Source organism: Melozone crissalis, unplaced genomic scaffold (assembly GCF_028551555.1).
Source record: "Melozone crissalis strain CALT ecotype California unplaced genomic scaffold, PUWL_Pcris_2 ptg000086l_1, whole genome shotgun sequence".
NCBI classification, from domain to species: domain Eukaryota; kingdom Metazoa; phylum Chordata; class Aves; order Passeriformes; family Passerellidae; genus Melozone; species Melozone crissalis.
In genome coordinates this window covers 3,616,184-3,686,575 of record NW_026535863.1, presented here as the reverse complement: position 1 = coordinate 3,686,575, position 70,392 = coordinate 3,616,184, and the positions used below count along the sequence as shown (strand labels likewise).

General features: G+C 48.0%; 3 protein-coding genes across 5 annotated transcripts in view; all 3 read right to left on the bottom strand.

Annotated features, from left to right (window-relative positions):
- SLC41A1 (solute carrier family 41 member 1) overlaps positions 1–13,433 on the bottom strand; it is a 20,413-nt gene extending 6,980 nt beyond the window's left edge. The window contains exons 1-8 of one of the 3 annotated variants that reach the window (XM_054290700.1): positions 13,346–13,433; positions 11,986–13,060; positions 7,940–8,047; positions 2,676–2,747; positions 1,519–1,663; positions 1,280–1,426; positions 401–548; positions 249–328 (exon numbers count right to left, since the gene is read on the bottom strand). In XM_054290700.1, the coding sequence (XP_054146675.1) occupies positions 249–328; positions 401–548; positions 1,280–1,426; positions 1,519–1,663; positions 2,676–2,747; positions 7,940–8,047; positions 11,986–12,321 (1,036 nt within the window). In that variant the 5' untranslated portion in view covers positions 12,322–13,060; positions 13,346–13,433. Of the gene's footprint in view, positions 1–248; positions 329–400; positions 549–1,279; positions 1,427–1,518; positions 1,664–2,675; positions 2,748–7,939; positions 8,048–11,849; positions 11,872–11,985; positions 13,061–13,345 lie in introns of those variants that run through there. The other 2 variants (XM_054290701.1, XM_054290702.1) reach the window with 2 other exon arrangements.
- Positions 13,434–25,495: 12,062 nt separating this feature from the next.
- Positions 25,496–43,861, bottom strand: PM20D1 (peptidase M20 domain containing 1). The gene is made up of 13 exons (XM_054290728.1): positions 43,666–43,861; positions 41,697–41,783; positions 40,751–40,983; positions 38,455–38,541; positions 35,148–35,281; positions 34,199–34,318; positions 33,373–33,448; positions 33,114–33,175; positions 32,795–32,873; positions 31,707–31,778; positions 30,131–30,299; positions 27,795–27,894; positions 25,496–26,485 (listed from the first exon to the last, which is right to left on the bottom strand). The coding sequence occupies exons 1-13, from the start codon at positions 43,859–43,861 to the stop codon at positions 26,356–26,358; spliced, it is 1,545 nt and encodes a 514-aa protein (XP_054146703.1). The 3' UTR covers positions 25,496–26,355.
- Positions 43,862–47,130: 3,269 nt separating this feature from the next.
- SLC26A9 (solute carrier family 26 member 9) lies at positions 47,131–65,941 on the bottom strand. The gene is made up of 20 exons (XM_054290777.1): positions 65,817–65,941; positions 65,069–65,208; positions 64,815–64,925; positions 64,476–64,651; positions 62,640–62,804; positions 60,898–61,050; positions 60,495–60,577; positions 59,709–59,856; positions 58,947–59,060; positions 58,466–58,543; positions 56,667–56,762; positions 53,766–53,872; positions 52,271–52,340; positions 52,099–52,191; positions 51,563–51,679; positions 50,405–50,770; positions 49,414–49,468; positions 48,884–49,029; positions 48,022–48,099; positions 47,131–47,178 (listed from the first exon to the last, which is right to left on the bottom strand). The coding sequence occupies exons 1-20, from the start codon at positions 65,939–65,941 to the stop codon at positions 47,131–47,133; spliced, it is 2,469 nt and encodes an 822-aa protein (XP_054146752.1).
- Between the last annotated feature and the right edge of the window lie 4,451 nt (positions 65,942–70,392).

Here is a 70,392-nt window from a genome sequence, read left to right as displayed (position 1 = left end):
GGGAAAAGGGAAAAGGGAAAAAGGGAAAAGGAAAAAAGGGAAAAGGAAAAGAAGAGGAAAAAGAAAAGGGGAAAAAGGAGGTGCCCCAGAGGAGAATGAGTGTCCTGAAGCCCCAGACCATCCCAGTTAGCCAAGAGCAGAGGGTGACAGGGTGGCACAGGGTGTGCCCCAGAGGAGAATGAGTGTCCTGAAATCCCACCCAACCCCAGTTTGCCAAGAGCTGCAGCCCAGGGCAGGGCAGGACTCACCATTGATGACTGGGGTGAACACTGCCATGCCAGCAAAGTTGGGGTCCGACACCGTCCTGTCCAGAATGAGCCCCCCGACGCTGCAGGGGAGAGGGGCAGTCAGTGCTGGGGTCACTGGGGGGCTCTGGGCACAGGGACAGGAGCAGGCTCACCTGCTGATGGCCATGGCGATGATGACAGGCTCCCAGCCCGAGTACAGCACCTCCCTGGTGGCAGAATTCCTCCTGGCAATGATGATCCAGATGGGCAGCAGCGACAGGAAGAAGGCGCACACCAAGGGGTTCACGTAGGCTCTGCTCTCTGGGCAGGGGGAGAAGCAGAAAAAGAAGCAGAAAAATCAAAGCCACGTTCCTCAGGAGCTCCAGGAGGAGCAGGGACAATCCAGGGCAGCCTGGAGCCTGCAGGATGTGGTGGCTCCTTGTCACAGCTGTCCCCTGTGAAACACCTGGATGGGTTCACCAGCAGATCTCAGGGAGGTCTCTGCAATCCCAGCTCTCATCCCCACTTCCCACTCCTGGGCAGCATCTCCCAGGGCTGCTCCCTTCAGCCCTGGAGGAACCTGGCTGAGCACCAGGGAAGAAAGGAGAAAAGAAAGGGAAAGGGAAACGAAAAGGGAAGGAAAAGGAAAAGGGGAGGAAAAGGGGAGGAAAAGGGGAGGAAAAGGGGAGGAAAAGGGAGCTTATTAGGAGTCACAGAGAGGTTAGAAACTCATCTAGAGAGCAGATCATCACTTTGTTGACTAAATTTCCCTTGAGATTCTGTCATGGACCCTGCACTGCAGTACACCCTAGGCTGAGTTCTCTCCTGCATGGTGCCAACCTCTCCCTGAGACCTCACCTGGAGAGGAGGAGGAGGAGTTCAAGGCAGTGAGAAGCTCCATCCCCTCCCCTAAGCTGAACCAGGCCCAACTGAGGGAGCTCCAGGGCAGGAACCCCACACACCCCGAGGAAGATTCCAGAGGAAGAGGGTGAACAATGAGAGGGGGACACAGCAAGGAGCAGGCAGAGCCTGGGCCTCTTGCTGGTGCTCACCCAGCTCCTTGTAGAGCCCCCAGCTGATCCCTGAGAGCAGGGCCAGGGTGATGAGGTCCCCCAGGCTGGCAGCGATCGGCGTGGCCACGTTGTCAGGATTGATCCCCATCTTCTTGGAGCCAATGATCACCCCGATCATAATCATGCCTGCAGCCAGAAAGAGGCCAAAAAAACCAAAATAAGGCCGAGGGGAGGTTGATATTTCAGGAGGAAGGGCACAGCACAGGGGGGACTCTCACCCAGGACCAGGGAAGCGATGAAGGCAGTGGCCACGCTGCTGGCACACAGCAGGACAGCGTGGTCCATGCTGAAGTGCCCATCTGGGATCCACCCAAACACCACGGCTGCAATCGAGGCCAGGAAGCCAACCACGGTGGCCTGGACCTGGAAATGGAAAGCACAGGGTCACTAAAACACCAGGACAGTCCCACCATGGCCTGGACCTGGAAATGGAAAGCACAGGGTCACCAGGACAGTGCCACCATGGACAGGATGTGGAAATGGAAAGCACAGGGTCACCAGGACAGTCCCACCATGGTGGCCTGGACTTGGAAATAAAAAGCACAGGGTCACCAGGACAGTGCCACCATGGATTGGACCTGGAAATGGAAAGCACAGGGTCACCAGGACAGTGCCACCATGGATTGGACTTGGAAATGGAAAGCACAGGGTCACCAGGACAGTGCCACCATGGATTGGACCTGGAAATGGAAAGCACAGGGTCACCAGGACACCAGGACAGTGCCACCATGGATTGGACCTGGAAATGGAAAGCACAGGGTCACCAGGACACCAGGACAGTCCCACCATGGCCTGGACCTGGAAATAGAAAACACAGGGTCACCAGGACAGTGCCACCATGGACAGGATGTGGAAATGGAAGCACAGGGTCACCAGGACAGTCCCAGGGGGTGGGGAGAGCTTGAGCACATCCACGAGGCTGGAGATGGAACACAAACCCTGTGAGGAAGCCCTGAGGGAGCTGGGGGTGCTCAGCCTGGAGAAAAGGAGACTCAGGGGTGCCCCCATCACTGTGCAGCTCCTGACAGGTGCCCGTGCTCAGCTGGGGCTGGGCTCTGTCAGCAGGCACTGACACAAACAGAGCACACAGCCTCAAGGGACATTTAGGTTGGATAGCAGGAAAAAGCTTTTTACAGAAAGGGTGATAAAGTTCTGGAATGTTCTGCCAGTGGTGGAGTCCCCATCCCTGGGGGTATTTAACAAAGCCTGGATGTGGCACTGGGGGCCAGGGTTTAGGTGAGGGGTTGGGGCTGGGTTGGACTCGATGATCTGCAAGGTCCCTTCCAACCCAGTGATTCTGTGAGAGCTTGCCCAGAGAAGCTGTGGCTGCCTCATCCCTGGAAATGCCGTGAATATTCCCCTGCCCTCTGCTCACCTGTATCAGAGCCATGTTCCCTGTAATCATCTTCCAGAGCTCTTTGTGCGAATCCATTTGGCCAATATTAGCCTGTAAGAGAAAACCAGACACCATTGCACCTGCCAACAGCCAAATCCCTGCCTGCCAGGAGCAGGAGGGGACTCAGACCCTCAGGAGAACAATTCAGCAGGAAAGGGAGCGCGAAGGGAAATCGACACCAACCAAAAATCCAAAAATTTTGGTGTCACCAACCAAAAATCTGATGGGAATGCTGCAAAATCAAAAAGATCTCTCTGTGCCCCTGCGTGGTGGTGTTCACAGGATGAGGGAAGAGATGAGAATCTTGACTCCATGTTTCAGAAGGCTGATTTATATTATATTATATTATATTATATTATATTATATTATATTATATATTGTATATATATTTTATATTATATATTGTGTATATTACATTATTTTGCATTTATTTACATTTAATATTGTATTTATATTGTAATTACATTACATTGTAATTACATTACATTGTAATTACATTACATTGTAATTACATTACATCATATCATATCACATTATATAATATCATATTATATCATATAATATCATATTATATTATATCATATATTATATCATATCATATGATATAATACGATATAATATAATATTATATTATATTAATTATATTATATTAATTATATTATATATTATTTATTGTATATATATTTTATATTATATATTGTGTATATTACATTATTTTGTATTTATATTACATTTAATATTGTATTTATACTGTAATTACATTACATTGTAATTACATTACAGTATATCATATCATATTACATTATATTATATTACATTATTTTACATTATATTACATTACATTATATCATATCATATGAAAATGAGATACTAAAACTGTACTAAAAGAATAGAAGAAAGGATTTCATCAGAAGGCTTAAAAGGAAAGGAAAAGAATGATAATAAAATCTTGTGAGACAGCTGGACTGTGATTGGCCATTAATTAAAAACATTTTTAATTAGAAACAACCCCATGAGACCAATCCCAGATGCACCTGTTGCATCCCACAGCAGCAGATAATCAATGTTTGCATTTCATTCCTGAGGCCTCCCAGCTTCTCAGGAGAAAAAATCCTAATGAAAGGATATTTCATAAAATATATCCATGGCACCCCTGCAGCCACAAACTGCATTTCGTGTGCTGGCCCTGGCTGGGTCAGGCTGCCCCAGGTCAGCAGCACCGCCAGGGAAAGCTCCAGCTCCGGGAAAAGCTGAGCAAACAAGGCTGGGGACACGTGGGGACACAGGGGAGCCGCCAGCCCTGGCACAGGGGGCACCTGGCACCGGGAGAGCCTGAGCAGGGCGGGCAGGATTGAAAAATAACCCAGCGAATATCAGTGCGGGGGACACCAACCAGGGCAGGAGGTGGAAATGGCTTTAATTCCTGGTGAAGGGTCCAAAATAAGGCAGAGGAATCGCTGCAGGGCATGAGCTCTGCTCCTCCCGCCACCTCCGGGGTCTTTATGGGAAGAATGGGTCAATTTCTACCAAACTGGGTAAATTTATACCCAATTTGCATCATTAGAAGCTGATGAACTCAGCAAACAAGGGAGAGGCTCAAACACTGGAGTGGGAAATGCATTTTGAAGGAATACATTTTAAATTTTGAAGGAGTTAGAGAAGGGATCTTTGACTTTTTTAGATGATGGGATTTATTTTCCTTATTTTTTACAGGAAGGGTGAGTTCAGCTCACATCTTCACTGCATGGCTCAGAAGCCCTCAAAACCTCTAGTTACAAGACTTTTTAAGGATTTATTGACCATTAGAACACTGCCAACAAGGATATTTGTGCTTTTTGACCCATTCTTTAAATATTTCATCTTATGGACTCATGCTGCAGTGTGAGCTTTCTTAGCTAATCATGCTATGACACAAAAACCTACAGAACCGCATCCTAAACTTCTTCAAACCTGTGCAAAACAGCAGCAATTTCCTGCTCTCAGGTGGAAAATAATAAATCCAGATGGATTAATTTGATTAATTAATTGATAATTAATCCCCCTGTTCTCCTTGCTGGATGTGCTTTACCGAGATGCTCCCACCTCTGGGGCAAATTCTGGGCACAGAGGGGGAAGGAATGGGGGAAAAGCAACAAAAAGCGGAGCAGCAGATCCAGCAGAGCAATCTGAGCTCCATAAGAAGCCTGACCTTAAAATTCCAGCGCCATGGCAATTAGGCTGGGATTAGCATAACCTCCCTTAATCCTTTAACTAATGGGGGAGTTTGGCCTCTTAATTGTGAAAGGGATTTCTGAGGTGCCCCAAGGCAGCACTAATTAGGAACCCAAAGCCTGAGAAAGGGCTCCAGGCTGTGGAGAGAGCTTGGGGTTGTATTTGTGCCCAGACAAAGGAAGGAATGATAAATCTGACTCTTTTCAGACGGCTAATTTATTATTTTAATATATTGTATTGAAGAATACTAAACTAAACTATCCTAAAGAACACAGAAAGGATATTTACAGAAGGTTAAAAAGATAATAATAAAAACTTGTGACTGTGGAAAAAGTCTGACAAGGCTTGGCCCTGATTGGCCAATAAATCAAAACAATTCACATTAAACTAATTAAACAATCACCTGTTAGATAAACAGTCTTCAAACACATCCCAAAGCAGCAAAACACAGAAAAAACAATGAAATAACTGTGTTCCTTTTTCTCTGAAGCTTCTTAGAAGAAGAATCTTGAACAAAGAGTTTTTTTGGAAAATATGAATGTAACACTTGTATTGTATTTGTGGGGTGCCTAGATGAAGGAAGGAATGATAGATCTGACTGTATGTTCTCACAAGGCTAATTTATTATTTTTTTATATTCTATTAAAGAATAATATACTAAACTATCCTAAAGAATACAAAAAAGATATTTACAGAAGGTTAAAAAGATAATAACAAAAACTTGTGACTGTGGAAAGAGTCTGACACAGATTGGCCCTGATTGGCCAATAAATCAAAACAATTCACATTAAACTAATTAAACAATCACCTGTTAGATAAACAGTCTTCAAACACATCCCAAAGCAGCAAAACACAGAAAAAACCAACGAAATAACTGTGTTCCTTTTTCTCTGAAGCTTCTTAGAAGAAAAATCTTCAACAAAGAGATTTTTTGGAAAACATGAATGTAGCACTTGTATTTGTGGGGCGCCCAGATGAGGGAAGGAATGATAGATCTGACTCTGTGTTTTCAGAAGGCTAATTTATTATTTTTTAACATTATATTAAAGAATAATATGCTAAACTATATTAAAGAATACAGAAAGGATACTTACAAAAGGTTAAAAAGATAATAATGAAAACTTGTGACTGTTTCCAGAGTCCAACACAGCTTGGCCCTGATTGACCAATAAGCCAATATAATTCACATTAAACCAATGAAACAATCACCTGTGGTTGGTTTCATGTGAATTGTTGGTTTCGTGCGAATTTCAATCTCCAAACACATTCCGAAGCAGCAAAACACAGGAGAAGCAAATCAGGTAATTATTGTCTTCCTTTTTCTCTGAAGCTTCTCAGCTTCTTAGAAGAAAAACCATAAACAAGGAGATTTTGTGGAAAATTTTTTGGGACCGACCCTGGTGAGCTGTGGGCAGGGAGGAGCCCCCCACACCCACCTGGGAGCAGAGACCCTCCTGTGCCACCAGGCTGGGGGCGTCTGCAGCTTTAATTCCAGGATTTGGGGAGCACAGGGGGGAAGGCAGAGGGCAAAGCCTCTGGGGACAGGACAGGAGCCCTGTGCTGGCATCCCCAGGGCGGATGGGGCAAAATTCTGCATTTCCTGCGACAAAACTGCCCCAAAAGTGCCCCAGGAGGGGACACACAAGGGACAGCAGTGCCCAAGCACTGCCCCTGAGCAGCCCAGCAGGGAGAGGGGCCCTGGGGCCAGGAGAGCAAGGATGCCAACAATGGAGAGGGACACAAACAAAGGGAATTGTTTGTTTGATTGATTGTTTGTTTCAGAGAGAAGGGGTGAACAAAGTTCAGCCTCTGTCCCAGCAGAAGGAGGAGGAAAAAGGAGGAGGAAAAAGGAGGGGGAAAAAGGAGGGGGAAAAAGGAGGGGGAAAAAGGAGGAGGAAAAGGAGGAGGAAAAAGGAGGAGGGAAAGGATCCAGAGATCCCCCTGTGCAGCTCTGCTGTGGCTTCTCCTGCAGCAAGGGCAGGCTCAGAGGAAGGGAATGAGCCCAGCAGAATTTGGTTATGGGATTTGGCAGCCTCACACCAATAAACGTCACAGCTTGGTATTGGCACTGGCACACCCACCAAACAGGTCACAAAGGCTTTGTCTGGGCTACAATTGGTTAAAATCATGACACCGGAGCCTGTTGATTTGGCTAAAGCAACCCAAACATTGATTTTTGGTTGATCTACAGGCACATCTGCATGGCAGAAGGAAGCAAATAAAACAAACAAGTGCTAATAGATCATTGGATTCAACCCTATATTTGATTCAACCCTGTATTGGATTCAATTCTATATTCGATTCAACCCAATTTTTGGTTAATCTCCACAGCCAGGGTGAATCCCAGCAGGACAAACACCCAGCTGTGACCTCCATCCTTGCAGACCCTGTCACTCCCAGCTGTCCCCTCCTGCCCTGGGGACACTCCAGTGCCAGCTCCTGCTGGAACAGCTGGATCCCAACCCCTGGGGGACACTCCAGTGCCAGCTCCTGCTGGAACAGCTGGATCCCAGCCCCTGGGGGACATTCCTGTGCCAGCTCCTGCTGGAACAGCTGGATCCCAGCCCCTGGGGGGACATTCCAGTGCCAGCTCCTGCTGGAACAGCTGGATCCCAGCCCCTGGGGGACACTCCAGTGCCAGCTCCTGCTGGAACAGCTGGATCCCAGCCCCTGGGGGGACACTCCAGTGCCAGTTCCTGCTGGAACAGCTGGATCCCAGCCCCTGGGGGGACATTCCAGTGCCAGCTCCTGCTGGAACAGCTGGATCCCAGCCCCTGGGGGACACTCCTGTGCCAGCTCCTGCTGGAACAGCTGGATGCCAACCCCAGCACAGCCCCTGAGCTGGCAGCAAAGCTCCAGCACCATTAACCCTTCACACCCCACCAGCCAGCAGGGTGTGAACACCTCCCCAGCACAGCTGGACCCCGGCTCTGGTGCCTGGGGTCACCCACACGGAGAAATTTGGGGGTTTTACCCTCCCACACACACACAGAGGAGGTGTCCCTGTCCCTCCCCAGCTCCTGGGCACTCACAGCTGTGGACAGGCGCGATGCCAGCGTCATCTCCAGGTTCCCCTTCAGCCCCAGCAGAGCAGGAACCAAGATGAACACCTCAGTGACCTGCTTGAAGACGTCCCAGTGCTGCAAGGTTAAAGCACATTCAGTAAAACCAGGAAATCTCACCAAAGCAATTCAATAAAACCAGCAAAGGACATTCAATGAAACCAGCAAAGGACATTCAATGAAACCAGCCGACCTCACCAAAGCCAGCACATCTCACCAAAGCACATGCAATAAAACCAGAAAATCTCATCAAAGCACACTCAATAAAACCAGCAAATCTCTGATCAAAGCACTTTCAATAAAACCAGGAAATCCACCCAAAGCACACTCAATAAAACCAGCCAATCTCACCAAAGCACATTCAATAAATTCAGCTCATCTCTGACCAAAGCAAATTCAATAAAACCAGCCAATCTCACATTAAAGCACATTCAATAAAACCAGCAAATTTCACCAAACCACATTCAATAAAACCAGGAAATGTCACCAAAGCACATCCAATAAAACCAGCCAATCTCACATTAAAGCACATTCAATAAAACCAGCAAATTTCACCAAACCACATTCAATAAAACCAGCCCATCTTACCAAAGCACATTCAATAAATTCAGCTCATCTCTGACCAAAGTACACCCAATAAAATCAGCCAATCTCACCAAATTACATTCAATAAAACCAGCCAGTCTCACATTAAAGCACATTCAATAAAACCAGAAAATCTCACCAAAGCACACTCAATAAAACCAGCAAATCTCTGACCAAAGCACAGTCAATAAAACCAGCACATCTCTGACCAAAGCACATCAATAAAACCAGCCAATCTCACCAAACCACATTCAATGAAACCAACATTTCTCACCCAAACACCCTCAACAAACCCAGCCCATCTCACCGTGGCTGGTGCCAGCCCTGCCTCTGGCTCAGTGCCACCCTCCCTGTGCCCCCTGTCCCTGCCCTGAGCACCCCCAGTGCCCTCCCTGCTGCCACTCTGGGACTCCCCCTGTGACATTTGCAGCAGCGAGCACAGCTCCTGCCGGGCTGAGAAACAGCCCTGAGCCAGCAACTGCCACTGAAAATCCCCCGGTGACAAAATGTTCACACACACACAGAGGCCAGAACAGGGAAACACGGAGAGGCTTTGCCCAATTCTTGCAGCTTTTGGCAGATTTGAGTGCTGGAGTTTGGTCAGACTCAGCTGAGAGCCTTTGCTGTGTCTTGCAAATATATATATATATATAAAAACCTTTTATTTATATATATATATATGTATATATATGTATATATATATGTATATATATGTGTGTATATATATGTATGTTTATATATGTGTGTATATATATGTATGTATATATGTATGTATATATGCATGTATATATGTATGTATATATATAGATAGATATATAGATGTAGATATATATAGATATAGATATATATAGATATATAGATATATACAGATATATATAAAAACTTTATATATATATTTAAACTATATATAATTATATACATTATAGAATTATATATTATAATAAAATAATATATTCATATAATAACGATATAGTATAATAAAATTTTATAAATATAAAAATTACATGTGAAATTATATATATAATTATATACCTATATAATTATATCTATTATATTAATATAATAAGATATTAATATAATAATGCATAATAATAAAATTTTTAAAATATATAAATTTTCCTATATAAAATTTTATATATCAAATATTTATTTTATAAATTTTATCTATATATGGAAAATATATAATATATATAATATATATCTTATATGTTATATATTAATATATATTTTATATAATATATAATTTTTTCTATATAGAATATATTTTTATATTTATAATATATATTATACATTATAGAATTATATCTAATATAGAATAATATAATATAATGTAATACAATATAATATAACATAATAATTATATAGTGTAATAATATAATATTATATATATATTTGCAAGACACAGCAAAGGCTTATAGCCTTTATTATATAATAATGAAATAATAAAATAATAGTAACAATAAAATAGCAAAAATATGAATATGAATATGAATATAAATATAAATCCTTCTGCCCAGGATCCCATGCAGCACTGGTGTTCTGGGACCTGGGAGGTTCTGGAAAAATCCTCCATCCCCCTTCCCAGCCATGGGAATTGAATTCCAAGGCTAAAGGGAGTTGGAGCTGCTGGCAGCACAGGCTGAGCTGCTCTGGGAATTCCACAGGAATTACAAAGTTTTACTCCTAAAGGCCACAGGAACCAGAACACGGAGCTGAGCCAGAGCCTCCCAGCCCTTCTATTGTAGCTCCCAAATTTCTGTTGTTCCTTCAAATCCTGATTTTCTAAAAGGGCATCCTGAAGTTGAACTTTATCAAGGAATAATTAATTGTGTAATTGATTGAATTGCAAATAACTGCTGACAAAAACTGTGGAAGTGCTGAAGACTTCAGCGCAGTTTGGAGTATGAAAGATGAGAGCTGACATTATGAACACCATGTGTCAACACTGCCCGCAAGGGCAGCGCCTGCTCCAGGAAAAACTTTAGCTTGGGCTCAAATCACTTTGGGGAACTTCCAGCAGAGCCAGGCAGGGACATTATGAAGGGAAAACACGCTTGAAATATCCTTTTTTTTTTTTTTTTTTTTTTCAGAAAACGATTCCAGTAAAGCTATTCTGGAATAATTTCCCCCGTCCAGCCTTTCCTGTTTGGAGTCCCTTCCCAGCTGTCCCGGCAGGTCCCACCACGATGAGCAGAGCTCAAAGGCACGCGGGGAAACTGCTGCTGTGGGCAGGACAGCACCCACAAACCCCAAACAAACCCTCTGCCCTCCTGGCACTGGGGCTGGCACCGGAGCCTCGCGCTGCCCACACCACCAGGCCTTGTTCGCCCAGCCCAGCAGCTCCAGGCTGAGCAGTTTGGGCTGCCCAAATGGATGTGTCCCCCTCCAAAGCCCAGTTTTGGCTGCCCAAACGGACGTGTCCCCATCCCAAAGCCCAGTTTGTGCTGCCCAAATGGACGTGTCCCCATCCCAAAGCCCAGTTTGCGCCCCAGGGATGGAGGCTCTGCCCAGGAGAAGCTGCTCTGCTGCCAGGCACGCCTGGGGGACGTGGTGGGAGCAGCTCAGGCTGCAGAGGCAGCGTTCCCACATGCCAACACAGCCAGGCTGGCACATTCCCACAGGGAACACCTCGGTTCTCACCCAGGGGCAGCTGCCAGCTCCCTGCTGGCCTTTCCTAAGAGTCACCAGCACAGCCTGTGTCAGGGGAGCACCCTGTCATGTCTGGGTGGCTCCAAGCACAAGGAATGGTGCAGGCAGCTCTGGAATGAGCCTGGCACACACACAGGGAAGCATTAACCTGGCAGAGCCAGCACCTGAGTGGGAAAGGGACAAAGGAGCCAGTCCCAGGGCTGGGGTGGCACCTGGGGTGTCCCAGGGCTGGGGTGGCACCAGGCAGCAGCAGCAGGGAAGGGTTTTGTCCCCAGCTGTCTCAGCTCCCAGGCTGCACCTTCTCTGAGCCCTCTCCTTCCTTCATTCCTCACTTCTCGTCCATCTCATTAATTTAACTGAGCTTTACAAAGCCAGGGCTGGGACAAGGAGCTGGAGGGCTCCCCCATTTCTGCCTCCCCAGCCAGCACACCAGGGATAAACTGTTCTCCCTCTCCTTGTTGCTGAAGCAGCCTTGGCATTCCTTCATTGCAGCCTTGGCATTCCTTTATTATTCCTTTATTATTCCTTTATCCCACCCAGCCCTGCAGAGTGCCAGGGGAGCACCAGCCCTACCTGCACCATGTCCTGCCATAACTGCAGGAGGTCCAGCACCATCCCAGCCCCACCTGCACCATCCCAGCCCCACCTGCACCATGTCCAGCACCATCCCAGCCCCACCTGCACCATCCCAGCCCCACCTGCACCATCCCAGCCCCACCTGCACCACGTCCAGCACCATCCCAGCCCCACCTGCACCATGTCCAGCCCCACCCCAGCCATACCTGCACGATGTCCAGCACCATCCCAGCAGCCACCGTGCCAAATCCAGCCAGCAGGAAGGGGAACAGCACCTGCAGCCCGATGGAAAACGAGGTCTCCTTGAGGGGCGAGGGGGGCTCAGGCCCCCGCTCCGTGCTGGTGTCATCGCTCTCGTTGCTCTGGCTGCCGTTCTCCAGCAGAGCATCCTCCTCCCTCACCCCTTTGGCGTTGGCTCGGGACTCCAGCACCACCAGGTCCACGGCGGTGCCCTCGGGCCGCAGGAAATGCTCGGGCCCCGCGGGCTGCCCGCAGTCCCCGTTGGCCTGGGGGGGATCCTTGGGCTCCAGCGTGGATGTCATGCTGCAGGACACGCTCTCCCGACCCTTGGCTCGCTGGGCCTACAGCCAGCAGCTGCTCCAGGAGGGATCTTCTGCCAGCAGCTTATCCACACGGCCTTGCCAGCATCCAGGAGGGAGCTGTGCCAGCGCTGCTCGCCCGCCCGGGAGTGCGGAGCCTGCTGCTGCGGCAGCGATCCCCATCAAGCAGGGACGCGGAGCACAGGGGACACGGCAGCAGCTGGGAATGGCTCAGTTCCCCCTGGCTCTGCTCTCTTCCAGCGCCCTGTGCACGATCCGAGCTCTCCTCCCCAGATCTGTGATGCCTTAGTGCATCTCCTCCCAGATTTCTTCCAGCAGATGTGACGGGGCAGAGGGAAAAATAGACGAAGTAAAGGATGCTGAAACTTAAAGGAACACTGAAGGAGAGGATTGGCTTTCAGACATGATCCCGCTCAGGCTCTTCTGGCTGCCAGGGCTTTGCCAGCAGCACCGTCCCCTCTGCAGGATTCCCCTCCGAAGGCTCCTGCGGCTTTCAGCCAGCACAGCCAGCGCTTCCAGCAGGCTGCGAGTGTCACCGCCGCCCTCCTCCTCCTCCTCCTCCTTCCCCAGCAGCACGAGGCCAGCACAGTTCCTGTTACTCGCACCAACAGCAGCTCCCAGCGAGGGTTGGTTACTCACGGAGCCGGCCGGGCTGCAGGGTGGGGGCTGGCATTGGGGCAGCCTGGCACACAACGCGCGTTCCCGACAGCTCGCCCGTCACCTGAAACACACGGGGGGAAAGCCGATATTCCGGGGGGTCCCGCGGCAGCCGCTCCATCCGCTCCCTCCAACCTTCGCCGTACCCCCACCTCTCCCCCGGGCACCCTCAGCGGCTGAGCCGGGGGATGCGGGCACCGGGAGGGACCCGCAGGGCGATCCCCGCGGCCGGGGCTCCTCCCGCCTCCCGCAGCGCCCCGCGAGCCGCCAGCTCCGGAGCGGGGCTGCCCCCGGCCGGTCCCCACGGTACCGCCGCCCGTGTCCCCGCCGTGCCCCGCGGTGCGGGTACCGAGTCCCCGCCGTGCCGGTACCGCCCGGTGCCGCTCGCTCCGCTCCCGCTGCGCACCCGCGGCTCCTCCGCCGCCCCGCGCTCTGCCCCGCCGGGCCCCGCCCCGCGCCGCCCTGACATCACCGCCGGCCAATGGCGACCGCGCCCGCCCCGCCGCGCCGCGCTCCCATTGGTCCGGCCCGCGTGGCGTCACGTCTGGCCCCGCCCCCGGCGCGGAGCGCGTTCCCCGCTGTGCGGATAGGCCACGCCCCTTTGGCGGCGCGGGGGCGGGGCCTGTGGGTCACGTGCGGCTGAGCCCGCACCGGGCGGGAGCGGTCAGTCTGTCTGTCCGTCTGTCTGTCCGTGCTGCCGTCCTTCTGTCCTTCCGTCCACTCTGCCGTCCATTCTTCCATCCATCCTTCTGTCTGTCCATCTGTCCATCCCTCTATGCGTCCATCCATCCCTCTATCCAGAGATCTATCCATCCATCTATCCATCCATCCATCCATCCATCCATCCATCCATGGATCCATCCATCTGTCCATCCATCCGTCCATGCCTCTATCCAGAGATCCATTCATGGATCCATCCATGGATCCATCCATCCATCATCCATCATCCCTCCATCCATCCCCCCATGGTTTCCCTGCTCTCACCTGTGCTCTCCGTGGGTCCCTCTATGTGGAAGCCTCGTTGTGCCCCGCTGGGGACAGGGAGCTCACAGGTGGCACCCCAGCGATGCCACCCCCAGGGGGGCTTCCAGGGACCCCCTCCAGGGACACACAGCTGGATCCAGCCCAAGGAGCACCACTGGGTTCCAGGCCTCTGCCAGGCTCTGAACAGAAGCTCACAATATTGTCACGTACTCCTCCTGTGTTTATGCCAAACTGTCCCACAACAAATAAATAAAGAGCACAAAAACTCCTGCTACAAAGGTCAGGTCCTTGTTGCTCTGTGGAGTTCTGTGTTCCTGAATGAACCAGCTCCTCTGATTCATGCTTTCCTTTTATTTCCCTTTTTTTTTTTTTTTTTTTTTTTTCTTGTCATGAGTGGAAATTTTGAGCCGTTGTTTTTCCTTCCTGCCTTTCCTTTCCTCCCAGGAAACAGGCAGCAGCGAGTTATTGCTCAGGGGGGTGGTGTGAGCCCAGCCTGGGGCCTTGGGGACACCATCTGGGCCAATGAGGGACACTGGAAATGTGGGGGGCAAGGGGAGGGCACAATCCCACATGGACACAGGGACTCAGCCTGCCTGGAGCTGCTGGCTTCACTCATTCCTCAAGGAAACAGAGGCAGGGATTTATCGTGACCCAAAGCTGCTCCAGTTCTGTCTGCTCCCGTCACAAACTGGGCACAGAGAGGTGTTCTCCTGGAAGGTTTGGTGTTTTTGGAGAAGAGGATGAGAGGAACATGTGGAGCAGAACAGCACAGAGAGAGCAGCACTGAGAAGGGATTTTTTATACTGACAGGACAAGGGGAATGGATTCCCACTGCCAGAGGCAGGGTTAGGTGGGATTTGGGAAGGAATTCCTCCCTGGGAGGTGCCCAGAGCAGCTGAGGCTGCCCCTGCATCCCAAGTCCAGGCTGGACAGGGTTTGGAACACCCTGGGACAGTGGGAGGTGTCCCTGCCATGGCAGGGGTGGAATAGACCCCAAAAGGGGTCTAGAAAAACTCCTTCCCTAGAAAGGAAGGGGTGTAAAATCCCTTCCAACCCAAACCATCCAGGGATTCTGGGATTTCAGGGATGAGGAGCCTCTGGGGTCATTTCACTCATTCTCAGCAGCAAAGAAACCTCATGGAAAACTGGAGACACCCACAGCCACAACTCCAGCCACAGCCACCTTCCATGCAGCTCCAAACCCTCCCTCCTTCCTCCTTTGTCCAAACCTGGCTGCAAGGCTCTGCTTCCACCTTCACCTTTCCTTCCTGACTCACAAAATCCACCCCTCCCCCAGGATGGAGCCTCCAGTTCCTCCCTCACCTCCCCAAAAACAACAAATGCACCCAAATGTGACCTCACTGCTCCCCAGCTGCGGATCAGGAAGTGGAAACTGTGGGGACAAAAGCTGCCTGAGACAAGCAAACAGAAATAGATAAAACCTCCCCCAGCGAGGCTGAGATCAAAAAAAAGCAGAGGATGAAAGGGCAGGAAATTGGGTTTCCAATTGCAGGGAGCAGGTAGCAAAGGCAACAAAAAACCTTTGGAAAGGAAGGAGTTGAGCACTGAGCTGTGCTGGATGCTGGAATGTCCCCTGGAATGTGGTGCCCACGGGGCGCTGGCACTGCTGAAGTGCCCAGCATGCAGGAGCGGCCTCAGGAATTCACAGGAAAATCCAGTTTGGCCAAAATCACTTAAAAATCCTGATAGAGAAGTGTCAGTGCCCTGGGAGGTGCCTTTGCTCCCTGTCCTGGCTCCACCACAGCCTCAGTGGAGCCCCAGCAAGGATCCTGAGGGAATTGTCACTGCAGGACACGAAACAACACGAGCACACACTGCTGCTCTCAGGGTGAAGAAAAGGGAAGTTTATTTCTGACTCCAACATTTCTAGTTTTCTCAAAGTGACAGCGGATTGGAGGGTGACAGTGCCCCCTCTCCAATGACACTGGACAAACCAGCAGCCCATCAAATTTTTCTTCTCCTATAAAAGAATGCCAAACAATCAGTTATTTACACAAAGGGTGTGAGGAAGTTTGCTACAAGAATGTCAACATCAGTAGGCTTAGAAAACCTTAAAAAATCAGGGCAACAGGAACTGGGTCCTTAATTCCTTGCAAGAATCTCATCAGGAAACAAAGCTGAGCAGGGCATGGAGCAGGAGAATCTCAAAAGGAAACAAAGCTGAGCAGGTCATGGAGCAGGAGAATCTCAAAAGGAAACAAAGCTGAGCAGGTCATGGAGCAGGAGAATCTCATCAGGAAACAAACCTGAGCAGGGCATGGAGCAGGAGAATCTCAAAAGGAAACAAAGCTGAGCAGGTCATGGAGCAGGAGAATCTCATCAGGAAACAAACCTGAGCAGGTCACGGAGCAGGAGAATCTCATCAGGAGACAAACCTGAGCAGGGCATGGAGCAGGAGAATCTCATCAGGAAACAAACCTGAGCAGGTCACGGAGCAGGATTGTCCCTTCAGATGTCACTGCAGGGCAGGAGCAGCTCACGAGGACAGGGAACCACGTCAGCAGCTGGCCCTGGGCTGGGGCACAAATGCAGCTCAGGAATTCCTGTTCTGCCAGCCTGGAAGCAAACAAACTCATCTCCATCCCTTTTTCCAAGGTCCCAGCTGTGTTCCTGCGTCCCCCACGTGCTGGGGCTGCTGTGACAAACACGGGGCAGCCCCTGGGGTGGGACCATGTGAGAGCACCTGGGCCTGGCTTTCCTGTGCTGCACAAGGTCAGCGGATCCGGTGGGGCAGCAGGGACAGGGACACCTGGGGACGTGCCTCACATGGCAGCTTTGTTCCACTTATGGGCTGGGAGAGAATGCATTTATAGTCAGAATTAGCCTGAAGAAAACACTGATAGCACAAAGCTGGCCAGACCAGAGATTCATGATAAAAAATCCCCACAATAATCTCTTAATTCCCCCCTATTTCCTGCTCCAAGACATTCTCACTTCCCAAAATCCCAAAGAGGATTTTGGATTAACATGTTTACATACAACAAGGCAGTCCTGGAGTATCAACATTTAAAAATCCAAGTGGAAGGATATCAGGATATCAGAATATCAGAATATCATGATATCAGGATCAGAATATCAGGATATCAGGATATCAGAATATCAGGATATCAGAATATCAGAATGTCAGGATATCAGGATATCAGAATGTCAGAATGTCAGGATATCAGGATCAGAATATCAGGATATCAGAATATCAGGATATCAGAATGTCAGGATATCAGAATATCAGGATATCAGAATATCAGGATATCAGGATATCATATCCAGAATATCTGAGCCAGGCCTCTCCATGGGATCATCTCTGTAGTGCAAGGCCAGGCACAGTGCTCAAGTGATCCGAGCATTTACTGGGCTCAGATAAACCACACAAAGGGCTGCAATAAACCACACCATTGTGCTGGGTTAAAAACATCCATCAAAAGAGGCACGAAAAGCACCCTGGGAAAAGCTGAATGTCACTTTTAAGACCCCCCCCCCCTGCCCTGTGAGCAACCCCTGAGTGGCAAAGAGCATTTTCCCTTCGTCCCCTGCCCCCTTGCTCTAACCACCCTCCCATGTGGTCATTTCCCTTCCTGCTGAGGAGTGACTGCAGCTTCCTCTGGGCCCCCCAGCCCAGCTCCGAGCTCTGCAATCAGCGCAGGGATCTGCCGGGAGCAGGGCCCTCCCTTCCCCAGCAGCCCGAGCCCTTTATCTCTGTGGGAGCGGAAAGCTGAGCCCAGCCCCTGCTCCGGTGTCACACAGCCCTCCCCGAGCTGCCCAGGCAGGAAAATCATCCCCTGGGCAGCATTGCTGCACCCTCAGATGGTGGCACAGAGCTGCCGATGCTGCACGGACCTCACAGCAGCACACCTCCAAAGGGTTGATTTCAAGAGCCTGAATTCAGCACTGAAGGCACAAAAATTCTCTAAAAGTTCCAGAGCACCAGCAAGGAGTGAAGGGATTGGCAGGAATTTGTGCAGCAGCGCGAAGGGCACTGAGAATGAGAGAATCCAGGGCCACAGGTTGAGCTGCAGGTGAGGAATGCTCCTCTCTGAATGCTCCTCTCTGTGGCTGAGCGGGCTCTCAGGGCACGCCTCACTCCACAGCACTGGGACAGGGGAATTTTCACTGCACCTGCTGGAGTGTCGCAGACATTTTTTCATAGAAATCTTTTCTTTCAGATTTGTGCATCTTCTGGGAAGCAAGGGCCCCAGAAGAGAACGTAAACAATTGTTATCAGCTGCTGTGAAATGCAATAAGATGCACCTGTGATTGGTTCATGTTCCATGGGTACCGTTAAGGGCCAATCACAGGAGCAAGCTCGGGAAAGATTCCCGAGACACAGAACTTTGTTAAAGATTCTTTCTATTCTTAGCTTAGCTTAGCAGCTCTGCAACTTCTCTCTTTATTCCTTTTAGTATAGTTATAATGTATTATATATCATATATCAATAAATCCAGCCTTCTGATCAAGAAACAAGATTCTCGTCCTTCTCTCTCACCCCAGTGACCTCCTCAGACGCTGTAATACACCTGCTGGAGAAAATGCATTTCAGCAGCTCCGTGGGACAGCAAAAGAGGAGCCAAGACTGCAAGTGTCAAATGCAAAGCTGGAGGAAACAACTCTGTAAACACCTTGTTCCTGCAGCTCTGAGCCTCAGCTCCCCACGGCCACCCGGGGCTGAAAATAACCCAAATTCTGTCACAGAGAGCCCAGCAACAGAGCTTGCTTCAGAAATGCAGGTGTGGGACGTGAGCTCCTCCCCAGGGCCCAGCTCTGCCGGCCCTCAGCAGTCCGACAACTTCTCACAGCTCACTTGGAGTCACTGCTGGCACAGGAACATCAGCTGTGCAGATTTGGGGGAAACAGGGCAAAAATGAAATTGTTATGGATGTAACACACGCTGGAACTGGGCTCACACAGTGCTCCAATAATATCTGTCAGCATGACTGAGCTACCTGAACTCAGAGCAGAAATTCAGGCTCTTCCTCCCCTCTCTGAGTCACAGTAATTGCTCTCCCTGCTCCAGGCACGGTGACTCACTGCAGCACAAAAAGAACAGCTCCTGGAGTCACTAATCTGTGTTTGCATCATGTGCTTGGCTCTCTCCAGTAACTGCTTGTTGCTGGCCTTGCAAGGGTTCCTCAGGGGTGAGGAGATAGATGAGAATCTTGACTTCATCATCAGAAGGCTGGATTTATTAATTTATATATCATAATAATATCATAAATTAACTAATCAATTTTAAAATTAAAAAAATTTTAAAATTAATAAAAATTAAAAATTAATAAATAAAAAATTATTTAAAAATAAAATTTATTTACATAAAAATAAAAATAAAAATTATTTAATAAAATAAAATTTATTAAAAAATAAATTAGCAAATAAAAAATTAAAAATTAATAAATAAAAAATTATTTTAAAATAAAATTCATTTACATAAAAAATAAAAAATAAATAAAAATTTATTTCATAAAATAAAATTTATTTAAAAATAAAAAATAAATTAATGAATAGAAATTTAAAAATTAATACAATTTAAAATTAATAGATAAATTAATATAATATCATAAATTAATAAATCCAGCCTTCTGATCATGAAGTCAAATTCTCCTCTAATAATTAGTATAGTTTATACATTAAGACTATACTAAAAGGAATAAAGAGAAAAGTTCAGAAGGTGCTAAGCTAAGAATAGAAAAGGAATGAATCAACAAAGGAGCTCTCCCTGATTCTCCCAGAGAGAGCTCAATCTTTGATGGGCCCTTAATTGTACACAATTAATTGTGTACAATTAATTGTGTATGGGCCTTAATTGTACATGGGCCAATCACAGATGCACCTGCTGCATTCCACAGCAGCAAATAACCATTATTTACATTCTTTCTCTGGGGCCTCAGCTTCCCAGAAGAGGGAAAAATCCTAAAGAAAGGATTTTAATGAAAAGATTTTTATGCTCACACCATGCAAGCTTGGAGGTGATCTTACAGAAAATGCATCGTTCATGTTATTGTTGTTATTGCTGGGAATTTCACACTCCACTTAGGAAAAGTGACATTTTCAGAAACATCTCCTGACCAGGGAAGTGGGGTGGGAAGGGATCAGTGCAGACACCAAGCACCGAGTGACTCCCTGGAACCATGACACAGCCACGAGCTGGCACAAATGTGACAAAATAAAGAGGCTTAAAGAGCACAAAGGCAAAGCTGCCCTGTGGAAAAAGCAGGGACAATCATCAGGAGGGATGGGAAAATGGGTGCAGATGGGAAAGTGCTGTTTCCCCAGGATCCTGCAGGCCAGGGGGTGTTTAAAGCACTTTGCTGCAACCTCAGGGGCCACTAAAACTCTGCAGAGCACTGCAAGGTGCCAGGCCTGGCTGAGGAGCTGCCCTTAATGCCAACCACAAGCTGGCACAAATGTGACAAAATAAAGAGGCTTAAGAGCACAAAGGCAAAGCTGCCCCATGGAAAAAGCAGGGATAATCATCAGAAGGGATGGGGAAATGGGTGAAGATGGGAATGGGCTGTTTCCCCAGGATCCTGCAGGACAGGGGGTGTTTAAAGCCCTTTGGTGGCCCCTGAGGTTGCAGCAGAGCTGTGCTGAGCACGTCCCCAGAGCAGAGCACTGCAAGGTGCCAGGCCTGGCTGAGGAGCTGCCCCTAATGAGCTCTGCAAGGAACCAAATCTCATGGGCCACACTCACACAGGAGCAGCCAAATCTCATGGGCCACACTCACACAGGAGCAGCCAAATCTCATGGGCCACACTCACACAGAGGCTGCCCCAGCCAAATCTCATGGGCCACACTCACACAGAGGCTGCCCCAGCCAAATCTCATGGGCCACACTCACACAGGAGCAGCCCCAGCCAAATCTCAGGGCTCACACTCACACAGGAGCTGCCCCAGCCAAATCTCATGGGCCACACTCACACAGGAGCAGCCAGATCTCGAGGCTCTCACTCACACTGGAGCTGCCAAATCTCGAGGCTCTCACTCACACTGGAGCTGCCAAACCCAGCCCTGCCTCCCCAGCACCCTCTGCCCTTCGCTGCTCCTCCAGCAGCAAAATGAATTGTGTTCCTTTAAAGAAACAATCCTCACCAAAACAGAGCTGAGGGGTTTGGCTGGGGGGAAATTAGAGAATATAAAGATGCTTTGTGGCTTTAGGACACATTTGCTGGTACAACAGGCAAGAAATCCCTCCTTCCACACCTCAACAGCATTACCCAGGTCAGGATTTTCACAACCTGTGCCCTCTCATGGGATTTTTCCCCATTTTCTCTCTGTTTTCCCTCTGATTGGCAGCACAACCATCAGCTGTTATTGCCTCCCTACAGCCACAGGCAAAGCAAAGGATTTAAACTCAGTTTTAGAGATTTGCCAGAGAAAAAACAGCAACAAATCCTTCTGTGCACCTCCCACTGCCAGGGCTGTGTTTTATTCAGTGCTGTGCCCTGACACATCACTTCTGCTGTGCCTGCACAATAGAATACACAAAGAAATATTTGTCAAATCAACAGAAATGAAGTTACCTGTTAACTTCTATAGAAGTTTTTATCTTGAGCTAAGCTCTCTCCCTTCAGAATATTTATACTGAGAAATTCTGAAACTCTGGAATTTTTTTAAGTGATATTTTTACCTCATTGTCACATTATATTTAGGTAAATGGAAGTTGCTTAACAACTGATTTTTATTCACAGGAGCAGTGACACCTCCACAAAAGAGCCACAGACACGTGCCTGAACAAATCACAGAGTGCAGCAAAGCAGAAAAGATGCAAACTATTTACTGCCCAACAATGCCTGCCCAGGGTGAGCTGATTTTGTGTAGAAAAGGCAGCAAAGATTAAATCTGGCTGGAAAATAGGTGGGTTTGTTTTGATGGAAACTTTATGGATCGCTCAGGTGTGGAAATGACTTCACAGCTACATAAAAAGAAGAAATAATCATCAGAAAAGAATTCCCATTCCTCGTTTTATTAGATGAAAGTGTCAGTTTTGTTTCAATTATTCAGTGATACAGTCGGAGCCCTCTGGCCACAGTGATAAGATCAAACACAAACAAATGAGTGAACGGAAAGAATTGGGATCACAGTTCCATCAGTGTTTTCCAGGACACATTTCAGGGGATTTCCTGTGCATTCCAGCACATTTCACAGTATGAATTCAGAGCAGAACATCCACCCATTCCAGTGCATTAATGAAGCTCTGAAAAACAGACCCATCTGTGCAGCAGGAGGTGCTGCACTGGGCCCTGCAGCAAGGCACTGGCACTGGCACACTTCCAGGCTTTTCTCTGGCTAACATCACTTTGGTAGCTATTTATGGATAAAATTAATTTAATTTTAACTGATTAAATAAATTATTTGTGTAATTAATACTGGTAACCCCAACTGCCAAGGCCAAAGGAATGCTGAACCCTTCAGTGCTGTCACAGGCAGGCAAGAAGTGCAAGATGAATCCATGGCCTGCCTTCCCCAGGATTCAGGTTTTTCTTTGGCTAACATCACTTTTATTGATAAAACTAATTGAATTAAATAAATTATTTGTCTAATTAATACTGGTAACCCCAACTGTAAAGGCCAAAATAATGCTGAACCCTTCATAGGCAGGCAAGAATTGCAAGATGAATCCATGGCCTGCCTTCCCCAGGATCCAAGCTTTTCCTTGGCTAACATCACTTTGTTAGCTATTTATTGATAAAATTAATTTAATTTTAACTAATTAAATAAATTATTTGTCTAATTAATACTGGCAACCCCAACTGTAAAGGCCAAAGGAATGCTGAACCCTTCAGTGCTGTCACAGGCAGGCAAGAAGTGCAAGATGAAGGACAGTCAACATCCATGGACTGCCTTCAGGCTTTTCTTTGGCTAACATCACTTTTATTGATAAAATTAATTTAATTAAATAAATTATTTGTCTAATTAATACTGGTAACCCCAACTGTCATGGCCAAAAAAAGGCTGAACCCTTCAGTGCTGTCATAGAAGAAGTGCAAGATGAATCCATGGCCTGCTTTCCCCAGGATCCAGGCTTTTCTTTGGCTATCAACACTTTGTTAACTATTTATTGATAAAATTAATTGAATTAAATAAATTATTTGACTAATTAATACTGGCAACCCCAACTAATAAGGCCAAAGGAATGCTGAACCCTTCAGTGCTGTCATAGGCAGGCAAGAAGAGAAAAATTAATCCATGGCCTGCTTTCCCCAGGATTCAGGCTTTTCCTTGGCTAACATCACTTTTATTGATAAAATTAATTTAATTTTAACTGATTAAATAAATTATTTGTCTAATTAATACTGGTAACCCCAACTGTAAAGGCCAAAATAATGCTGAACCCTTCAGTGCTGTCACAGGCAGGCAAGAAGTGCAAGATGAATCCATGGCCTGCTTTCCCTAGGATTCAGGATTTTCCTTGGCTAACATCACTTTGTTAGCTATTTATTGATAAAATTAACTTAATTAAATAAATTATTTGTCTAACTAATACTGGTAACCCAAACTGTCAAAGCCAAATAACGCTGAACCCTTCAGTGCTGTCACAGGCAGGCAGGAAGTGCAAGATGAAGCAGAGCGAACACCCATGGGCTGCCTTCCACAGGATTCAGGATTTTCCTTGGCTAACATCACTTTTTTAGCTATTTATGAATAAAATTAATTTGATTTTAACTGATTAAATAAATTATTTGTCTAATTAATACCGGTAACCCCAACTATTAAGGCCAAAGGAATGCTGAACCCTTCAGTGCTGACATAGAAGAAGAAGTGCAAGATGAAGCAGAGCCAACATCCATGGCCTGCCTTCCCCAGGATCCAGGCTTTTCTTTGGCTAACATCACTTTATTAACTATTTATTGATAAAATTAATTTCATAAATAAATTATTTGTCTAAATTAATACTGGTAACCCCAACTGTAAAGGCCAAAAGAATGCTGAACCCTTCAGTGCTGTCATAGAAGAAGTGCAAGATGAACCCAAGGACTGCCTTCCCCAGGATTCAGGATTTTCTTTGGCTAACATCACTTTTATTGATAAAACTAATTGAATTAAATAAATTATTTGTCTAATTAATACTGGCAACCCCAACTAATAAGGCCAAAGGAATGCTGAACCCTTCAATGCTGTCACAGGCAGGCAAGAAGAGAAAAATTAATCCATGGCCTGCTTTCCCCAGGATTCAGGCTTTTCCTTGGCTAACATCACTTTTATTGATAAAATTAATTTAATTTTAACTGATTAAATAAATTATTTGTGTAATTAATACTGGTAACCCCAACTGTAAAGGCCAAAATAATGCTAAACCCTTCAGTGCTGTCACAGGCAGGCAAGAAGTGCAAGATGAATCCATGACCTGCCTTCCCCAGGATTCAGGATTTTCCTTGGCTAACATCACTTTGTCAACTATTTATCGATAAAATTAATTTGATTTTAACTGATTAAATAAATTATTTGCCTAATTAATGCCGGTAACCCCAACTAATAAGGCCAAAGGAATGCTGAACCCTTCAGTGCTGTCACAGGCAGGCAAGAAGTGCAAGATGAATCCATGGCCTGCCTTCCCCAGGATTCAGGATTTTCCTTGGCTAACATCACTTCGTTAACTATTTATTGATAAAATTAACTTAATTAAATAAATTATTTGTCTAACTAATACTGGTAACCCAAACTGTCAAAGCCAAATAACGCTGAAACCTTCAGTGCTGTCACAGGCAGGCAGGAAGTGCAAGATGAAGCAGAGTCAACACCCATGGCCTGCCTTCCACAGGATTCAGGATTTTCCTTGGCTAACATCACTTTGTTAGCTATTTATGAATAAAATTAATTTGATTTTAACTGATTAAATAAATTATTTGTCTAATTAATACCGGTAACCCCAACTATTAAGGCCAAAGGAATGCTGAACCCTTCAGTGCTGTCATAGAAGAAGTGCAAGATGAACCCAAGGACTGCCTTCCCAAGGATTCAGGATTTTCTTTGGCTAACATCACTTTTATTGATAAAACTAATTGAATTAAATAAATTATTTGTCTAATTAATACTGGCAACCCCAACTAATAAGGCCAAAGGAATGCTGAACCCTTCAGTGCTGTCATAGGCAGGCAAGAAGAGAAAAATTAATCCATGGCCTGCTTTCCCCAGGATTCAGGCTTTTCCTTGGCTAACATCACTTTTATTGATAAAATTAATTTAATTTTAACTGATTAAATAAATTATTTGTCTAATTAATACTGGTAACCCCAACTATTAAGGCAAAAATAATGCTGAACCCTTCAGTGCTGTCACAGGCAGGCAAGAAGTGCAAGATGAATCCATGGCCTGCCTTCCCCAGGATTCAGGATTTTCCTTGGCTAACATCACTTTGTCAACTATTTATCGATAAAATTAATTTGATTTTAACTGATTAAATAAATTATTTGTCTAATTAATACCGGTAACCCCAACTATTAAGGCCAAAGGAATGCTGAACCCTTTGTGCTGACATAGAAGAAGAAGTGCAAGATGCAGCAGAATCAGCATCCATGGCCTGCCTTCCCCAGCATTCCCAAAAAACTGAGCAGGAAAGTGGAAATTGCTGGCACTGGCAGTGAAGGAACAAACCTGTGAGCCCTCTGAACTGGGAGAAACTGAAGGGTTCAAATATTTCAAAATTAAGTTCTCAGAAGAGCAAAGAAGAAGCATAAAGTGAGAAAAGAGATGAACAGACAACAGGGATTTAATTCCTTATTTAAACCTGCAATCCCTTATTCTGACACACAGTGACACAACACACCCTGAGTCAAGGAGGGAAAATAATAATCACTAAAATGATGGACAGGATAAATTTTCAGCAGCTCCTCAGTTACAACAACACAGAAGTTCTGGAGAACCTGAAAACAGAGTCAGGGATCAGTGCAGCCATGGGAGAACCCCCTGGGAAGCAGCAGAGCCCAGCAGCAGTGCAAGAACCCCTCAGTGTGGCTGCACCAGTGACAGGAACCCTTCCAGCACACCACAAACCCTCCCTTGGGCTTCTGGAGAAATCCTCACCTGAGAAAGATCCACTCACCACCAAAAAGGAGTTTGTCAAAGCACACAGGGTGAGTCAGCTTCTGGTGTGAGTGACTGCTGGGTATAGCTCAGATTTTTAGTGATTACCAATTTCAGAGGTTTAAAGAGCTGAAAAAAATCAGTGCCAGATTAATGGCTGCACATCAGAGCCCAGAGAGCAGAAATCAGGGTTAGTTGTTGTATTTGGCCACGTTCCTATCACACAACCTGCACTTTTCCCATCTGTATGTGAATCACAATATAACAAAACCCAAAATTCCAAAATTCCATTTTCAGCCCCTGTCCCAGAGTCCACCTGCAGCTGCTCCTCCCAAAAACCTCTCAGAGCTCGTGGGAGCTGGCGTGGGGCTCTGGAAGGGTCTCAATGTCACAGTTCTTGATCAGCTGGAAGAGGAACTCCACCTGCCTCTCATAATTCTCAATGGAGATTCTCTCATTCAAGCCATGGATCCTGAAAGAAAAAGGACATTTTTTAGGTCAGGTGGAATTTCGGACACAATTGCACAAAGGCAGCACCTTGCTTGGCTGTTGGCTTCATAAAGAAAAAGAGAAAAATGCAGCAATAGAGACCAAAAACTGCACTGTAATCAACAAAAAACCCACAGAAATATAGCCCAAAAACTGCACTGTAATCAACAAAAAACCCACAGAAATAGAGACCAAAAACTGCACTGTAACCAACAGAAAACACAGAAATAGAGACCAAAAACTGCACTGTGACCAAAAAATCACAGAAATATAGACCAAAAACTGCACTGTAACCAACAGAAAAATACAGAAATATAGCCCAAAAACTGCACTGTAACCAAGAGAAAAACACAGAAATATATCCCAAAACTGCACTGTAACCAACAAAAAAACACAGCAATACAGCCCAAAAACTGCACTGCAACCAATAGAAAAACAGAAATATGGCCCAAAAACTGCAGTGTAACCAACCCAAATGCACTGATTCAAAGGCTCAAAGCCCAACAGCTAACTTTGGAAAAAATCTAAAAATCTAATCTTGAAAAAATCCATTTCTTGGCCATTCCTGTACAGCCAGAACACTCCACTCCTGCATCATCTGCACCTCCATAAAATGAGAAATCTAAATAAGCAAACAATCCCTTGCATGGTGATGTTATCACATAACTTTAGGAAATTTCAAATCAATTCAGTGATAATTCAGAACAGCACACAAAGGATTCAAAGCACCACAGAATCAAACCTAAATGTGTCCTGCCTGAATTTGAAGGAATAAAGAACCAGCTGACACAATCCCAAGGTAATTTCCATCCCCAAATCTGCAGGAAATGGTGGCATGGGAGGTCCACAAGGCTGGGTTTATTTTGCTCATGGATCTCCTCTTTGCCTGTGCCCAAACTTCTCAAAAAAACGCAAACTTCAACCTCCCCAAAAATGCAAACTTCAACCTCCCCAAAAACCTAAACTTCAAACTTTCCTCAAAAACGCAAACTTCCAACTTCCCAAAAATGCAAACTTCCAACTTCCCAAAAATGCAAACTTCCAACTCCCCAAAAATGCAAACTTCCAACTTCCCAAAAATGCAAACTTCCAACTTCCCAAAAATGCAAACTTCAACCTCCTCAAAAACCTAAACTTCAAACTTTCCTCAAAAATGCAAACTTCAAACCTCCCAAAAAATGCAAACTTCAAATCTGCAGGAAATGGTGGCATGGGAGGTGCACAAGGCTGGGTTTATTCTGCTCATGGATCTCCTCTCTGCCTGTGCCCAGCCCAGGGGCAGAGCTCGGTACCTGGGGAGATCATCCTGGGCCAGGAGCAGAGGGTTGAACCTGTAGATGGCCCTGGTGACGTTGGTGAAGTGCCTGCTGTCCGTGTTCCCGATGCACGTGCCTGCAAAACAAAGCTCGGCGTTGGGCTGCTGCCATCAGGTTTATTGCTGCCATCAAAGACTTAAGGTCTAAAAATCCCATCTTAGAAAAATAATTCTAGAAAATTAATGTAATGACTTCACTGAACCACTGCTGCTAAATCTGAAGTAGATGGGGAATTCAGATTAATTCACACACTACAATGGATAAAACATGCTGGGCTGGCCTCAGTGGCTGCAGTGTGGAATATTTGGAATACTGGATGTACATACAAGTGTCGCAGACATTTTTTCATAGAAATCCTTTCTTTGAGACTTGTTCATCTCCTGGGAAGCTGAGGCCCCAGAAAGAGAATGTAAACAATGATTATCAGCTGCTGTGGAACACAATAAGATGCACCTGTGATTGGTTCATGTTCCATGTGTACAATTAAGGGCCAATCACAGGGCAAGCTCTCTGGAACACAGGGACAGAGAACTCTCTTGTTTTTAGATTCTTTTCTATGCTATTCTGAGCTTAGCAGCCTCTGCAACTTCTCTTCTTTATTCTTTTTAGTATAGTTATAATGTATTATATATCATCTATCAATGAATCCAGCCTTCTGATCATCAAACAAGATTCTCATCCTTCTCTCTCACCATGAAGACCTCATCAAGTCCCTGTAATAAACCACTGCTGCTAAATCTGAAGTAGATGGGGAATTCAGATTAATTCACACACTACAATGGATAAAACATGCTGGGCTGGCCTCAGTGGCTGCAGTGTGGAATATTTGGAATACTGCATGTACACACAAGCATGCACTTGTTAACTTTGCTAACTTGCTGCAAGTCTGCTTCAGTCTCCACTGAACTGCTGCAAGGTTCATAACTCTATGAAATAGGAAAATCATTTACATTCTGCATCCCTGTGGGAGAATCTGCATTTTCTTAAAAGCTTGAATCCAGATCTACAGGTAGATGTGCATATAAAGACAGGGGAGGAACAAGTGAGGTGCAAGAAGCGCCCCACCTTTGCCCAGGAGAGAGGAAAAGCAAATTGTAACAGTCCTGCAGCAAAAGCATCACTGGAAACAGTGACTGGTGCATGCTGGAGAACATTCTGTCCTCCAGGAGCTGAACACGCAACTCAACACAAGAACAGCTTTGACACAACCTCCCCAAAAATGCAAACTTCCAACTCCCCCAAAAATGCAAACTTCAAATTTCAGCCTCCCCAAAAATGCAAACTTCAAACCTCCCCAAAAATGCAAACTTCCAACTCCCCCAAAAATGCAAACTTCAAACCTCCCCAAACTTCAACCTCTCAAAAAATGCAAACTTCAAACCTCTCCCAAAAATGCAAACCTCAAACCTCTCCAAAAATGCAAACTTCCCAAAAATGCAAACTTCAAACCTCCCCAAAAATGCAAACTTCAATCTCCCCAAAATGCAAACTTCCAACTTCCTCAAAAATGCAAACTTCAAACTCCCCCAAAAATGCAAACTTCAAACTTTCTTCAAAAATGCAAACTTCAAACTTTCTTCAAAAATTCAAACTTCAAACTTTCCTCAAAAATGCAAACTTCAAACTTTCCCAAAAATGCAAACGTCATATTTCAACCTCCCCAAAAATGCAAACTTCAACCTCCCCAAAAATGCAAACTTCCAACTTCCTCAAAAATGCAAACTTCAAACTTTCCCAAAAATGCAAACTTCAAACTTTCCTCAAAAATTCAAACTTTCCTCAAAAATGCAAACTTCAAACTTTCCCAAAAATGCAAACTTCAACCTCCCCAAAAATGCAAACTTCCAACTCCCTCAAAAATGCAAACTTCAAACTTTCCCAAAAATGCAAACTTCAAATTTCAGCCCAACAACTGCAGAGCTGGGAGGGAGCTGCAGGAAGGGAAGGAGCTGGGATCATGAGGAACAATGCAGAAAAGCAGGAATGGCTTTGGCAGCTATGAAAATAAAAGAAGAACTGAAGCAAGACCTCCTCCTCTCCCTCCCAATTCCTTTCTGCCCTGAAGAGATCCCTTTGTATGTGCAGAAAACCCAATTCAAGGCTCATTGTTTCTGGCAGCTTCCTGTTTGCTTTTTTACTTCCACTACTAAAAAACAACATTGCAATTTTTCAAGCATGGAGAGGGAAGGGAATAAAAAGAGGAAAAAGCAGCTGTTTCCAGCAGTTAACAGCTGGGGGGGAGGAGGACACAGCAAATGGAAAGAAGGGAAAAGCAGCAGAGGAAACAACAATCATCATGTGCCTGCTGTCACCTGGGACCACGCTGTCAACATCTGGGAAAAGGTCCAGGATGGTTTTTTGGAAAATGTGGATTGCAAATGTCTGCTCATCCCAAGGGCTGATGGGCAGGGGGTCAAAGGCCTCCACCACATCAATCTTCACTCTGTCATCAGCAATGGTGCTCCTGACTGCCTCCAGCACCTGGGGGTGAAACACACGCACAAAAGGAGCACAAGAAATGAGAAATCAGCCCTCAGAGACATCTGCAGATGTTCAGCTCTCCAGAAAACATCTGTCTGTGCACTGCCAGTTTGTGGCTGGAAGTGTGTGTCAGTTCCTCTTCTGACCCCTCAGCTGGGTTTTTAAATCTCTGTCTCAAGGGGCTCCTGAACTGCTCCAGCCCTGGCAGGCAGGAGCTCAGCCTGCTGCTCTGGGGGATGGTGGCACCCAAATAATCCAGAAAAAGCTTGAGAGAGAGAAACTTCCAGCAAAGGCTTGGGGAGGGAAGAGGTTTTGTACTGACAAGGTTTCCCAGCTGCTCTGGGCTGGACAGGCCTGTCAGACACCCTGAGGTGTGCAAGATCCCCAAACTGTCCCAGGTCACAAACCCATTCCACATGCCAGAGGATCCACGTTCCTGGGGCACAAAATATCCCTGAGGATCCACATTCCTTGGAGTACAAAAATATCCCAGAGGATCCACATGGTCTGGGCACTAAATATCCCAGAGGATCCACGTTCCCTGGGAACAAAAATATCCCAGAGGGTCCATGAGCTCTGGGCACAAAATATCCCAGATGATCCATGTGCTCTGGGAACAAAAATATCCCAGAGGATCCACATTCCCTGGACACAAAATATCCCAGAAGATCCACATTCCTGGGGCACAAAATATCCCAGAGGATCCACATTCCCTGGACACAAAATATCCCAGAGGATCCATGTTCCCTGGGGCACAAAAATATCCCAGAGGATCCCCTGACGTGTGCAAGATCCCCAAACTGTCCCAGGTCACAAACTCATTCCACATCCCAGAGGATCCACGTTCCCTGGGGTACAAAATATCCCAGAGGATCCATGAGATCTGGGCACAAAATATCCCAGGGGATTCACATGCTCTGGGGTACAAAATATCCCAGAGGATCCACATTCCTTAGGGCACAAAAATATCCCAGAGGATTCACATGCTCAGGGCACAAAATATCCCAGAGGATCCACATTCCCTGGGGCACAAAATATCCCAGAGGATCCATGTTCTAGGCACAAAATATCCCAGAGGATCCACATTCCCTGAGGCACAAAATATCCCAGAGGATCCATGTGCTCTGGGAACAAAAATATCCCAGATGATCCACATGCTCAGGGCACAAAATATCCCAGAGGATCCATGTTCTAGGCACAAAATATCCCAGAGGATCCACATTCCCTGAGGCACAAAATATCCCAGAGGATCCATGTGCTCTGGGAACAAAAATATCCCAGATGATCCACATGCTCAGGGCACAAAATGTCCCAGAGGATTCAGAATCCCTGGGGTACAAAATATCCCAGAGGATCCACATTCCCTGGGGTACAAAGGCTGAGATCTGAGCTCTGCCCAGGGCTCACCTCAGCAGCTGTCTCAGCTGAGTGGATCCTGAAGTTCACTGTGGCTCTGGCAGAGGAAGGGATGACATTCACCTGGAAAAAAAAAAAAAAGGGTCAAAGTTTAAAGGAAGTGAAAATCAGAATAAAATGCCAGCTGAAAACTCAGAACTGCTCAAACAACTGCAGGCCTCGGTGCTCCAGTGTTTCCACCAAGTGTGATGTCTCTTACACTGTAAATTCTATCTAAAATGCAGATAAATACACAAAGAAATATTTATCAAATCAACAGAAATGAAGTTATTTGTTACTTCCATAGAAGTTTTATCTTGAGCTAAGCTCCCTCCCTTCAGAAAATTTATACTGAGAAATTCTGAAATTGGATTTTTTTAAGTGATATTTTCACCTCATTGTCACACTACATGCTTCATATTTAGGTACATATAAGTTGCTTAACAACTGATTTTTATTGAACACATAACTCCTCTTATCTACAGACTGAATATTTACAACTTTCTTAAACAAAACCAGGTGGAATCTTTAGGAAAAACCCCAAGGAGCCAGGGTGTCACTTCCCTCCTGGCCACTCCGTGTCACTGTTCAGCCACTGCATCTCCTCCTGCCCAGGGATGATTTTCACTCACAGAGTTTTCAGGGACACACCAAACACAGCCTGGTCGTGTTTCAGGGCTCCAGGATTTTTGGACAGCTCCACCTCCTTATCAGGGCAGGATGTGGCTGTTCTCTCTCAGTCCAAGGTGCACATCTAACACACTTCAGGCAAACCCCAGAGCTGTGCTGCAGATGTCTGGGTCAGGGAAGTGTTTGTGACTGTGACAGTTTCAAAAATTGCCTCTGATACTTTGTAGGATTATGCACAAACCACATTTTCTGGTCTATGCTGAAATATTAACAATTTTAACAGAGGTGGGCAGAGATCAGATAATTCTGAAAGATTTTCAACTGATTTTCAGATCTAAGCTATATCTGAAGTAAGAATGAAACACCACACAGGGCCAACACTGATCTTAGAACTGGATTTAAATAGGTGGAAATTAAATGTCCTAATTGTCTCCTCATAATTACATGGAGAAAACCCCAAATGGAAGCACCTTGATTCCTGCATTAAACAGGGTGACTGCAGTGGTTGTTCGGATCAAGGCATTGGTGGAAGGTTTCCAGGCAAGGACTCTACAAAAATAGAAACAAACAAACACAATTTTTCAAATAACTTAAAAATTGCTAAAAATTAAACACCATAATTTATTTCACAGCTGAATGATGGCTTATTCAATTAACAAAGTGGTTATTAACAGGAAACCAGTGAATTATCTAAGCTATAAAAGAACTGATTTCCTGGCAAGATTAGAAATGGCTTCATCTTTTAAGGGTGAGAGGCTGGGGATGTTTATCAAGGATCTCTTTTCTTACCTGCTGACAATAGGTGAGAACAGCCACAAATTGCTCATGATGATGTTGAGAGGAAACTTGAACTAAGGAGAAGAAACAAAAGCAAAAATCAGAAAGTTTTTATTTGCCAAGAGCACATTGGAGTCACTTGAATACACACAAAACAATTCCAGCAGGAACAATAATCTGGGAGAAAAACCAGCTTTTTTATCCTTTCTGCACAACTAAATTCTTCAATTTCTTATGGAAATTTGGGAATGAATCCTGGCTGTCTCCTCACCTCTGCTGCGAGGTGCTCCATGGTCATGAGCTCTGGGCCGTGGCCAAACAGGTTGGGCAAGGGATTCTGCTCCAGCCTACAAAACAAATTGTTAAAGTTTGCAACACTGAAAAGGTTAAAAAACAACTCTCTGGCTGCTGTTGCTCCAGAAGGATGTCAGGAATTTGATTTGTGAGATGTGTTTGTTATTGGAGATGCAATCACACTCTGCTCTCCTGGTAATGACTGCAAGCACAGCTCCACAGATTTCTGGGCATTCCAGGGCAAAGATTTCCTTTGGGAAACAGCAGCAAAAATCCCAAAACCTGTCCTCATAAATACCTGGAAATCCAGAAAAATAGCACACAAATCCCACCAGCTCTGGACATACTCGGTTTTTCTAAAATATTTATTTCCTAGCCAATTTGGTATCCACACAGAGATGCAGAGAGGTGATTTCTGCAGTCAGGTTATGATTCTGTTCCGTGTTCATTGGCTTGGAGAATTCCCAGCTGAGGTAGGAACAAATTCCAGAGAAATCCTGCCACCCAAACAAAGGAATCTCTGTTGCTACAGAGGAAATCAGGGCAGACAGCATTTGTCTTGCTTTTAAAGAATTGGCTGACACTTGGAACAGCTGAAGTGCAGAGACTCTGCAGACACCTGGCAATTGTCCCTCGGCTGGGAGTTTCATTCCTGCCCTTCAAAGCGAGCTCCAAACTGCAATTTCAAATATAGAACAGCAGTTTGAAAAAGAGTCTAGACACAAATATTTAAGAAGTCACATATCAGTGATTCAGGAGGTTTTTTGACTGTTTTTGGCAGCGGGTGACAGGGAAATTCTCACCTGGACATGGCTGCTGCCAGAATGCCAATGCTTGTCTCCTTAGGGGGAAAGGATGAATGCCCTGGCTCCTTTTCCACTGTGAAGTTCAGTGTCATTGAACCTTTTTCTGTGACAGCAATCCTGGGCAATGATAAATTAATCAATTAATTAACAAATAAATGACTAATGTCATTCCAAACACACACACACACACACAGACTGTAGATAAAAACAACTACTCTGCATAGTTTTAGTATGATAAAAACCACTCAAGCAGCAACAACAAATCATTAACAGTGTTTAGGTCTCTGCAGGGCTGATGGCTGGGCTGATTCTGCAGCGAATTCAAATGCTCAGAGGAACTTTGTGCCTCTGGCAGCACGAGTGTGAGGGACAGCAGGAGAGGCTGAAGGTCCCTGCCTTGCACTTTGTGCCTCTGCTGCAGCTCCAGCAGCACCAACATCCTGAAAACATCCTGCAGTGATATCAACAATGCCATTTAGCACTAATTAATGACTGAAAATGAATCACATTCTGGTGTTGTCGCAGACATTTTTTCACAGAAATCTTTTCTTTCAGATTTCTGCATTTTCTGGGAAGCTGAGAACCCCAGAAAGAGAATGTAAACAATTATTATCAGCTGCTGTAGAATGCAACAAGAGCACCTTGACTGGCTCATGTTCCTATGTTTATAATTAAGAGCCAATCACAAAGTGCAAGCTATGGACCGAGTCCCTAGACACAACTTTGTTATAGATTCTTTTTTTTCTATTCTTAGCTTGAGCAACCTCTGCAACTTCTCTCTTTATTCTATTTAGTACAGTTATAATGTATTATATATCATATATCAATAAATCCAGCCTTCTAATCAAGAAACAAGATTCACCGTCTCTCTCTCTCACCAGCAGCGACCCACTCAGACGCTGCAATACTGGTGTGAATTAAGGAATAAAATAATCACAACTCTTACATGGCCACTGGCTTCTTCACCCCTGCAATGATGCCGTCCAGCACTGCGCTCCCCTCGTCCAGCAGGAAGGAGAGTTCCACCCCTCTGGCCTCCAGCAGAGCTGCAATTCTCTTTGCTCCCTTCAGCCCAGACACCTGTGCAATCCAGGCAGAGAAATGATCACAGCCAGCCAAAACACTGGCAGGAAAACTGGAAAGCACCTTGCCCAGGCTGCTTGGCTGGCTGGCCGGCTTGCTTTTGCTTGCCACTTTGCTTGCTTGCTACTGCCTTAGCCCTAGCTGATAGCTGCCTTTTTTCCCTTTGCTGCTTTCTGCGCTGGTTTTTTCCCCTTTTCTTTCGTCCTCTCTTTCTTACCCTCCCCTGAAGATACTGGACCGGCTCCGGACCTGACCTGAGACGTCCGGCGGGATCTCTGGAGCCTGCGAGAGAAGCTTGGCACCCTCCACAACACTGAACTGGTTTTCTTTTCTTTTCTTGTGTTGGGGAATGTTCTTTTATTTGTCAATAAATAGGTTTTGTTTTCCACTTTGCTCCTCCAAGGAATTCCTTCCCGAACCCGGTGTTTGGGGGGAGGGGTGGTTGGAGGTTTGTTTTTTTTTGGGGGGGAACTCCCTTTTGGAGATCTCCCCTAATTTGTCCTAAACCAGGACATCCTTTTTTGGACAGACACCTGTGCAATCCAGGCAGAGAAATGATCACATCCAGCCAAAACATTGGCAGGAAAACTGGAAAGCACCTTGCTGTTGGCTACAGCACAAGGAATGCATGAAATCCCCTGGGGAACAGCTCCAGAGCACATAAAAGAACCTTCCAGGAAAATTAATTGGAGATTGTTAATGGGCTGATAGCAGATGAATTTATAGCCATGATGCGAAGTGCATTTATTGATGAGTCACTGGCTGCTGCTTTCATTTTGATATCTGAGCTGTAAACTCACTGATTAGCAACTGCAGAACTATTTATTCCATCTATTAATAATTCTTTGTCTTTATATTTGCCTAACCAAACCCACCTCCCCTGCCTCTCTATACCACTGGAATACATTTGCCAGTTCTTCCTGAACATTTGGCACAACCACATGAAACTCAACCCAGCTTTTCCTGGCTACAAAATGAGATTTTTTCACCTTCCTTGCAGAAAAGAATTTCAAGTGACACCTCCAATGTTCTCTTCCCTTTGCTCATCACACCAAACCCTTTGTGAACCAGTGACTGCTGCTTTCATTTTGATATCTGAGCTGTAAACTCACAGATTAGCAACTGTAGACCTATTTATTTCATCTATTAATAATTTTTTGTCTTTATATTTTGACAGTGCCTAACCAAACCCACCTCTCCTGTCTCTCTGTACCACTGGAATACATTTGCCAGCTCTTCCTGGCACAGCCATGTGAATCTGAACCCAGCTTTTCCTGTCTCCAAAATGGGATTCCTGCTGCACCTTCCTTGCAGAAAAGAATTTCAAGTGACACCTCCGATGTTCTCTTCCCTTTGCTCATCACACCAAACCCTTTGTGAACCAGTGACTGCTGCTTTCATTTTGATATCTGAGCTGTAAACTCACAGATTAGCAACTGTAGACCTATTTATTTCATCTATTAATATTTCTTTGTCTTTATATTTGCCTAACCAAACCCACCTCTCCTGTCTCTCTGTACCACTGGAATACATTTGCCAGTTCTTCCTGAACATTTCCTACAACCATGTGAATCTGAACCCAGCTTTTCCTGTCTCCAAAATGGGATTCCTGCTGCACCTTCCTTGCAGAAAAGAATTTCAAGTGACACCTCCGATGTTCTCTTCCCTTTGCTCATCACACCAAACCCTTTGTGAATGTCACTCCAAGCCAAACAATCAATCCAGAACTGTGACCTGGGGCCTGACACATTATCTCCCCACAGAACCAAGAAAAACAGGAAAGACCTTCCAGCTAAACAATGTTTCAAAATTCAGCCCTGTTACCTAGAGGAACAATGCAAACAGCTTGTTGTTGCAAGGAGAGGAAAGAAAATAAATACCTCCTCATGGTGGCCAATGCCAACAGAGAAGGAGAGGTGGGGTCTGGAATTCCAGAGAGGGCAGAGAATCAGGACCCTAAACAGCCAAATTATCTGTGTGGAGCACAGATGGGTTTGCACTTTGCACACCAAATTCAGCCTGCACTGAACAGAGAGGGCAGAGAATCAGGACCCTAAATAGCCAAATAGTGCAGAGCACAAATATTTTGCAATTTAGGCCTGCACTGAAATGTTGTCTATTTTGGCTGCAAGCTTTGGCAATACAATGAAAATGGAGATCCACTGGAGAAAGCAGAACCAGCCCTCCCAAAGCAGGCTCCAAGTGCAACAGCCCTTAATAAAATGCAATGAGGAGATGCTGGGTCCTGCCCCCACAATGAGGGGCTGCAAGGAGCCCTCACAACCAAATCCCATCACAGGGAGAGGGGAAAATGTTACAGTCAGGGACTTTCAGCCCTTCCACAGGGAAGGAAGACACAGCAAAGGTCAAAATTCCTTGGGGCTTTCTAAGGAAAACCCTCAGGAGTGTGTTGTGGCAAGGAAAGGAAAGGAAAGGAAAGGAAAGGAAAGGAAAGGAAAGGAAAGGAAAGGAAAGGAAAGGAAAGGAAAGGAAAGGAAAGGAAAGGAAAGGAAAGGAAAGACAATACCTCCTCATCGTGGCCAATGCCAACATAGAAGGAGCAGAGGGGTCTGGAATTCCAGAGAGGGCAGAGAATCATGGCCCTAAACAGCCAAATTAATTGTGTAGAGCACAAATAGTTTGCAATTGAGGCCTGCACTGAAATGTTGTCAGTGTTGGCTGCAAGCTTTGGCAATACAATGAAAATGGAGATCCAGTGGAGAAAGCAGAGCCAGCCCTCCCAAAGCAGCCCATAATAAAATGCAATGAGGAGATGCTGGGTCCTGCCCCCACAATGAGGGGCTGCAAGGAGGGAAAACTGCACTGACCCAACCAAATCCCATCACAGGGAGAGGGGAAAATGTTACAGGGAAGGAAGACACAGCAAAGGGAGTAGGAAACAGCCTCAGCTCAAAATTCCTTAGGGCTTTCTAAGGAAAAACCTTCAGGAGTGTGTTGTGGCAAGGAAAGGAAAGACAATACCTCCTCATCATGGCCAATGCCAATAGAGAAGGAGAGGTGGGGTCTGGAATTCCAGAGAGGGCAGAGGATCATGGCCCTCAACAGCCAAGTTATTTGTGTAGAGCAGAAATGCAATGGAGGGTGTCACTTAGGGCTTTCTAAGGAAAACCCCCAGCAGTGTGTTGAGGCAAGGAGAGGACAGACAATACCTCCTCATCGTGGCCAATGCCAATGTAGAAGGAGCGTTTGGGTCGGTAATTCCTCCTGAGCAGGAACTCCAGAGCTTGCAGAATGCCCTGCAGGAAAAGAAGAACTGCTGAACCATCCCTGGGGGTGATCAGGAGAATAAATGCAACAGAATGCAGAGTGATGGAAGAGAACTGGGATGTATTCACAGCCCTTGTGTGTCACAGACACATTTTATGGAAAATCCTTTCCTTAGGATTTTTCCTCCTGAGAAGCTGAGAGGCCTCAGGAACAAAATGTAAACATTGATTATCTGCTGCTGTGGAATGCAACAGGTGGATCTGTGATTGGTCTCATGTGGTTGTTTCTAATTAATGGCCAATCACAGACTCTCTGTCCAAGCCACAAACCTTTGTTATCATTCTTTCTTCTTCTATTTTCAGCCAGCCTTCTGATGAAATCCTTTCTTCTATTCTTTTAGTATAGTTTTAATGTAATATATATCATAAAATAATCAACCAAACCTTCTGAAACACGGAGTCAGATCCTCATCTCTTCCCTCACCCTCAGACCCCTGTGAGCTCTGTCACACTTGTGCTGCTCACTGCTAAGCTTTGATCCCTACAGCTCCCACTGGGATATTCCCATTCCCATTCCTTGGAAAAGTCCCTGCAGGGGTTTTGCTCAGTAATGCTGTGACAGGAGCCAGGGTAGGGACAGGAAATCCAGAGCAGCTGGGTCAGGGACAAACTGCACAGGAGCCCCCAGAGCCACAGTGAATTCCCTGTGCCTGGGACACTCCCAGGGATGGGGCAGCCATGGATTCTCTGCCATAAAACTTTAAACTGGCATTTAACCCAATACATCTGGATGTGTGATTCTCCTGATTCTTTGTGAGTTTTAACCATCTTTTCTTCAGTAACAGTGAGGAATGAGTGGAAACACCCCATCTTTAGGAAAAACTTGGAATCTATCCCTGATAGAGAGGGGTGAGAGAGAAAGAGACCTCACAGTGAATTCCAAGTGCTTTGGACACTCCCAGGGATGGGGCAGCCATGGATTCTCTGGCCCAAAACTTTAACTTGGCATTAAACCCAATACATTTGTGTCAATATGATTCTCCTGATTCTTTGGGAGTTTTAACCCTCTTTTCTCCAGTAAGAGTGAACAATGAGTGAAAACACTCCATCTTTAGGAAAAACTTGGAATTTATCCAAACTAGGAATTTATCCCTGAAAGAGAGGGTGAGAGAGAGACACCACAGTGAATTCCAAGTGCTTTGGACACTCCCAGGGATGGGGCAACCATGGATTCTCTGCCATAAAACTTTAACCTGGCATTTAACCCAATACATCTGGATGTGTGAATATGATTCTCCTGATTCTTTGGGAGTTTTAACCCTCTTTTTTACAGTAATAGTGAAGAATGAGTGAAAACATTCCATCTTTAGGAAAAGCATGAAGAAAACTTGGAATTTATCCCTGGCAGAAAGAGGGGTGAGGGACAGACACCACAGTGAACTCCAAGTGCCTTGGGCGCTCCCAGAGATGAAGCAGCCACAGATTCTCTGGCCTAAAACTTGAAACTGGCATTTAACCCAATACATCTGCATGAGTGAATATGATTCTCCTGATTCTTTGGGAGTTTTAACCATCTTTTCTCCAGTAACAGTGAACAATGAGTGAAAACACCCCATCTTTAAGAAAAACTTGGAATTTATCCCTGACAGAAAGAGGGGTGAGACAGAGACCTCACAGTGAATTCCCTGTGCCTTGGACACTCCCAGGGATGGGGCAGCCATGGATTCTCTGGCCCAAAACTTTAACTTGGCATTTAACCCAATACATTTGTGTCAATATGATTCTCCTGATTCTTTGGGAGTTTTAACCCTCTTTTCTCCAGTAAGAGTGAACAATGAGTGGAAACACCCCATCTTTAGGAAAAACTTGGAATTTATCCAAACTAGGAATTTATCCCTGACAGAGAAAGGTGAGAGGGAGACACCACAGTGAATTCCAAGTACTTTGGACACTCCCAGGGATGGGGCAGCCATGGATTCTCATGCCTAAAACTTGAAACTGTCATTTAACCCAATACATCTGTATGTGTGAAAATGATTCTCCTTTTCTCCAGTAACAGTGAACAATGAGTGAAAACATCCCATCTTTAGGAAAAACTTGGAATTTATCCAAACCAGGAATTTATCCCTGACAGAAAGGAATGAGACAGAGACAGCACAGAGAATTCCAGAGGATGGGCAGCTCCCTGTGCCTTTGCCAGGCTGGGTCTGTGTGGAAGGGCATTCCCAGGCCCACGTACCATGGCGGAGTTTTTGTTGTCCAGCGTTCCTCGGCCGTAGATGAATCCCTGGTGCTCTGCAGCTGAGAAAGGAGGGAAATCCCAGCCCTGAGGGGGAGCAGGCACCACGTCCATGTGTGCCAGCAGCATGTAGGGCAGCAGGCCAGGGGCAGAGCCCTGCACTGTAAACAGGTGGCTGTATTGGCCAACAGTTTCATGCTGGATGAACTTTGAAGAAAATACAGCTGGGAAGACTATTAAAAAAAAATAAAGACAATAATGGGCAATTTTAGCATTATTGCATAGTTGTCAGGTAGGGAGCAGCAGGGGGGGTGTAAATAAGGAACTGTAAATCATCAGGAAATGTAAATAAGACTGGGCACAGAAGTTCTCACACTTCTACCAATCCATCTCATTTGGGATTTTAAAGTCTCCTAAACAAAACCAGAATTCTTGCTCAGCAGTAGAAGTTCTCACACTTCTACCAATCCATCTCATTGGGATTTAAAAATCTCCTAAACAAAACCAGAATTCTTGCTCAGCAGTAGAAGTTCTCACACTTCTACCAATCCATCTCATTTGGGATTTAAAAGTCTCCTAAACAAAACCAAAATTCTTGCTCAGCAGTGCTGCAGCTCTTTTGCAGGGCACAATGAAGGAACTGCCAAAAATTAGGTTGAAGCAGCAGCAGTCATCCTCTTTTAATTTTTTATGGTATTTAAGCATCTCAAGGATCAAAAATCATCATTAAAAAAAGTGTTTTGAACCTTTTGGGGCCATTGATATCACTGCTACAGAGGGGACACACGTGTGACATTTCTGACAGGAAATTTCTTCATTCATGTCTGACAGGACATTTCTTCAGGAAAAATATAAAAATCTCTTATATTCAGGAATGATACATGCTCTCTTCAATTTGTTCATGAAAACAGAGCAGCAGAAATTGCCAAGACTGAAAGCCCAGTACCTTTCTGAATGTAACTCCCAAATTCTGCCATGGCAGTTGTGTTCAAATCCTCTGGAGACCAGGACACAGTTGGGATTTTAATGGCTCCTTCAAAGAAACACAGAACAGAAATCACTCAGCACCAAAACCAAACAAAGCACTTCAAAACTGGAAGCTCATTTATGTTCCTGAGAGGTTTTCCAGGCTTTACACATTATTTCACAGCACAGCACGAGCTGCCAGGATCAAAAAGAGACTGATGTGCTTCAGCTGCAGCCACCAGCATTTCCTAACAGCTCAGCCAAGGCATCTCCCCAGACAATTTGACTCCACTTTTCATGCTGAAGCGTTGAATGATATCCTTAGACATGCTCCTGGCCAGGAGCAGCTGCAATTTGCTTGGGTGAGCTGATTGCCCAGAGCCACAGGCTCCTCTGGCAGCCCAAGGCTCTTTCTCAAGAGTTAAGCAGCTTGTGATGGTTATTACACCTCCATAGTGCTTTATAAATTAACCTATAAAAATTAACCTTTATAAATTAACCTTTATAAACACAGAGGGCTTTTGTTGGCCCTTTTGGTCTGCACTGTCATTTAAACAGGCTCTCCAACATCCAGTCCCTGTCCTGCACAACATGGAGTAACTCAGCCCCAGCTGCCTTCTCAAACAGCAGCTGCCAGCAGAGGTTATGGATTCTTTTGAGGTGGTGTGATTCATGAATTAGCACAAAAATCTATTGTGAGCCTTCATTTTGCCATTAAAGAAGAATGCAAACACAATTTGCTAGGCAATAAATCCTACAAACCAGCCAGGTATGAGGTTTACACACAGGGTTTTATCACTTGGTGCCAGATTGTGGTTTCCTGCACAGTGCCAGCCCTGCTGAGAGCTAAACCCCTCAAATGTTCTACGTCAGACAGCACAAAGAGCCCAGCACTGGGCACAGCAGTGGTGAGCAAGAACAAGAAAGGGAGAAAATCCCAACGGTGACTTATCCAGCGGACAAAGGGATGTCTGGAAACGCCTTCACGGGTGTCTGGCAAAATTCTATGTGTACAAGCAGGAAACGGTGGAGAAAATCAACACAGGGCAAGAGCTGGCTCAGGAGAAGCTCAGGAACGCTGAGGCTGGAAAATCCCTGTGGGATCATCGAGTCCAGGCTGTGCCCGATCCCCACCCTGAGCACTCAGTGCCACCTCCAGGGATGGGCGCTCCAAACCCCCCTGGGCAGCCCCTTCTAGCCCTTTCCATGAGGAAATTCCTGCTGATGTCCAACCTGAGCCTCCCCAGCCCAGCCTGAGGCCGTTCCCTCTCCTCCTGTCCCTGTTCCCTGGGATAAGATCCCAAATCCCCCCCGGCTGTGCCCTCCTGGCAGGAGTTGTGCAGAGCCAGAAATTCCCCCTGAGCCTCCTTTGCTCCAGGCTGAGCCCCTGCCCAGCTCCCTCAGGACTCTCCAAACCCTTCCCAGCTCCCTCAGGGCTCTCTCAACCCTTCCCAGCTCCTTCACTCCTTCAGGATTCTCCAAACCCCTTCCAGATTTCTCCAAACCTTTCCCAGATCCTTCAGAACTCTCCAAACACTTCCCAGCTCCCTCAGCTCCTCCAAACCTTTCCCAGCTCCCTCAGGACCCTCCAAACCCTTCCCAGCTCCCTCAGGATTCTCCAAACCCTTCAGGACTCTCCAGACCCTTCCCAGCTCCCTCAGCTCCTCCATTCCCTTCCCAGCTCCCTCAGGTTTCTCCACTCCCTTCCCTGGACTCGTTCCAGCCTTTCCTGAACTGCAGCGCCCAGAGCTGAACAGGGCACTCGAGGCGTGGCCTCAGCAAAGCCCAGCACAGATTTTTCAATCACTTCCTTAGTCCTGCTGGCAGCCAACACCCGGTTCCTTCCAGGGAAAGCACCCGGGGAGCGGCCGCCTCCACACCCGCCCGCCGTGCCCTGGGTCCCCCCTCAGGAGGGGCGAGGGGGGCTCGCAGCGCTCGGGCCCCCTCACCTCGCAGCGCCTCCTTAAGCTCCCGCCGCTCGCTGGCGCTGAGGGCGGCGGTGCCGGCGCTCCGTGCCCACAGCCGCGGCACCCCGGCCGGGGCTCGCAGGACGAAGGAGCGGAGCAGGACGGCGGCCGCCAGCGCCAGCACCACCGAGCCCAGCGCCAGCAGCGCCACCGTCACCGCCCGCCGCCCGCCCGCCATCACTGACACCGCCGCGCCCCCGCGGCTGATTGGCGTGACCGAGAGCCAATCACCACCCGATTCGTCAGCATAGCGACCAATGGGATTGGGGTAGGGGCGGGGCTAACCGTTGTTCTCGCGGAGGCTGCTGGGAGATGTAGTTTGCAGCGCATGTGGTGGCGGCTGAGCGAAGCTCTGATTAGCGAATGGTTTGCGTTGGAAAGGATCATAAATGGGAGAGATGGGTCTCCTTCCATCCCTGCCTTGTCAGGGACACCTTCCACTGTCCCTGAGTGCTCCAAGCCCTGTCCAACCTGGCCTTGTGCAATTCCAGGGGTAGGGCAGCCACAGCTGCTCTGGGCACCCTGTGCCAGGGCCTGCCCACCCTCACAGGGAAGAATTTCTTCCCAATATTTTGGCGAGCTGCTCCCAAAAGATGGGGATAAAAGGAATTCCTGTGGGGAATAACCACCCCAGGCTCACTGGGGCCACAAGGGAGGCAGAAGGATGCCAGGACTGGCCCAGGGAGTCTCTGTGTTGTGCAGTCCCACTCCTGACAAACTTTAAATCCTGCTTTTCAAAATATCTCGTTCTTTCCTTGATTCCACCAGCTAGCAAGATGGAACTCTTCTTATTCCCTTCTTTACAGCTGTTCTGAACAGAATGCGAAGATTTATCCCATGGCATAAACTGTCCCAGGATGCCAAATACCAGATGGGACCAGCCATGGTAATCCTGCCCCTGAGTCAGCAGAAGATGACAATGATTGTTCACACATTCTTTATTATCAAAAAAAAAAAAAAAAAAAAAAGGAAAAAAAAAGGAAAAAAAAAAAAGAAAAAAGAACGAAACCAACATTAAATTAAATAAATTACAAACATTTTTGAGCTGGTTATACATCATGCATTTACCAAGTAAGGCTTCAAAGCCAAAACACATCAACCTCACTGTTACTTAAGAGCAATAAAAGGAATATTTGACTGGAAGTGAAAATATTTCACCAGCGTGACTTTGAGCTCCCCTAATTCTCTGCCCAGGCACTTGGGAATTATGACTTTGGCCACATTGTGCCTCCAGCAGTGCCATTTATCTGCTGGTGTGACATTTATTGCCAGAACTGACCCAGAATTTGGCCACAGAAATGGGATTTCCTTCTGCCTGGGTCATGATTTGCAGGAGAGCCACCTCTGCTCTTTCTGAGCCATTTCTTGTGACCATCCCATTTTTGTAGGAAGTTCAGGAAATACAATCTGGTTTATGCCTCTGCTCTGAGGATTCCTGCATTTTCCTGTCAGACCCCAGGCTGGGAAATCAACCTCCTGTAATGAATCCTGAATGTAGAGCTGGGAACGGGAATTTCCCTCTTTTAATTTGATGCCACCTCAGAGACCCAAAAATATTGATCAGGACAGTTTCTTGTTGCTCTGCACCAATTTCTTTCCAAATCAGCACTTTTTAAAAGGAGCACTCAGGCAGTACAAAAGGTCATGAGGAATCCCCCTCAAAGATAATTTAAGAGACTTCATCTCTTGCTTTTACCTTGTAAAACAAGCTATACATGGAGATTTCTGGAGAAACCAGTGTTGTCTAAGATTAAAATAAGTAATAACCATCAGCTAGTGGGGTTTTCTGCCCTCCTTTGGTTTTATTACTCTCCTGCACCACATAGTCAGAAATTGAGGTAGAGAAATGGTGGCTTGGTTATTGAGATTTTACATAAAACCAAACTGGCAGGCTGCTGCTGTTGTTTCCTTCAGTGGCTGTCTAGCAAGGATGGTTCAGGAAACTCTGTTTTCCTTAAAAATGAGACATCTGGGAGCTGCAGGAAAGGCCCAGGAAGCCTTCAGCAATCAGCTCAATAATGTCTGTGTACTTCAAAACCACACACTAAAACTTGCTTATATTTGTAATATTTTAGAGTGTTAAAATAGAAATAGCATTTTAAAATAAAATCTGTTTTCATGTATTCAACCCACTGGGCAGGCAGGACAACGTGCACATAATTCTTATTTCTGAGTACAAACCTGTGCTATTAGTAAGAAAAATATACATATATATTTCAGAATTTAGCCCTGCTGAGAGAGTCCTGAGGTCTTTGGGGTGCCACGGGTCTGAGGCAGTGTTTTTTGGGATGCTGGGACCCAGAACAGGAGAGGCAGAGGCTGCAGAGACACGCAGGGAAATTCGGGGGTCAGTGCACATCAGAGAGCAGCAGCAGCTGGCACAGCTGCCCTGCCGCACCTCCTGAAAGGCTCTCAGGGTTTGCTTGTGTTTTACTCAGTGGGGGAAACAGGGAGGAGGGAAAGGTGAGGAGCAGGACGGCCAGGGGATGCAATTCCAGGTGGGCAGGAGGATGGTGGGGGACAAAGGGGTGGCTGAATGTCCCCTCACGCTGAGAATCCATCAGATGGCATCTGCTGAGCTCCTGCTGCCCCAGCCGGCTCTGCCTGCTCAGAGTCCTCTGCTCTGAGTGCCACGAGCAGAGCAGCGAGGATCTGGCAGGTCTGGAGGGTGATGGCCTCGTTGCAAACCTGTTGTAAGCCCAGGCAGAAGCACAGATCTCCATGGAGTGGTGGGAGAGAAGAGTTTCCTCTGGAGAAGTCTCCTCTGGAGGGTCTGCCATGAGCAGAGCAGGGAGGAGGGAGAATCTGGTAGTTCTGGAAGGTGATGGCCTCATTGAAAACCTCTTGTAACCCCAGGTAGAAGCACAGCTCTCCATGGAGGGGTGGGAGAGAGGATTCTTCTCTGGAAGGTCTGGAGAAGTCTCCTTTGGTGGGTCTGCCATGAGCAGAGCATGGAGGAGAGAGGATCTGGCAGGTCTGGAGGGTGATGGCCTCATTGCAAACCTGTTGTAACCCAAGGCAGAAGCACAGCTCTCCACAGAGAGGTGGGAGAGAGGAATCTTCTCTGGAAAATTCTCCTCTGGAGAGTTTGCCACGAGTAGAACAGGGAGAGGAGAGGTTCTGGCAGTTCTGGAGGGTGATGGCCTCGTTGCAAACCTGTTCCATCCCCAGGTAGAAGCACAGCTCTCCACGGAGGGGTGGGAGAGTGGAATCTCCTCTGGAGGGTCTGGAGGAGTCTTCTCTGGAGGGTTTATCATGAGCAGAGCAGAGGATCTGGCAGGTCTGGAAGGTGATGGCCTCATTGCAAACCTGTTGTAACCCCAAGTAGAAGCACAGCTCTCCATGGAGAGGTGGGAGAGTGGAATCTCCTCTGGAGGGTCTGGAGGAATCTCCTCTGGAGGGTCTGGAGGAATCTCCTCTGGAGGGTCTGCCCAGTGCTGGCTGTGCTCACAGAGCTGTCTGGGTCTCTGAGTGGAACATGCTCCCAAACATCTCCTAAAGGGCACAGAGGATGAGCGGGGTCAGGGTTGGTGACACAGCTCGGTGTCATTGTCACACACACACCCCAGGAGCTCCAGCCCTTCTCCAGCTTCCAGCTGGGCATGGACAGCACGGGGAAGGGAGGGGAGCTTCTCCCCAGGCCCACATGTGGGTGAAAATGCTGCAGCATTCACAAAACCTGCACTTTGTAATAAATAAAAGGAATATTTTACTGGAAATCTTCACTGATGACTCTTCTTTTGGGTGTGAACCAAACTTGGTTCTCCACGTTCCCCCCAGTGTGTGGAGACCACAGGTCCTACTGAACCTGAGCTGTGTAGCCCAGAATGATTGCACAGAGGATGAGCAGGGTCAGGGCTGGTGCCAGGATGACACAGCTCGGTGTCGTTGTCACACAAACACCCCCAGGAGCTCCAGCCCTTCTCCAGCTTCCAGCTGAGCATGGACAGCACGGGGAAGGGAGGGGAGCTCCTCCGCAGGCCCACATGTGGGTGAAAAATCACTGCAGCATTTACAAAGCCTGTGCTGAAAATCCTCACTCATGACTCTTCTTTTGCGCATGAACCAAATTTGGTTCCCTGAGTTTCCCTCAGGTCTGGCTGAACCTGAGCTGTGTGGCCCAGAATGATTAAAGAACTCCTTTGTGGGGTGACCTACCTGCTCCTCATCCAGCTGCCTTCCAGAGCTCCTCAGGACAGGGATTAAAATTCTATTTGCCATTTACTTTCTGAAGCACTGCAGTACTTCCAGATGGCTTCCCATCTAATCAATCCCAATTAAAGTTCTGATTTCTGCCCCACTCCCATGGCTGCAGGGACCCCTGGCACTACAACTCACCTCCTCCAGGTTCTTGTACTCTGCACTGCCCTCATCCACAGACTCATCGTAGATGGAGAGCTCTGTCTGGGTCGGCCTCTGTGCAGGGAAGAGTTGATTCCACAAATTAGCAGAGTGCAGGGTCAGAAGGAGTGAAAACAGTGATTAAGCCAGGCCTAAGAGGTGACCCATGGTCTGAGGGAAATGCCAGAAGAAGGGGCACAGGAGGAGTCCTGATCTCCAGGTGTTTATCTGCATTTCCTATCGCTCTGCTTTGATAGGAGATACCTGAACTCCTCCTGGGGCGATAACTGGTGCCACTGGTGCCAACCCCAGCTGGCACACAATAAACCAACCCCTGTTTGAGGACAGAGCCTGTCTGACACTGTGCCACCAGCACGGGGCACATTCCTGCCTCAGAATTCCTCCTGTTCTCCTCCCACCAGTGGAGCACTCATGGATCCTGGGACTGTTCCAGCTGCACGAGCTTTGCCTTCATTTCTTCATCACTGGGGGCCAAATTCTGCCTTTGCCTGTTCCAACCAGCACCAAACTGAGGGCACAGTGCTGGAACAGCTCCTCTGGCTCCTGCAGGCTGGCACAGCTCTCATCTCCCAGCCAAGGGTTTGTGTAAAACATTGACACTAAAATATTGACACTTCTGAATTCCCATGGAAATCCATTCCATCCCAAGGTGCTCGGCCCATACACAACTGGAATATTAAATAATGTCCTGGATTTAGGCCTTTGGCACTTGAGATAAACATGAAGCTTCTTTAGGTAATAAAATGTTATTTTAGGCAATAAAATGTTATTTTTTCATTGTGCTGACACAGCCTGGAAGCCAAACAGGAGAATCCTGTGGGCTGGGGAGCAAATTTACCTCTTCCAAGATGGGTGGGTGGACAAATTCTCTGACTCTGGCCAGTGCAAACAAAACAGCATCGTGGATGGTCAGGAAGATGTGACTTGGGTCCAGGCCTCCTTCCTCAAACACTCCCCCTGTGCTGATGTCGTCGTACACCTGGGCTGGAGAAAGGAGACAGCTGAATGGAGAAAGCACAGAAGGAATTCTGGAGGTGTGTGTGGCTGGTCTGGGGTCCTCTAAGCCAAGGCAAGGCTCAGAAGGAGCAGCTTTGCAGCAGAAATGAGTGTGGGGAGCTGTTTTCCTGCATGCTGAGTGTGGGGATGTTTCAGCTTTGTCACCTCCCAAATGAAAGCATTGATTTCACACACAGAGAACAGTGATTCTCTTTCCTTTCTTCTGTTTTCTCCTTTTATCTGTTCTGGCCTGGTCCAGCAAAGGACTGACATCTCACAGTTTGAATAAAGAACAGAAAAGGGTTTGCTGTTCATCAGAAGCTCAGAAATGGGGGGACATCCCATGGAAATGTGTTTTTTGGTGATTCTTACCATGCACGTTTGCCAAGAACACTTTGATCCCAATCTTCTGGTAACTGGAACACAACTGGAAGGGATGAGATGGGAGAGAGAGAGAGGATTAAAACCACTGCTGCTCCAGCTTTGTGTTCATGCATAAAGACTTTTATCAGTGCTGGGGCTGAAGGAGAAAATCAGATGAAAACAAGAGGAACAAGAGGAAAAGCCACACAATTGGAACACAAACCCTGTGGGGGAACAACTGAGGGAGAAAAGGAAACTCAGGGGTGCCCCCATCACTCTGCAGCTCCTGAAAGGTGCCCGTGCTCAGCTGGGGCTGGGCTCTGTCTGCAGGCACTGACACAGCCACAGCACACAGCCTGAGCTGCACCAAGGGAAATACAGGCTGGATAGCAGGAAAAAGCTTTTTACAGAAAGGTGATAAAGTCTGGAATGGCTGCCCAGGGAGGTGGTGGAGTCAACATCCCTGGGGGTGTTTAACAAAGCCTGGATGTGGCACTGGGTGCCAGGGTTTAATTGAGCTGAAGGAGAAAATCAGAGATGCACAAGAGGAAAAGCCACACAATGGGAACACAAACCCTGTGTGGGAGCAACTGAGGGAGCTGGGGGTGTTTATCTTGGAGAAAAGGAGACTCAGGGGTGCCCTCATCACTCTGCAGCTCCTGAAAGGTGCCTGTGCTCAGCTGGGAACTGACACAACCAGAGCACACAGCGTCAAGCTGCACCAAGGGAAATACAGGTTGAATAGTAGGAAGAATTTTTTCATGGAAAGAGAGATAAAATTCTGGAATGTTCTGCCCAGGGAGGTGGTGGAGTCCCCATCCCTGGATGTGTTTAAAACAAGCCTGGATGTGGCACTGGGTGCCAGGGTTGAGTTGAGGTTCAGTTGGGGCTGGGTTGGATTTAGTGATCTTCCCGATCTCTTCCAACCTGTTGATTCTGTGAATTGAAGCACATAAACACCTTTATGTGAGACAGCAGAAGGTCCCTGCACAGAACTCACCTTGCTCAGAGCCTTTGTGCCCATCAGGTCCACAAAGCACACCCCACTCATGTCCAGGATGATGGTGTGGAAGCTGATGTAGGGCGGTGCTGCCAGCACAGGGTCGGTGTCTGCCGTGGGCAGGATGCTGAGGGTGCTGCGCCCCTGCAGGGTGGTGCTGGTGCCCTGCAGGGTGGTGCTGGTGCCCTGCAGGGTGGTGCTGCTGCTGCCCAGCTCCCCAGGGCTCTGCCCTGGCCCAGCCCCGGGGCCAGGAGGGCGGAATGTGATGTAGGAGATGCCGGCGCCGTTGGCAGTGGTCTGGTTGTTGTTGGTGTCTGTTGGAGAGGCGCTCTCAAAGTCCTTCTGGAGCTCTTGCAAAGACAAGGTCTGAGGCAGAGCAGAGGGGCAGAGTCAGGGCAGGGCACAGGTGGGGTCCTGGCAGGTGACTGCACCTCTGCCCACTGATATGAAGGGTTTTAGTCTGGACTAACTCCAGCCTGGCTGTCGCAGACATCCTTTGTGAAAAATCCTTTCTTTAAGATTTTTCCTCCTGAGAAGCTGGGAGGCCTCAGGAACAAAATGTAAACAATGGTTATCTGCTGCTGTGGAATGCAACAGGTGCATCTGTGATTGACCCTTGTTAGATGTTTGTAATTAATGGCCAATTACATTCTTTTAGTTTAGTTTTAATGTAATATATATCATAAAATAATAAATCAGCCTTCTGAAACATGGAGTCGGATCCTCATCTCTTCCCTCATCCAAGAACCCCTGTGAGCACGGTCACACCTGGCTGTCCCTTGGGGCTGGATTTAGGATAATTTACATTATTTGTTTATTTCAAAACTGCTCAGCATTGCAAAGCTGAGAAATGGGCTTTGAAAGGGCTGAACTGCTGACACAGCCCCAGAGAAAGAAGCCAAAGCTGCCTGGTTTCTGCAGATTGTTCCCCATGTTCCCATTCCAGCCTCCTCTCCAGCCTCCCAGCCATTCCCAGTTCTGCACCTTCAGGTCTGGGGAGGAATGGAGATGTAGGCGAGGAGGAAAGGGGATGAGAGATGGGAAATGTGGCCAGGAAAAAAGTGCAGGAAATCCCATGTCAAGAGGAGCTGTCTGATGGGGATTTGGGGTTGTACTCATGGACACAGGGACCCTTTTGGGAGCTCAGAGCTGGGTTACCTTGTTCTCCTTCAGCAGGAATTTTGGGAGCTTTGCTGGTGCTTGTGCTGTGCCCTTCCCCTGCTGTTTCACAAATTTCCTCCTGGCCAAGTACACCTTGCCAGGATCCACTCCTGTCTGTGGGAAAGAGAGATTTTTTCCTTAAAAACTCCGTTCCAAGAGTCAGGAGCTGCTGTTCCTTCCTTGGCACTTCCCAGCCTGGGGCACCAGCTGGGCACTGGAGTGGGGTGATCCTGATGGCATCCAAACATCTCCTGGAACTCGGGGAACCTGCACATGCAGGGAGAGACTTGGAATGGCAGGATGTCCCCGTTTTGGCAGAGCTTGGAGGAGGAACCTGCCAGGATTTGGGCACAACCTCTAAAATAAGCTCTGCAAACAGCCCTGGGGATCAGGGAGAGGATTGAGGAGCAGAGAGTGGATGTGACCATTGTCCATGATCATCCACAGCTTAATTAACCCTGTGTAGCAACACAGGAGAGAGCAAGGGTGGTTTGGGACTGGCTTCAGGCAGGGATTTGTTGAGGATTGCTCACCTTGGCTATGATTTTCTCCCGGAATATCTCTGAGTTGGCGAAATACAGCGGCGAGCAGTAGGTGATGATTTTAATCCCATTAACTTCATGGACCTGCGCCAGAGACAGGAGCTCAGAGCAAACAGTGGCAAAGAGCAGCGTTTTCTCTGAGGGTGTTTCATCTGCAGCTCACCTTGTTGTAGGTTTTGGGGTTCTTGTAGATGTCAGTGGAAGTCACCTGGCCCAGGGCAGAGCCGTTGCGGCTGCAGAAAAGAAGGGATCAGGATTAAGGGAAAGAAAACTGCTTCTGCTCCACATTGCACCCCAGGATTTGAACACTTGCTCGGTGAAAACTCTTACATTTCACCCCTGCAGAGTCTACAGGGCAAAAAAAGTGTCAGCATTTTGAGATGCCAGATTGGGAAATATTGAGAAAGGGCTTTGGTGGATTAAAAGTGGTGAGAACACCTCACACCAGGGCCCTGCACACAGACAGGACTTGTTGGGATCTTTAGCTTGTCAGAGTGACTCTGGGAAAATTTAGAAAGTCTCTTTTCTCAGCCTGGTGGTTGAAGAAGGAGTCAGGGCTCTTAATTTCTTGGTCTCAAGGTTGTTTATTGTGTTTTATCTATGAAAATTTTTCTCCTGCCCTGCCGAGGTCTGTCCAGCCAGACAGTCCAGGCACTCTGCCTGCCCCCAGGGCAGTGTTATGTCTTTATACTAAAAATTACATGTACAATATTTACAATTACTTCCCAATACCTATCACCTATGTTAGACAGTGAGCTTCTACTCTAAACCAATCCAAAAGTGCCCACATCACAGCAGAAGATGGAGGCCAAGAAGAAGAAGGAGAAAGGCTGGATACGGCCAGTTCCCTCCGTCTTGCCTCGTGAACCCCCATTCTAAATCCCAGAATTCTACATTTTCACCCTGTTATTAATTCACTATTGGCTTGTAACTCGTCAAATAAAGCTGGCAATTGTTTCCAGCCCTTGGGGTGGTTTTATGTCTTTGTACTAAAAACTACATATACAATATTTACAATTACTTTCCAACACCTATCACCTATGTTAGAAGGTAAGTTTTTACTCTAAACCAATCTAAAAGTGCCAACATCACAGCAGAAGATGGAGGCCAAGAAGAAGAAGAAGGAGAAAGGCTGGACACACCCAGTTCCCTCCATCTTGCCCCCTGAACCCCCATTCTAAAAACCCCCAAATCTACTTTTCCATCCCATGATAACTTCACTGTTATTCTACCTAAACTGTTGTGGCTTGCTGATCTTCATCTAATGTTGGTAATTTGCTCCATAATCAAACCCAGAGGAGTTTTGGGCTGTGTGCCAGGGTCTCTGAGCCGCCTGGCAGGGGTTTTGGCCATCCTGGACAGCCAGAGGGATGTTCTGGGTTCCCACAAGGACTAATTCCTTTTGTGAGCTGGGAACTGTGTGGGGTGAAGCAAATCCCTCGAGGCTCCCCCTTGCCCTGGGATGCGCACGGGAGCGGGAATGCAGGCGGTAAATTGGCGCCTGCCATTCCTGTTTGCACATTCCGGCCGGGACACCTGCACTCCCCGGGGCTCCTGCCGCGCGTTCCGCGGGCCAGAGGTCGCTCCTAAAAAATCACCCGTCCCTCCTCCTGCCCCTGGCACGCCTGCCGTGGTGCTGGGGGCCACGAGGTACTCACAACTGGGTGTGGAAAACCACGACGAGCACGGAGAATCCCACGCCCACCGCCACGCCGTAGGGCAGGCTCAGGAAGAACGCGGAGAGGAAACTCACGAGCCAGACCAGCTGCAGGGAGAGGAGGGAGAGAGGAGATGAATGTGGGGATGTGGAGGGAGATGGGTGGGAAAATGGATGGGAAATGGGGGGGAAAATGGAGGGGGAAAAAATGGAAGGGAAAAAAATGGAAGGGGAAAAAATGGAAGGGGAAAAAATGGAAGGGGAAAAAAATGGAAGGGGAAAAAAATGGAAGGGGAAAAAATGGAAGGGGAAAAAAAGGAAGGGGAAAAAAATGGAAGGGGAAAAAAAGGAAGGGGGAAAAATGGAAGGGGGAAAAATGGAAGGGGGAAAAATGGAAGGGGGAAAAATGGAGGGGGAAAAATGGAGGGGGAAAAATGGAGGGAGAAAAAGTGGAGGGGGAAAAAGTGGAGGGGGAAAAAGTGGAGGGGAAAAAAATGGAGGGGGAAAAATGGAGGGGGAAAATGGATGGAAAGAAATTAATGGGGAAAAGGAATAGGGAAAAGGAGGGGAAAATGGATGGAAAATATGGATGGGGAAAATATGGATGGGGAAAATATGGACGGGGAAAACCTGGGTGAAAAAAAAAGCATTGAAAAATGAATGGGAAAAATGGATGGGAAAAAGGAGGGAAAATGGATGGGAAAATCTGATGGAAAAATGGATGGGAAAAAGTGGATGTGAAGGTAGGGGAAAAAGTGGAGGGGAAAAAATGAATGGGGAAAATGGATGGGGAAATGGAATGTGAAAAAGGAGGGAAAGTGAATAGGAAAAGTGGATGGAAAAAATGGACGGGGAAAATATGGATGGGGAAAACAGATGGAAAACCTGGGTGTGAAAATGGATGGAAAAAAAATGCATGGGAAAATGAATGAGAAAAATGGATGGGAAAAAGGAGGGAAAATGGATGGGAAAAGCTGATGGAAAAATGGATGGGAAAAAGTGGATGTAAAGGTGGATGGAAAAATGGAGGGGGGAAAATGGAGGGGGAAAGTAAAGGGGAAAAATATGAATGGGAAAAGTGGAGGGGAAAAATGTGGATGGGGAAAATGGAGAGGAAAAATATGGATGGGGAAAAATGGAGAGGAAAACTATGGAGGGGGAAAAATGGAAAGGGAAGTGGATGGGAAAACTGGACGGGGAAAAGTGGACGGGGAAAATATGGATGGGGAATGGTTCTGTGCTGCTATCCTGAGCTCTCAGACACTCCCAGCTCAACATGAATAGGCCAAACCCTGAATTCTGCAGCTGTTCTAACGCTGCCATTGCTGCATGTTTTAGAGAACCATCCTTGCTGGGCAGTTTGCCAGGAGCCCCAGTTCCTTTTCAGCCATAAAAGCAGCCAGGGCGTTTCTCCATGGCTGCTCGAGCGCCCACCCCACTCATTCCGCCCAAAAAGGATCATTCTGGCTCTTCAGGAAGGGGCTCCTGCAGATCCCACCATCTGCTGCTCCCTGCTCCTGCCCCAAGCAGCTCCTGCTGTCAGCCAGAGCAGTTCAGACAAAATCAGAAATCTCTCTGAAAACTGCTGGAAATGGCCTGAACACAGAGAGGGTTTGGAGTGACAGAGGAGACCAAAACCTGCCCCACTCCAGCTCAGAGCTCTGCCATTTGTCATTTTTATCTGTTAGCACTCAAGCATTTCACTCCATATGACATCAGTCCTGCCCTGCATTTAAACATCCCCTCTGATAATCATTATCAGCTTGTTTTAATCCCATCCTCAAAATGAATAAAAACTAACTTTGACCTTGGATGAATGAGGGTGACTTTGATGACTTCAATATCTTAATTTATGTTAATTTTGTGCATAAACGGACGGGGAAAATGGATGGAAAAAGTGGATGGGAAAAATGGATGGGAAAATGAGTCCGTCCATCCATCCATCCATCCATCCATCCATGCATCCCTCCATCATTAGAAGTAGCTGGAATCAGCTGTCCTGAAACACAACCAGCACTGAGGTGATGAACACCAATGCTCTGACATCACCCAGGAATGGTGCTCCCCATTTTGGGCCAGGACACTGAATCGAGTCCAAATTCCAAGGAGATTAAGGTCAGGGGAATCCCGTTCACTCCATTGGCATCTGCCAGGATGTTCCTCAGGCAGCACCATCCATCCCCATCAGTCCATGCTGAGGGCTCTGCCCAGGTTTTGGGGTCTCTGAAGCCTGTGGGGTCCATCTGTGCTCAGGTAAAGGGGCAGCAGCTGAGCTGCCAGAGCCCACAGAGCTCCCCTCTCACCCCACAGCAGCAAAACCCATTCAGAGATGTGCCCAAATTGATAACCCAGCACTTGTTTGAGCAGGATTTTGGGAAGGCTCTTCATGGACTCCTCCTGATTGCCCTGATAAGGGGTTTTGTAGGGCCCTGACAGGATATTGGCTCCGTGTCCACACACGGCACTCAGCCGTGGGAGTCCTGTTCAAACACTCTCTTTTTATGTCAGACATTTCCAAATTCCGTTCCCACTCCCCCGCCACCCCCTGCCTGGGTTTATACATCAACCAGTGCCTGGAGTCCTTATCACTCTGAAGGGCTCTCCTCGCCCTGGAGGGCCATTGTGTGAGTTTTTAAGTCGTGACTCGAAGACATTGAGCAGGGCCGGTTTGGCGAGTTCTGGGCAAACAGGCTCCGCTCTTGATTGGCATTTAAACACAGCAGGTAAGAGTTCAGGCCTCTCTGATATGTGCCCTGAGCAGCAGCGTGCTCAGCTGGGCAGCACCATCTCACCCAGAGAGCCAAACCCTCCTCCTGCAAGGGGCTCACACCCCCAAAACCCCGCCAAAGGCTTTCTTGGGGTTTGTCCCTCTCATCCAGCCCCGGCCAGCCCAGGCACTCACGCAGTCCAGCTTGCTCTTCTTCCACAGGTAGAAGGGGTCAGCCAGCTGCTTGAGGGAGTTCTTCAGGTTCACAGCGATGAGGGCTCCCAGCACGGACTGGGGAGGACAGGGAAAGCTGTCAGCCACACCTGGATGTGCCACGTTTGGCAGTGGATGCTTTCCTGCAGCACCTGCCTGCCTTGGGCCAGCCCCATCACAGGCGTGATGCTCACAAAGCTCCCACTTGCATCTGAGCCGGGTCATTTGGATGATTATTTCATTGTAATTTACACTTATATTTGCTCACTTGTATTTGCCCCATCACGAGGGTGATGCTGACAAAGCTCTCACCTGCATCTGAGCAGGGTCATTTGGATGATTCTTTCACTATAATTTACATTTATATTTGCCCCCTCACAAGCATGATGCTCACAAAGACCTCACTTGGATCTGAGCAGGGTCATTTGGATGATTATTTCATTATAATTTACACTCATATTTGCCCCCTCACAAGAATGATGCTCACAAAGACCTCACTTGGATCTGAGCAGGGCCCTTTGGATGATTCTTTCACCATAATTTACACTTATTATATATATTATATATATATACATATATTACACTTATTTGCTCACTTATATTTGCCCCATCACAAGGGTGATGCTTACAAAGCTCTCACCTGGATCTGAGCAGGGTCATTTGGATTATTCTTTCACTATAATTTAATTTGCCCCATCACAAGGGTGATGCTCACAGAGATCTCACCTGGATCTGAGCAGGGTCATTTGGATGATTCTTTCACTATAATTTACACTTCTTATATATGTTATATATTATATATATAAATTACACTTATTTGCTCGCTTATATTTGCCCCATTACAAGGGTGATGCTCACAAAGCTCTCACCTGGATCTGGGCAGGGTCATTTGGATGATTCTTTCACCATAATTTACACTTATTATATATATTATATATATATTACACTTATCTGCTCACTTATATTTGCCCCATCACAAGGGTGCAAGGATGCTCATAAAGATCTCACCTGCATCTGAGCAGGGTCATTTGGATGATTATTTCACCATAATTTACACTTATATTTGCTCCATCACAAGAGTATAAGGATGCTAACAAAGATCTCACTTGAATCTGAGCAGGGTCATTTGGAGGATTATTTCACTATGATTTAATTTGCCCCATCACAAGGGTGATGCTGATAAAGCTCTCACCTGGATCTGAGCAGGGTCATTTGGATGATTCTTTCACCATAATTTACACTTATTATATATATTATATACTATATACTATATACTACACTTATTTGCTCACTTATATTTGCCCCATTACAAGGGTGATGGTAATCTCACCTGGACCTGAGCAGGGTCACTTGGATGATTATTTCATTATAATTTAATTTGCCCCATCACAAGGGTGATGCTCACAGAGATCTCACCTGGATCTGAGCAGGGTCCTTTGGATGATTATTTCACCATAATTTACATTTATATTTGCTCAGGGAAGCTGTGGCTGCCCCATCCCTGCCCCAGGCCAGCTTGGACAGGGCTTGGAGCAGCCAGGGACAGTGAAAGGTGTCCCTGCCCGTGGCAGGGATGAGGTTTAAGGTCCCTTCCAAGCCAAACCAGCCTGGAACTGTGTGACTGATTGTGTGATTCCAGCCAGCAGACAGCTCCCCAGGCCAGGAACAAACTGTCCCGTGCTTCTGTTTGCACCAGGGCTTTTTTGGAGCCAGGCTGTGCCCGTGTTTGGGTGTGGAGATGGGTGTTGCAATGGCTCAGCCTGCACAGATGTTTGTGTTACCTTTGGAAGAGGCTCCAGGTAGATTCCCAGGGACAGCATTGTCACCATGACCACCAGAGCCACAAAGAAACTCGCCACCTGCAAAGAGGGAAGAAAATCACTTCTGCAAACAGCAGGGCTTCTCAGAGCTCCCCTGGGTGAGGTCAGGGGCACAACTGGGCACCGCAGCATTTTATGGGAGAGGATGTTTGCCTCTGAAAACAGGCAGAGGCTTTGCAGATCTCACAGATAACCCCAAACTTCCCTCACTGCCCAGTCCAGAGTGGGGCTGCGGGTTGGGAGCTCTGCTTCTGTGCCCAGCCCAGAGAAGCAAATTGGGCCAAAATGGGCTTGGGGAGGGAGGAAATTCTGCTTTAACAGCAGCAGCCTGAAGCACTTGGGTGTGAAACTTCTCCAGGGCTGCACGTGTGGCAGCTACAGCACTTTGTGATCCAGAGGGAATGCAGAGAGGAGAGGAGGAGGAGGAGGAAGAGGAACTAACTTGGGATTTGGCTCCTGCCCCATCCACGGCGAGGGTGACAGAGAGGGCACAGCAGATCACGTGGATTTTGAAGAAGGATCCAAAGAAGTTGCTGCAGCCCAGGGCCAGCATTTCCTGTGGAGACGTGGAGAATGAATCAGAAAGGACAGCTGCCCTTCCTGCTGACACACATGGCAAGAGGGCCTGAGGCTGGTTTATGTGGCCTGGGCAGGCTCTGGGTTCCTGCAGTGCATCCCAGACTTTTTCCTTCCAGTAAGATCTGGGCCAGGCCCTGGTGCAGCAGGGAAACCTGGAAGCACAATTCCACACAAACACGTTGTCATCTGTTGACACACTCAGGGCAGGGCTCCATGTGGTATGTGCGGCTGTTGTTGAAAGCTGCCACCGTGCCAGGGATGACAAAAGAGGATTATTTAATGGCCTGCCTCTCTCTCAGAGTATCTGGATGACACACCAGGAATCCAGGTCTTTCTCTGCTCCCTGAGCAGCGCACGCACCTCAAGCTGCCAAAACACTCAGTCTGGAGGGGGAGCAAGGCACAGAGCCCAGCCTGAAGCTCCTTTCCCTCTTCCAGCCTCTCTCCAGCACACAGGCCGGGGCTCTGCCGTGTCCTTTTGCCCCTTGCGTGGCACAAAGCCACGGAGCCTCCTCGGGAGCAGCACGTCTGCTCCGAGCCCGGCACGTCTGAACGTCTTTGTGAGCTCTTCCCTTCACGGCTGACAGCAAAGGCAGCAGCCCCTGGCTGCCCCAGCCCCGCCATACCTGGTTGGGGTCCACGTTGTAGCCATGCTTGGCTGCCAGGGTCCTCCCCATGGCCAGGTTGATCACGTAGCCCACGATGGCCAGAGAGAAGGCCGTGCCCACCATGTCCTTCCACTTGCTCACCAGGGGCACGGTGGGCTCGGGGAACCTGCACTCAGAGCACAGGGGAGAGGTTGTGGCAGTGTCGCAGACATCTTTAGTGAAAATCCTTTTCTTTAGGATTTTTTTCCCTTCTGAGAAGGTGAAGCCTCAGAAACAAGATGTCAACAATGGTTATCTGCTGCTGTGGGATGCAACAGGTGCATCTGTGATTAATCTCCTGTAGATGTTTAGATTTAGTGACCACTCACGGCAGAGCTGGCTCTCGCTCTCTGTCCGAGCCACAGATCTTTGTTACTCATTCTTTTCTATTCTATTCTTAGCCAGCCTTCTGAAGAAACCTTTTATTCTTTTTAGTACAGTTATAACGTAATATATAGATATACCATAAAATAATAAATCAAGCCTTCTGAACATAGAGTCAACATTCTCGTCTCTTCCCTCGTCCAAGAACCCCTGTGAACACCGTCACAAGACAGTGCTGGCTGAGGGGCTGGAGGGTTCAGGGGTGACACAATCCCTGCCCACACTGCAGAGGATGGGGATGGTTGTGTCACAGGGCACGCTGACACTTCAGGAAGGGGATTCTGGGGTTGCAGGGAAGAGTGAGGTGTTTTCCAGGCTGGAGGAGGAGGAGGAGGAAGGAAAACTGTCTGGAAGGTGAGTCAGAGCTGCACAAGCTCTTACCCCATGCTGATTTTCCCCACTATCGGCATCCCGTACTTGTCGGGCATGTTGAAGCTGCCGGAGATTGCGGTGGCCACGATCACCTGCAGGGACAGGGAATGAAGGGCTGTGAGCAGGGAGGGCTGGGCTGGCTCAGGGCATTCACCCTGCCACGCTCCCAGAGCTGACAGAACAAAACCAGCACCAAGTTTGGGCTGGGCAAGGCGAGGACAGTCCCAGCAGGGTCAGTTTCTTCACCCTCAGCATCACCAGGATGCAGTGCAGGGATGAGCATGGGGCTGGCCCAGTTTGTGACCCCAAACCATGTCACACTCACTGTGTAGGTGCTCTACATGGTGGCCCTGCTGAGAGCAGGGGCTGTGAGGCCAGGGGAGGCTCCAGGGACAGCCCAGGTGTCACTTACAATGATGATCTCCATCGGGATGGGCATCCGGATCTTCTTCATGTACTTGAGGTTGAGCTCCTTGACAAGGATCAGGAGCACAGAGCTGACCAGGGCGTAGACCAGGGAGGCCAGGTTGGTTTGGGGCAGACCTTTACAAATGTCAATGAATGTCTGGAGGGGAGAGAACAGGAGGAGGGGTCACAGCGAGCCAGACACCCTGGATGACACGGACAGAACAACGGACAGCACTTGTTACCACAATCAACACCCTGAGATGTGAGCAGTGCTAAAAAGCCTCTGCTGAGGGTCAGCCCCCAGCCCTGGGCCTGGCCTGGGGATTTAATGCAGTTCTGGCTGCATCAGCACAGGATGCACCCATGCAAGACACGGGAGATCCCAGGAATGGCCAAACCTGCTCAGAGGAAACGTTCCTGCTGCTGACAGCTCTGCAAGGCTCCTGCTGCAAATCAACACAGCTCATACCCCCCAGATCCCAGTCCCGTTCCATCATTCCTCACTAAAACCACAGGCAGGGCTCAGATAATTCTGCTGGGGAACACAGAATTCACAGAATCACAGAATGAACAGGTTGGAAGAGACCTTTAAGATCAAGTCCACCCCATTCCCTGACACCTCAACCCTGGCACGCAGCGCCACATCCAGTCTGTTTCAAACACATTCAAGCTCAAATAATGCTGACTAGGGAACATAGAATTCACAGAATCACCAGGTTGGAAAAGACCTTAAAGATCAAGTCCAACTCATTCCCCGACACCTTAACTCAACCGGGGACCCAGTGCCACATCCAGGCTTTGTTAAACACATTCAAGCTCAGATAATGCTGGCTGGGGAACACAGAATCACAGAACCACCAGGCTGGAAGAGACCTTCAAGATCAAGTCCAACCCAGCTCCAACACCTCAACTCAACCCTGGCACCCAGTGCCACATCCAGGCTTGGTTAAACACCCCCAGGGATGGGGACTCCACCACCTCCCCAGTCCCTGGGAATTCCCAGAATTCCCAGAATTTCCTGAATTCACAGAATTCACAGACTCACTGGGTTGGAAGAGACCTTAAAGATCATCAAATCCATCTCAGCCCCAACACCTCAACTCACCCTGGTACCCAGTGCCACATCCAGTGTGTTTTAAACACATCCAAGCTCGGATAAGGCTGGCTGGGGAACACAGAATGACAGAACTACCAGGTTGGAAGAGACCTTAAAGATCAAGTCCAACTTATTCCCCAACACCTTAATTAACCCTGGCACCCAGTGTCACATCCAGGCTGTTTTAAACACATCCAAGCTTGGATAATGCTGGCTAGGGAACACAGAATCACAGAATCACCAGGTTGGAAGAGACCTTCAAGATCGAGTCCAACCCATTCCCTGACACCTCAACTCACCCCTGGCACCCAGTGCCACATCCAGTCTGTTATAAACACATCCAAGCTCAGATAACGCTAGGGAACACAGAATCACAGAACCACCAGGTTGGAAGAGACCTTCATAATCATCCCAACCCCAACACCTCAACTCAGCCCTGGCACCCAGTCTTGTTTTGAACACCCCCATGGATGGCGACTCCAGAACCATTCCAGAACTTCGCCACCCTTTCTGTAAAAACCATTCCCCTACCATCCAACCTACGCTGCTGGGGCAGGGATCCCCCTTTCCCCCCACCCTTCCCTGCTCTCCTGGGCCCGTTTCCCGGGCAGGGGTAGGGGGGACGGTGGCTGTGCAGAGCCCCCACTTACGTAGACGATAGCTAAGGGCCCGGTGTAAGACGGCACCGTCAAGCCGAAGACGTACTTGAGCACGGAGATGAGGATCTGCAGCCCCGCCGCCGTCATGAAGCCCCTGATGAAGGACTCTGACAGGTAGATGGCCACGAAGCCAAACTGCAGGAAGCCCAGGCACAGCTGGAGAGGCAGAGCAGATGTGGTCAGGGCCCGTGTGGGGCAGGGGGATCATCTGGGAGAGCACACACAGGTGTCTGACACACACAGGGGTGTCCCGGAGCAGGGGTGGGGACAGCAGGGCTAAGAGTGACGTTCTTGGGTTGGCCACATGGAGAATTCCACCCCAAGACCAAAACTCCCCAACAATCTCTATTTTTAGGCATCATCTACCCCTACTCAGGGCTGAGAGTGCCATTCTTGGATTGTCCATATGGAGAATTCCACCCCAAGACCAAAAATCCCCAAAAGTCTCTATTTTGAGCCATAATCCACCCCCACTCAGGGGTAATGGATTGTCCACATGGAGAATTCCACCTCAAGACCAAACATCTCTACTTTGAGGCATCATCCAACCACATTCAGGGCTAAGCGCCATTCTTGGATTGTCCATATGGAGAATTCCACCCCAAGACGAAAAAATCCCCAAAACTCTCTATTTTTAAGCATCATCCACCTCCAATCAGGGTTGAGTGCCATTCTTGGATTGTCCACATGGGGAATTCCATCCCAAGACCAAAAATCCCCAAAAATCTATATTTTGAGCCCCCACTCAGGGCTGACTGCCATTCTTGGATTGTCCACATGCAGAATTCCACCCCAAGACCAAAAATCTCTACTTGGAGGCATCATCCAACCACATTGAGGGTTGAGTGCCATTCTTGGATTGTCTACATAAAGAATTCCACCCCAAGACCAAAAATCCCCAAAAATCTCTACTTTGAGCCATAATCTGCTCCCACTCAGGCCTAATGGATTGTCCCCATACAGAATTCCACCTCAAGACCAAAAATTCCCAAAAATCTCTATTTTGAGCCATCATCCACCTGCATTCAGGGCTGAGTGCCATTCTTGGATTGTCCACATGGAGAATTCCACCCCAAGACCAAAAATCCCCAAAAATCTCTATTTTGATCCCCCATTTGGGGTGAAGAGTGCCATTCATGGACTGTCCACATAAAGAATTCCACCCCAAGACCAAAATTCTCTATTTTGAGCCATAATCCACCCCCACTTAGGAGTAATGCATTGTCCACATAGAGAGTTCCACCCCAAGACCAAAAATGCCTCAAAATCTTACTTTGAGCCATCATGAACCTCCACTCAGGGCTAAGAATGCCATTCTTGGGTTGTCCACATTGAGAATTTCACCTCAAGACCAAAAATGCAAAAATCTCTATTTTGAGCCATAATTCGCCCCCACTGAGGGCTAATGGATTGTCCACACGGAGAATTCCACCCCAAGACCAAAAACCCCCAAAAATCTCTATTTTGAGCCATCATCCACCCCCACTCAGGGCTAATGGATTGTCCACACGGAGAATTCCACCCCAAGACCGAAAACCTCTATTTTGAGCCATCATCCACCCCCACTCAGGGTTGAGTGCCATTCTTGGATTGTCCACATGGAGAATTCCACCCCAATTCCAAAAATCTCCCAAAATCTCTATTTTGAGCCATAATCCATCCCCACTCAGGGGTAATGCATTGTCCACACGGAGAATTCCACCTCAAGACCAAAAACCCCCAAAAATCTCTATTTTGACCCAGAAGTTTGTCCTCTTTGAGCACCTGTGCCACCACCATCCCCGCTCCATGGAGAGCCTGGCTCCCAGGCACACAGAGAGCCCTCACCTGTATGATGGCTGTCAGGCAGGCCAGGGTGGCAGAGATCTCCAGCCTGGCAGCCTCCAGGGCCGTGGTGTTCACTCTGCTCTCGTTGCTGCTCTGGTTGAAGTACTGGAAGTCCGACTCCGGGGCCAGCTCGTTGCAGACGTTGCCAACGATGATGCTGATGACGGCAAAGGTCCCTGCGGGCAGCACGGGGAGGTCAGGAGCTCCCTCTGAGCATTCCTGGAAGGCTCCTGGGCTCCACTCAGCCCTTGGCAGGGCCAGGGTCATCGGGGTGACAGAATCAGCGACCCCACAAACCCCCAGGCAGCATTTCCCTGTCCCGAGCAGGCAATGCCTCACCTGGCACCATCTGGTGGATGCCCCCGAGGAAGAAGTAGGGGAGCAGGGGGAAGAAGGAGGAGTAGAGGCCGTTGACAGGAGGCAGATTGGCCAGGAGGGCAAAGGCCATCCCTGCAAAACACGAGGAGAACACAGAGAGCTCCAGGCTGGGGGGAGAGCTTGGTGCCACCGGTAAAACACAAATCCCAGCTGGGCACCAGCATCGCCTGCAGAGCTTTGCTGGAGCTGGCATTCCCTCCTGGACACCCACTCACCTTGTGGCACCTGGATTGTCCCCGCACTGAGCCCCCCGAGGACGTCAGGCAGGATGTAATCCTTGATTCTGTACCTGGGGAGCCACCCCAGGATGGGGAACAGGCGGAAGAGGGTGAGCCTGAACCTGGAGGCTGAACATCTGGAAGGGAGATACAAAAATGAAAGCAGAATTGAAAGGTGGAGGATTGGAAAATGAAAGGAGAACTGGAAATAAGGAAGGATCTGCCCAGGAATGTCTCAGCCTTTCTCCCTCAGAACCTCACCAGATTCTGAGCCCTCTCTTTATTATTTCCTTCCTTCTTCTGAGGAATGGAGATAGAATTCCAAGGAACTCATCAGCAGGGTTATTAACCTTTGCTTACAGAATTATTAGCCTTTCTTTAAGGTGGTATTGGTTTCAATCAGACAGCTGAGAAAAGGAAATCTCAGCTGGAAAACATAATAAAATAATCCACACGTGCCTACATCGCCAATTGTGCTTTTCCCATTATTAAAAAAACCAGGGAAACGGGATCCCAAATCCCAATGCATTCAGTGCAAACTGTTCTGCTCAGAAAAGAGCCACCAATTTCATTTTCTTCACCCCAATTTGCATTTCTCCCATACCTTTCATCCATCAAACCCCTGAAGAGCATGGTTCCCCAGGATAAAAATGGGATCTGGATTCCCAGGTTGGAATTATACCCCTCCAATTCCTGACTAAATCTGGAATTAGAGTGGTATAACAATATAAGCAGTCCCTGTTACCTGAAAAGGTTTCTCAGTTTCTCCCCGACGGGGTAAGCTCTGGTTTTCTTCTCAAACTCCTCATCGAAGAGGCTGACAGAGTAGGCAGCACGTTCGATGGCATAGCGAGGCCTGGCCTGGCTCATCTCTGCATCATTTGGATTTTTAAAAAAAAGAAAAAAAAAAAAGGAAAAAAATAAAAACCAAAATAGAAATAGCAAAGGCAAGAATGCGGCTGGAGTTGGCCCAGAGCGGACACCTCCAGCGTCTGGAGCCCTCCCCTGCTCCTCCGCCCTAAATAGTTTCCCCGTGGCAGAGAGGCAGGTCCTGGGAGTGGCTTCTCCCAGCTCCAGGGGCTGCTGCTCTCCCGGCTCCTCGGAGGTGATGCTGATGAGCGGGGCTAATGAGCGGTGTTAATGAGCGGTGTTAATGAGCGGTGCCTGCCAAGGGACCCTGGATCGCCCGGCAGTAGGGCAGGGTCAGGGTTAATCCCGGGTCAGCGTTAATCCCGATTTAGGGTTAATCCCAGGTTAGGGTTAGGGTTACCCCCGGATCAGGGTTAGGGGTGTTAATGCCAGGTTAGAGTTAGGGGGTGTTAACCCCAGGTTGGGGTTAGGGGGGTTAATCCCGGGTTAGGGTTAATCCCGGGTTAGGGTGAATCCCTGGTTAGGGTTAGGGTTAACCCCAGATCAGGGTTAGGGTTAACCCCAGATCAGGGTTAGGGGTGTTAATCCCGGGTTAGGGTTAGGGGGGGTTAATCCCTGGTTAGGGTTAACCCCAGATCAGGGTTAGGGCTGTTAATCCCAGGTTAGGGTTAGGGTTAGTCCCAGGTTAGGGTTAGGGCTGTTAATCCCAGGTTAGGGGTGTTAGTCCCAGCTCCGGCAGTGCCTTTTTGCCTCGGGCGGGGCTCTTGACCTTTCCCATGGCTCGGTTTCACCACCGAGGCTTTGCCAGGCTGGTTGATACTGGCACAGGGGATGATTGAGGGCTCCATCCCTGCCGAGGTGTTCCTGCCACACTGCCCAGCATTCCAGAACCTTCCCGACGCTCCCGGCCGTGGGTGAGAGCCCGGGCTCCTCTAGGAAGTGATGCTCGGGGTGATAACTGCTGCTAACTCATGGGCAGTGATGGAGATGCCCAAACATCCCGGCAGACCTGTCCTGCCCGGTATCTGGGTCTCAGCAAAGGGATGATGAACCCCAGATATCCCTGATTTTCCCGTGCCCAGGAGAGGGGGAATCACCCCGGGCTGGGAGGGCAGGAAGTGGTCAGATATAAAGCCAGCACCTGGGTAATTATTTGTGTGTTGGTGTGAATCTAAATGGGTCATTGCCCAACACAGGAGGAGAAGAGGGGGTGGGAAAATCTGGTGATTCAGGCAGGAGAACGCATCGAGAAGCAACATCCAGGCTGTTGAGAGGTTACAGAGCGATCTGGATGCGCCAGAGCCTCCCCTCCCCTGTCTGGGATGAGCAAAATGTCCTTGCTCAGGACTGGGGAGAGCCCTGGCTGTGCCTCGGAGCGGGGAACGGGAGGGGACTGCAGAGAGCAGGGCAGGAGGGAAAGGATGATGCAGGGAGCCGAAACTTTGGGGAGAATTTAGGTCAACAGGATCATTATGCAAATAGCAGCTAATGGCTCTGGAAAGGGAGGTCATCAACCCTTTTAGAGATCACAGGGGCCATCAGGAGCGCTCTGCTGTAAAACTGCCCCGGCCGTGCGGTGTTTGAGATTCCAGCTCTGAGCTGCGCCCACGGGGCTCGGGACCAAAGGAGAAACCCGAACCGGTGCCTGATCCAGTGCCCTCTGCAGGGCATCCCTGCCGCTCCTTTTCCCCTGGAGATTCCCCTCCGAGAGCCAGGACAAGCTTTGCCTTCGGATAACAGCTCTAACCAGTGTCCTGGGCTTTTCCCATGCCAAAATCCTGGGCTATTCTCATACCAAAAGCCTGTCTGATAAACAGTCATGGTTTTCCCACATTTCCCAGGATCCTGTGGCTGTTCCCAGCTTTCCTCCCAGCCCCACAGCTCTATTCAGAATTTCCAGTTCTCCTTGGTGAATATTTTATAAATCCAGACTCAGCAATAATTTCTGAGGGCTGACAATCCCACCCCAGTGGGAGTTTCCCCTCCAAGAGCAAGGACAAGCTTTGCCTTTGGATAACAGCACTAACCAGTGTCCTGGGCTATTCCCAATCCCTCATGCCCTCTCTGATAAACAATCATGGTTTATCAGAGAAAAAGTGGGAAAAACAGAAATGGTTTTCCCACATTTTCAGTGATCCTGTGGCTGTTCTCAGCCTTCCTCTCAGCCCCATAGCTCTGCTCAGAATTTCCAGTTCTCCTTGGTGAATATTTTGTAGGTCCAGACTCAGCTTCAGAGGGTTGATAATCCCACCCCAGTGGGAGATTCCCCTCCAACAGCCAGGACAAGCTTTGCCTTTGGATAACAGCTCTAACCTGTATCCTGGGCTTTTCCCAGTCCCTCATGCCCTCTCTGACAAATAATCATGGTTTTCCCACATTTTCAGTGATCCTGTGGCTGTTCCCAGCCTTCCCCCCAACCCCACAGCTCTGCTCGGAATTTCCAGTTCTCCTTGGTGAATATTTTGTAAGTCCAGACTCAGCAATAGTTTCTGAGGGCTGATAATCCCTGGTGGTCTCTCTGATCTCCATCCCTTCTGCCACCAGACAGACCCAAGCAGCCAATTAAATCCCAGCTCTTTAATGAAATTCCCCCGCTCAGTGAAAGTGTTGGCAATCAGGGAAAAAAAAAAATCAACAGAGCGGGTATAGAGGGGAAAAAAATATCCCCATGATTAAATTCCATCTTAAACAAACAGGCTCGTGATGTCAGCGTCCCGGACAGAGTCAAGTTCTTGACTTGGCTTATCACAGCCTTGCCCAGATCAAACAGCAGCTGAAACCTCGGAGATTTGGGCAGTAAAGAGCACGAGGAGCTGCTCCTTGAGCAAAAGGCAAATCCAGCTGGGCCTGGAGCTGCTGGGATGAGCCCAAGGCAAGCTGCAGAGCTGGTTTAGAGCAATTCCATGAGTGTGGAGGGGAGAGCGGAGTGCCAGACAGCTGCTGCATTGCAGGGACCAGGTTTTTCCAGATCTCCCATCCAGTTTGAGCGTGGAAATTAAGGACAAAGTGTGGGAGAGGAGCTCCAGGAGCTCACAAGTGTTCAGGCAGCCCATCCCTGCAGTGAGTGATGCTCAGAAATGTAAGATTTGACCTCATTGGGTACACAAATGGGATGTGATATCAAAGCAAACAACACCTGAGAGCAGAGCTGCTCTGCTCCAGCAACGTGATGTGGGTGACCAACACTGTCCCAACGTGACATGGGTGTCCCCTGGGCCCAGACCTGGCTGCTCCCAGCCCTGCCAGGCCCAGGCCAGGCTGTGCTTGCCAGGCCCAGACCTTTTCTGCCAGAGTTCATTCTGCAAACATGCTCGGGGAGCCCTTATCTGCTGCCCCGTGCTGGTGATAGCTGTGCTGGGGAAGAGGAAAGTCACATTGAGGTTCCTGCCTGGTGTTGATAGGAGCCCCTGGCACGAAGCCACTTTCCTGCCCTGACGTAGGCACAGAACAGCAGCTCCAGTCCAAGGAATGAGTCAAAATTTGGTGGCAGAGCCACCTGACCCCTGCCTTAGGCGTGACACAAACTGATCCCAGGGCTGCAGATGGACAAATATCCCATTCAGCCAGCTGCTTCTTAATTTTAGGGATTAAAAATCAGTGCTGCTGAAATAACACTTCCTCCTTGGCCTGCCCCCTGTCCATCCCCCTCTCCTTGCACACCCAGCCCTCGGCGCTGTTTGCTCCAGGACTGGGTTCAGAGGTCCAACCCCTTCCCAAGCCCGTGTGAGTTTCCATCCAAAACCCTCCCTCCCGGCCCCATTGCCCAAGAAAGGGCCATAAAAGCAGCTCCCCCCTGTCCCCCAGAGCAGCAGAGCACAGGCACAGGTGCAAGGGTTTGGTTGCAACACCAGGACAAGGTCTTGATCCCCTGGCCCTGGACTGGAGCCTTCAGGTGCCACAGGAGCCCTGGGGCCGCGGGGAGAAAGGGCCCCCAGGCCCTGCAGGGTCAGCAGGGGAAGCCTCAGCTCCTCCCTGGGACCTGCCGGGCACAGGGGCTGTGCTTTGGGTGCCAGATGTGGCAGTTCCAGCTGTGGCAGTTCCAGCTGTGCCAGTGCCAGCTGTGCCAGTGCCAGGCTCCGCAGCCCCAGGTGCTCCCCCTGACTGAACTCTCCCCCACACCAGCTCCCCCGTGCCCGAGGAGCAGCGGGTTCCTGCTGTCACTCACTCAGCTCAGGTGTTTCAGGAGATGTTGTACAACTCACCTCTGCCATGGGCACTGGCAGATCCACCCCCGCACTCCCTGGTCACTCCCTGCAGCCTCCTGGCACTGGGAATGTGCCAGGACCCAGTCCAGCTGATGGACCTCACCAGGAACTGACCCCAGAGCCTTCAGCTGGGCCACTTGGGCACAAATTCCTTTTCACATTTAGAATTTGCTTGATTTAGTTCTGTTTTACCTTTGGCTCTGGAGGGTACAAGCTTCACCTACAACAGAACTGATTCAGGAAGAA

What these genes read in the sequence shown, in the direction of transcription:
- SLC26A9 (XM_054290777.1), bottom strand. Translation starts at nt 65,941, where the DNA reads ATGAGCCAGGCCAGGCCTCGCTATGCCATCGAACGTGCTGCCTACTCT. An exon ending in AGAAGAGCAAGCTGGACTGC is followed by an intron (nt 53,873 to 56,666) that starts GTGAGTGCCTGG and finishes CTCTCCCTGCAG; the next exon opens with CTGGTCTGGCTCGTGAGTTT. An exon ending in GTTCTTGGCAAACGTGCATG is followed by an intron (nt 49,030 to 49,413) that starts GTAAGAATCACC and finishes TCCTTTCTCCAG; the next exon opens with CCCAGGTGTACGACGACATC.
- PM20D1 (XM_054290728.1), bottom strand. Translation starts at nt 43,861, where the DNA reads ATGGCGGGCGGGCGGCGGGCGGTGACGGTGGCGCTGCTGGCGCTGGGC. An exon ending in GCTTAAGGAGGCGCTGCGAG is followed by an intron (nt 41,784 to 43,665) that starts GTGAGGGGGCCC and finishes GTTTCTTTGAAG; the next exon opens with GAGCCATTAAAATCCCAACT. An exon ending in GCCCAGGATGATCTCCCCAG is followed by an intron (nt 26,486 to 27,794) that starts GTACCGAGCTCT and finishes TTTTTCTTTCAG; the next exon opens with GATCCATGGCTTGAATGAGA.